At 46.1% G+C, this 72,089-nt stretch overlaps 1 protein-coding gene across 1 annotated transcript; it reads right to left on the bottom strand.

Annotated features, from left to right (window-relative positions):
- Positions 1–14,162: 14,162 nt before the first annotated feature.
- On the bottom strand, positions 14,163–61,066 carry LOC137522113 (V-set and immunoglobulin domain-containing protein 2-like). The gene is made up of 6 exons (XM_068242142.1): positions 61,058–61,066; positions 59,392–59,596; positions 49,610–49,762; positions 46,916–47,035; positions 20,169–20,316; positions 14,163–16,367 (listed from the first exon to the last, which is right to left on the bottom strand). The coding sequence occupies exons 1-6, from the start codon at positions 61,064–61,066 to the stop codon at positions 16,274–16,276; spliced, it is 729 nt and encodes a 242-aa protein (XP_068098243.1). The 3' UTR covers positions 14,163–16,273.
- Between the last annotated feature and the right edge of the window lie 11,023 nt (positions 61,067–72,089).

Genomic DNA, 72,089 nt, shown 5'->3' with positions numbered 1-72,089 from the left:
CCAATGTAACCACTTTCATGTAGTGGAATGCTGGGCATACACGGCCCAGATTCTTCTTATCAATCGAGCTGCTGATGGCTCGATTGATAATTTCCGACATGTCCGATCACCGCGTGGATCGATTCTCGGCTCGATCCCCGCGTGCGGACAATAGCGGTAATCGAGCGGAAGATAAGCAAGTGCCCCCGGGGACGAGCGGAAATCGATCCACACGCCCGCGCGGACGAGCAGGGATGCGCCGTTATCGGGCCGCTGCCTCGATACCGGCGCATTGTCGAGCCGCGTATGCCCGGCATTAGAGCTCCTCTGTTCATATTATGCAAAGTCTGTTGGCCCTCATACTACAAGAAGATGGAAAAATTGGTCAGGGATAGGTCAATCAAAATTATGTGTGTGTGTGCGCATTTGATAATTTTGAGTTACTGTTGCAGCTGGCATTTTTGGGGCTCGCGATTACTAAATACCATGCTAATATATGAACCAAAGGAAACCTGTGTCGCTTCCCTTCTTGGTGAGGGGAGACTGTTGTCTAATTACTTTTAGGGACACTTTGTCTTACTAACTGTTTATAGGAGGAAGCTTGGGCCCACATCCTGTATTACCACATGCCACTTTTTTCTTTCTTTTTTTTGAGGGGGGGGGGGGGCACAGGTTTTCTTGCCTGGAGTGACAAAAGGGCTAGAGGCACCCCTGCCCCTTCCCTAGGGGTAGGTGTAGTGACACTTCTCTCCTCTGCTAGCACCAGGAGCAGTAGTACTTCCACCATCCTAGGAGAGGAAGTGGTAGCACTTTAATTGGCTTCCTCCCACAGTTGGAAGAGTAAGGGCGGGTTTCCATTTGCAAAGTGATGCGAGTGTGGCTACGTGCCCGTATCACTTCCGCATCTCCGATGCAGAAGTGTATTGAGGAGGTGGGACAGGCTGCGGGCGGATGCGGGCGTGCGAAAATCTGCAGCATGCTGCAGATTATCGGGTCGCACCGCTCCGCACACCATGCACGCAGTGGAAACTGTTCCACTGGCGTGCATGTGTTTCAGCACACCTGCGGTGCGATGCGGCTATGTAGCCGCATCGCAACGCTCCTAGTGGAAATGAGCCCTAATACTTTCACTAACCTCCACTAATGATAGCAGCAGCATTTCCAGTGATCTCTTGGATTAGGAACATCCATTCCCATTGGAAGAGTTAGAGCTAGGAGCTTTTCTACTCATCTCCTCTAGAAATGGAAGCAGTAGCATCATTACTTAGCACTTTTAGGGAGGAGGGGCAGCTGAATTTCCAGTGAATGTTGTCTAAATTATGTTTTTTGTTGTTTTTTTTGTAGGTGAATTTATATTGACATCATGACTTGGCTCACCATTGCTGCTGCGAGCAGAACATTTCTCCAGCTTAGAGATGTCCTCCGGTCTGCCCCCTGTGGGAATGATTGCACCTGTGCGACCCAGGAAGATTATGTGTGTTTGCTCTTTTCTTTCCCTGTTTCTCTTCATGTGGTCAGGTTACTTTTGTCTTCATTTCTATTTCTGCTTAATGAAAGACTAGTTTAGAGAAGTCTTTTTTTCCATAAGTTGTGCTGCACCTCCCTTACATCCCGCTCGCTGGATCTCCTCTGATTTTGTGACTCTTTAATGTTTGCATGCTTCTACTGCAAGAAGTCAAGAGCTTCTAATTTTGTTTCACAGTCACATATTCTGCAATAAAGTCATCAGGACCAGCTCGAATGCATTTTTGAGAAGCTCTTTCAATGAAATAATTTATATTAAACTCATTGGTTATTATTCTGGACACAAAAATAATGTTCCTAAGTATATGAACCCTCCAAAGTCTTGAGACAGATGACAGTTCCAGTGCTCACCCAATCCCTTTGGATCGACTGAGGTTAATGTGGTACTATGCCAACAATCTGTGACTAAAGTGACACTATTACAAACAGAGAAGAATATGAAAGTAGTAACTTAAGTACAGTATGTAATTGCACTGAAGGTTCACCTTTCAAATTCAGGTCCTTAGAAGTCATAACATTTCATTTAAATAAAGCCTGGACTGAGACAAACATGAAGGTGTTACTTAACTACTGGTACCTTTTAAAAATGCTGCTTGCCTGGCTGTTGTGCAGATCCTTATCTCTGAAAGTGAAATTCCTTTCTCATTAAACTGCAACAGACATAGATTTGTACTGCACAAATATTTTTATATTAATGCAATTAAACATTAGCTGTTTTACCTGTTGTTTTGACAGGAAATTTGCATTTATTGGTAAACATAAAATTGGGACAAACTGACCAGAAATCCCAATTTTTCTGCATGAATAATTAGCAAACAGAGTAGGGGTACTTATTACTCTTTGCACAACTGGACTAACTAGTATGTCCTCTGAAACCTACCTGGCAGTTTCTCTTAGGAAGACTTTGAAATTACTGTGTTTTATAAATAAGCACATATAAACTACGCAGGTTTAAGTAGTGCCTTTAATCCTCACAACCACTAACTTGACATTTTAAAAAGAAAAGATGGAAGCCCCCAGGTTTCCCTTACTTCAGGGTTTCTGTAATGAACACAGCAATACTGAGTAAACGGATGGGAGTAAAAGTGTTTTTAGATCTGTCTTGAATTCCACTTTGGTGAACCGTGCTGAAAGAAACTTGGAAGTTGTCATTGCCATTTGTGATTTTAACTGTACAAGCCATGGAGCTGCCTTCCTCATTCTGGCTTGCACTGAGCTAACGCTGGATCATTAAGGCCTCTTTTCCATGAACAACTGAACTGCACCTATGTCGAGCAGTTCACCCTCCCGGCTGCAAGTGTGGTTTGGCTGCTATTACATGCAGCCAAATGGCAGTTGACGGTAATACTGTGTGTGTCATGTTTGACACACTGCATTAGTTGGTGGTGAAAACCTGTGTCCTGTTGAATTTAAGCATTGGAGCCACCGTTTTCAGATGCACGTACATGGGGGCCGCCTGTCCACATTGCTATTAAGCATCCGGCCGGGGATTGAAAAGAGGCCTGACTCAGGAGGCAGTGAAGATTGGTTGCAGAGGACAGCCCTGGAACTTAAATCTTGAAAAGAAAAAAAAACAATTAGCAATGGTTTGTTCCATATTTTTTCTTTTACAAGACAACCACACCAATTAACGCCTGCCATTGCCCAGCTCTAGGACGTGTTGCTGGATTGAAGACTTATTTTACAAGTATGATTACCTGCTTGGTCACAGAATGGTCATAATGATCTCATATTCACTATCTAACTAGCATCGATAGCAATGCAGCAACGATAGTTAATCTTTAGCAATGTTATGCTAGTCTAGGGGAGTTCCTTCTGGTGATCCACTGCTGTCACACTTGTTGCCCATGTGATGTGCCACCTGTGTCTGCTCCAGAACCAACACTGTTTATGATGTAAGGCATTCTGATAGCTTATGTTTAAAAGCAATCACAGATAGGCAGTTTGCATTGCACACATTTCAGGTAGGAATACCAATTTTCACCAAAATATAGTTTAAACAGTAATGTGGCTAAATGGTTTGCATTTGCAGAGCTAGTGCTGAATGCTTGATAGTCAAGTAAAAAAGGGGAGATGAGTTTTAAAAACATAGTATGTAAGTGACATGGAAGAAATAATTACTAATGCTTTCATGGTTGCAACAATTTGGGCATCCACCCTGCAAACCAGGAGGGGGACTTTTGGGGCCATAGTTTTTAAAGGATCTAGTTAGTCATGGTACAGTACCAAAATGAAAATGCACATGATGTAAAAAACAAAATATCAAACTATGATGAATAGATTGCTACTAGTGATGTGAACAAAAATAAGCATTGGCTATAGTCTAGGAAGGTCTAGAAATATAGGAACTCAAAGCCTATAGCTGCTGATTAATTGACTAGCTACAGACTTGCTGGTATAAAAATAGGGTTTGTGATCTTTTCATGTGAAAAATCTCTGTACAAACACAATACTTGTCTCTCTGCTGAGCAGCCTGTATTCAGGGATGCTCAAAAAACGTATTCGAATGAAATCCGAATACGTTTATTCAGATTTCATCCTGCTAATTAAATCACCTGTGAGGGTGGGCGAGGGGTTTAATCTTACCCATCAGATGTCTTCTGCAATCCGTCCGCTCAGCACCTCCCACGATGCGTTCCAAGCCGCAGTCACATGATTACAAACACTTCCTCCTTCCGGGTTGAAGGAGGAAGTGTTTGCAGTCACGCGACGCACTTGGAACGCATCGTGGGAGGCACCGTGAGATGGATCAAAGAAGACGTCTGATGGGTAAGATTAACCCCCCCCCCCCCCCCCCGCCGCACCTGTGCTTTAATTACCTGGATGAAATCTGAATAAAACCTATTCGGATTTCATCTGGTGATCATCACTGCCCTTACTTTTCTGTGAAGAGAGGAGAATGAGCAGAACCAACTTGCAGACATAGCCAATAGAAGTTGAGCCTGGTTTTACAGAATGTCCAATGGCCACAGACAGCCTATAGACATCAGGGAACACCAAAATGATCACAAAGGTTTTAGTGTACCTAGGTCAGTACATGTTCTTGTCATACAAAAATGACTAACCATGCACAGTAATTTAGTTTGGTTAAAAAAAGACATTCATCCATCATGTCCAGGTACTTTTCTCTCCTGCATCCTCACATATCCTAGTTGATCTAGGGGAAGGCAAAAAAACCCCCCAGTGAATTCCAACTTTATTGATTCAGGTGAAAGCCATACAGCCAGGCAGATGACATGTTTTGGACACACAGGTCCTAAGGAACATGTCAGCAGTGACATGGCTGTACAGATTTCAACTGAATCAGTAAAGTTGGAATTAATCGTTTTTCAGACATTATTCTGAACTTTCTCCCTCATCTCTGTTCTTGTGGGTCCAAGTCCCCTGGTTCCAGCACTGTCTGGATGACTAGGGTTGAGCGGATTTCACTTTGCTTACACAAAAAAACAAAAACAAAAAAACCTTACAAGGCTTGGCCCAGTTAAAAATTCCTTCCAGCCTCCAGGTGACAGTCAGATAAAATCCCAGAATCAACTCTGCGGCTTTGTTCACGTCTAAAATCACAATCGCTGAGGCCAGCGTTTTGCGATTTTGTGATTGATTTTCAACCCCCCCCACGTCTCAGCGCTCATCTGTGCTCTACGATTTTTCGGCAAGCGCTTTTCTAAGCGCTTTTGCAGAGCGATTCGTTTTTTCACTTCCTGACGCAAGTCAGGAAGTGAACTCTTTGACCCGGAAAAGAATAAATACAATGAATTTATTCTTAGAAGCGCGAACGCAATCACCACACAAAGCGATTTTGTGAGCGTTTTTCCTATATCTTCCGTTGTAGCAAAATCACCCTAAAAATGGTAGAGGCAGCGCTTTGCTGAGCGGAAAGCAGACAAAATGCGCTGATATGAACTATCCCATAAGGATTCATTGCACTAGCGATTTCAGGGCGTTTTTTAAAATCGCTTAAAAAAAATTACAAAATTGCAAAACGTCCTAGGTGTGAACAAAACCTGCTGGGAACTAACTAGTAATTATAGCCGCAGATGTCCTTCAAAATAAGGAAAGCAGCCACACCTGTTTAAAACATGGAGGTTGTTTCTTCTCCAGGTGTTTGCATTGGTTTCTTAAAGCGGAATATAACCCTGCATTTCAACTTTGCTCTAAAACATTATTTACAGCATATTATATGCAAAAAGCATTTTTTTTTTTACTAGACCAGCATTGGAAGGGTTAAACACAGAGGTTTTAAGTTCGTGCAGACGTTCAGATAGTTACATTCTATTTAGTTATATGTATATATTTAGAAATGTTACACACTCTTTGGCTGTCCTCCAACTGAGAGAGATGAGTCACAATAAACACTTAGATACATATTTGTAAACAAAAAGTATCTAACTCAACTTCGGATGCGTCTGCAGAAATCTCTAGGGACTTTAAAGCCCTGTGTAACCCTTCCAATGCTGGTCTAGTAAAAAAAAAATGCTGGTTGCATATAATATACTGTAAATAATGTTTTAGAGCAATGTTGAAATGCAGGGTTATATTCCGCTTTAAGGCACTTCAGTTTATTTCCACAGCCTATTAAACATACTCATCCCTGTTTCTAAGAGCGAGCAGGCCGGGTGACCGTCCGGGGTTCCGTGAGGAAGGGGACACTGTAAAAGAGGGGGAGCAGTGGCTGCACATGGGCCGCAGGAAGAGTGACCCAACTCCTCACTCTCTCTCTCTCCTTGGGTCCCCCTCCGTACTCCCCCCTCCATTGAAGGAGGGGGACCCGAGGAGAGGGAGGGAGGAGTCAGGTCCCTCTCCCCACAGCTATGTCCCATGTGCTGCCGCTTCTCCCCCCTCCTACTCTGTATTCCAACAGCCTGGGGGGGGGGGGGGGCACACCACCTATGGCTGGCTAACCTATACTAAAGGCACCTATGGCTGGCTAACCTATACTGGGGGCACCTATGGCTGGCTAACCTATACTGGGGGCACCTATGGCTGGCTAACCTGTACTGGGGGCACCTATGGCTGGCTAACCTGTACTGGGGGCACCTATGGCTGGCTAACCTATACTGGGGGCACCTATGGCTGGCTAGCCTATACTGGGGGCACCTATAGTTGGCTAACCTATACTGGGGGCATCTATGGCTGGCTAACCTATACTGGGGGCACCTATAGACATTTGTGCCTACATAGGGAAATCCTACCTCGACTAGTCAGTAAGGCCTAGTTCACATTATAAATCGCAAGCGATGAACGATTTGAGCGATTTTGAGGGGGAAAAAAAGCTTTTCTATTAGCTTTCTATTCTCTTTCAGACCAATTTTCGCTTAGAAAACCGCTTTTCTAAGCGCTTTTGTATAGCGTTTTTTTCACTTCCAACTCTTTGCCCCAGACATGAATAAATACAATGGGCTTGATTCACAAAAGCGTGCTAACTGTTAGCACGCCAGTGAAAAGCCCCTGAGGCGTGATAAATTCTGAGTGCCCATTCACCGCTATGCGACGTTTCACGCGCACCGGACCTAGCGTGCGCAAAGTTTTGCGCACGGGACTTTGCGCGCGATTTGATTTTAAAAGCGGTGCTAACCTACTTAGTGCACTGGTTATCACGCCCAAAAGTCTTTAGGCTTGCAGGAGCAGAAGGGGTGACGTGGGACATAGAAAAATTGCAGCTTTCCGGAGAAAGCTGTCGGTTTTTCTTAGCGGGACATTGATCAATGAATGGGATCTGTATTCCCATTCATTGATCTGAGGGGCAGCAAAAGGCAGCGGGAGCGCGCGCGCATGGCCCTGCAGCAGCTTTGCAGTCTATCTGGACGGATATATCCGTCCTGATAGACTGAAGTGGGTAAAGTTGCATGCACGCTGGAAATAATATCGTGTCATCGACCATCTCTACTCATAATAAGCTAATCAATATTTGTTTCTGACTTTGTACAGCGCGATGAAATATGTTGGCGCTTTATAAATCAATAGTAATACTAATCAGTGCCCTCCAGGTTACTCAACTCCCATCATGCTTTGCATTGTAACATCAACCCCAACACCACTGTAGTAACTTGAGCAGCCATTATTTACTGGTTTCAGAAGTCTGGAGGTTTACACAGGGCAACAGTTCAAACATTCCAGAGACCTTAAAGAAAGTTATTCCTAGATTTTTTTTTTTACCAAAACAGAACTTAAAGAGAACCCGAGGTGTGTTTAAAGAATGTTATCTGCATACAGAGGCTGGATCTGCCTCTACAGCCCAGCCTCTGTTGCTATCCCAAACCCCACTAAGGTCCCCCTGCACTCTGCAATCCCTCATAAATCACAGCCGTGCTGTGAGGCTGTGTTTACATCTGTAGTGTCAGTCTCAGCTGCTCCCCCGCCTTCTGCATAGCTCCAGTCCCTGCCCCCATCCCTTCCCTCCAATCAGCAGGGAGGGAAAGGATACAGGCGGGGACCGGAGTTCTGCAGGAGGCGGGGAGAGCAGCAGACTGACACTATAGAGATAAACACAGCCAGCTCTGACAAGCTGTTTGTCAGCAGCGTGGCTGTGATTTATGAAGGATTGCAGAGTGCAGGGGGACCTTAGGGGGGTTTGGGATAGCAACAGAGGCTGGGCTGTATAGGCAGATCCAGCCTCTGTATGCAGATAATATTCTTCAAACCCACCTCGGGTTCTCTTTAATTTAACAGATTTTTCCCCACTGGACATGAGCTTTAAATTTTACCACACTGCAGAAAACAAGAAACTGTCATTTCTGACCTAAACCCACCAAACAGGAGGAAGAGAAAAAAAGTTTTTTTATTTGATATTTTTCTGATACAAAATAAGTATTAAACATACTGAAAAAAATGCATTTACATTTTAAGATGAATATTCACTTTTTCTTTGCCCTCTAGTAAATCAGCACAAGCTGTTACACAAATATCGGCAAAAGATAACTGATTTGAATTACGCCTGCATTATGATTTTGCCATTACTAAAGATCACAGTTCCCACATGAGATTGCTGCAAAAACTTCTAATATATCTTGTTTATATTATGTTATTTCACTTCACCATTATCCTGTGTGTATTTATTAAAATATTTCTTAAATAAATTAACATAGTGCAACAGATCTGTATTGTTCATTATTGTATAGTGTGAAACACCATTAAAAAAAAAAGTTTCGGACAAAGTTGTCAGGGCTGTTTCAATTCACCATGGGACCCCGCAGCAAAAATTAACCTGGGGGCCCCCTTGAACCCACTCCGCCCTCAGGCCAGAAACCCACTAGGAGCGGTTTTCTGAGTGCTTTGCAATATGAAAACTCTTGGTAACGTAATGCTATGTGTGTGATCCCACTTGAGTGATGTGATTTTCTCGCAGAAACGAACGATCAGAGGGAAATGTTACGTACATATTTATATAAAATTTAAAAAAAAAACCACAAACATGCGGTTACAGTAGATACAAATATATGATAGTTAACTTGCAAACAAAGTTTATTTGAAATGTGTAATGTAACAATCTTTACAGGCCGGGCTACACAGGAAGTATGAAAGCTGGCCAAAATCCAACTCAGGCACATTGGCCCTTGTAACGATCGTGTTCGTCAGATTACTGTACACACTATAGTTTTGTACCAATTGTCGTTCAATATGATCCGTCCTGTTGGATTTTCTCATCATGCCGATATTGTATGTTTGACGTTGTACTTCATGATCGTTTGGTAAAGTTCTTTACCCGATTGTCAGCAGACCGATCGTTAAGCTGCTGTTTCAAACGACCATAGTCGCAAGTGTGTACGTACCATAACTTTAAGTGATTATTTTGCTTGTAAATGTGCTGAAAGGTTATTTTTTTATCAATTAGGTGATAAATAAGTCATTTATGAGAAGTTTTGTGAATAGAGCCCAATGGACTCTATTCACAATGGGCAGGTCGGTAAAATACCTAATTCGGTATTTTACACTTTCTTTCCAAATTCACAAAAGGTTTCCCGCATGAGTCTGAAGTTCGGTACATGCCTCAATTCACTAAGCCCTGCTTGGTGAGTGTCACTTACTAGCATGGAGCAAGTCAGTGGGAAGGCATGGAGCTGTGTGTGTGACTTGGAGGTTTTCTGTCCAATGAAGCCTGTCATCCCTTTAGGACCCATTCACTATTAAAAGCGCAAAACGCCGGCGTTTTGCAGGAGTAATTTTTAAAAATTAAAAGCGGCAAAACGCTCTAGTGTGAATGGGCCCTTAGATGTGCTGCAGCCACCATGGGGAGCTCTTCTGTATGCTAGAATACATATTTACACATCTAAAGGGATGCAAGAAAGCCCTCAGAATGGTCAGCTTCCTCTGCTTTGATACAGTGAAAGACCCACCCGATACTCCATCGCATCAAATCAGAGTGAGAAGCAGGCTGCCTGGCTCTCCCCAAAGGCTGTGAGCTGGAGAAAAATACCGAACTGTTTTGGCTAGTAAATTAAATGCGGAAATCTTTGTGAATTGACAATTCTTGACATTTCCTGAGGTAATTACCGCACAAGTCGGTAATTCACCTCACTAGTCAGGAACTCGTCGGTAATTCACCTCACTAGTCGGGAACTCTGATTTTCTCTGAGGAGATAGGTTTAGTGAGTTGTAATTTAGGAAGGTGATCGGTAAAATCAGCTGTTTTAGCATTACCGAATGCGATTGTGCCTATTGTTTGGCAAATCGCAAAGCAGCAGAGGGAAAAGTCACATCACAGGTAATGCCTGTAGTGTTATGCAGGCATACAGTACATAGAAAGTATGCTTCACATACCATATTTTACGGACTATTAGATGTGGGGGGAAAAAGTCTGATACTACGCTACAGATGTGGGGGGAAAAAATCCGAATACTACGCTACAGTCCATGCTAGTGATGCCTGCCTGGCTTATCCCTGCTAGCAATCTATAGATCCTTCACATCAATGATGCCCGTCCCTTGTCTTCGCTAGCAATCCATGCCATTTGTGTTCCTGATGCCCGCCCCTCGTCCGCGCTAAAAATCCATGTCCCGTCTGTGTTCCCGATGCCTGCTCTCGTCGGCACTGGAAAACAATGTCCCCATTCATGTTTCTGATGCCCATCCCTCATCTGCGCTGGAAATCCATGTTTCCAACTGTGTTCCTGTTGCCTGCCCCTCGTCCACGCTGGAAATCCATGTCCCTGTTTCTGATGCTTGTCCGCGCTGGAAATCTATGCCCCCTCCCTGCATGGCAACTGCAGTTAAAACCACAGCGCAAGCCATCACCTGTTCATCCCGGGCACTGCGTGTCCTCCACCCCGTGACTTCTTCCTGCTTGTATGGTCACTTGCTTCCTCTTACTGTGACGTCACAGTAAGAGGAAGCAAGCGACCATACAAGCAGGAAGAATTTATGCCCTGGATGAACAGGTGACGACTCACAATGCGGTTTTAACTGCAGTTGCTGCTCGTGGACGGGGGCATAGACCGCCAGCAGGGATGGAGAGGGGGGGGGCAGGAATCATTAGCATGAATGGGGCATAGATTGCTAGCATGGATGGGTGGGGGTGGGCATCATTAGCATGAATGGAGGAATTAGATTGCTAGCATGGATGGGGGCATCATTAGCTTTAAAGAGACTCTGAAGCGAGAATAAATCTCGCTTCAGAGCTCAAAGTTAGCAGGGGCACGTGTGCCCCTGCTAAACCGCCGCTATCGCGCCGCTAAACTGGGGTCCCTTCACCCCCAAACCCCTCTCAGTGAAGAAAGACTGAGAGGGGCGGGGGAGAGGCGGAGATACGCGCTGACAGACGCGCGTGGGGCAGGGCTGCGGCGGTTAGCCCTGCCCCAACCAGGAAGCGCTCCCCCACTGCACCGAGGGGATTTGGGGGATCAGGGACCCCCGTTAAGCCGCGGGATAGCGGCGGTTTAGCAGGGGCACACATGCCCCTGCTATTTATGAGGTTTGAAGCGAGATTTATTCTCGCTTCAGACTCTCTTTAAGGCTTTGTTCGCATCCATCGTTTTGCAATTTTGGGATGTAATTTTTTTCCCCCTCCCGGCGCCTACCTGCGCGCTATGATTTTTTGTCAAGCGCTTTTCAAAGCGGTTTTGCAGAATGATTCTATTTTTACACAAGTCAGGAAGTGAATTCTTTGATACAATGTATTTATTCTTAAAAGCGTAAACGCAATTGCCGCACAAAGTGATTTTGTGAGTGTTTTGCACTTTTCCTATACCTTCCATTGTAGCAAAAATGCCCTAAAAATGGTACATGCAGCGCTTTGCTGAGCAGAAAGCAGACAAAATGCACTGATAGAGCTATACCATAACTAGCGATTTTAGGGAGTTTTTTTAAAATCGCCGGCGCTAAAAAAGTGCAAAATGCCCTAGGTGTGAACGAGCCCTAATGGGGGCATAGTTTGAATGGATGGGAGGCAGACATCAGTAACATGAATGGGGACATAAATTACTAGCGTGGGGGGTGTGGGGATTAGGCAACATTAACATGAATGGGGGCATAGATTGCTAGCATGGAGGAGTGTATCATTAGCATGAATGGGGTATAGATTGCTACCAGCTTGCTAGCATGGAGGAGGTGGGCAGGCATCATTAGCATGGGGGAAAGGGTGAGACCCCATTCACACTTAAAAGTGCAAAATGCCGGCGATTACTGCTGGCGTTTTGCAGGAGTGATTTTTCCGCGATTTAACGCGGAAAAAAAATCACTGGACACTGCAGCGATTTTCCCGCAATCGCGTTTAGCGCTTCTATAGCACTGAATCGCAATCGCCGGGAAATCGCCTGAAAATGGTGCAGGCTACACGTTTGCGTTTGGCGATTTGCGTTAATCGCTGGCGATTAATGCAAATCATACAAGTAAGAATGGGCCCATAGGATATTATAGCACTAGCGAATTAAAAAGCCCTAGTGCTTGAGCGTTTTGCCGAAATCGCCGGCAAAACACTCTAGTGTGAATGGGCCCTAAGGTAAGATTTCAGTCATGGATGGGAGAGCATTTCATGTTTACATGTATGGTATTGTTTAGGGAGACACCACAAGATGCCCCTGCACTATGGACGCACCTGGTTTAGTATTTTTTCCCCCTGGTTTTTGTCCTCTAAAACCAGGTGCGTCTTATAGTCCGTAAAATATGGTAATCTGTTAATGTGTGTGTTATGTGGAAATGGACTGCATGCAACAGAAAAATTCTGCACAGCAGAGCATGTAATGTAATAATGTAATAGGAAATTCGCCTGCATTTTCGCCATGTGGTTTTCCATTTGAATTTGCGTACGTTTTCACGTAAATTTCAATAAAAAAGCACACAGGCATTGACATGGTTAAAATGCATATTTAGAAAAATATGCGAAACCACAAGCGTTTTCACGTTAACATAAGCATTGAAATTTGCATTAGCATGCAAATTCGTTTACGCTTTTTCCACAAAGAAATCACAATGCACTAGTGGAAACGTAGCCACATCCAATTTTGATTGGCCAATGATTGACCAATTTCATCTCTTCCATGCAGTATGAGGTTGTACAGATTTTGGAAACTAAACAGACTTGAACAGATTGTGTAGGCAAGCTTTCATACTGCATGTAGGTTGTAAAATTGGATGTGTGTTATTGCAGTCTGATGCATTTTAATCCTTGTACACAATGCCCCATTGCTGTCCCCTGGCAGTAATCTCTCGGATTACAATGAATAGCCAAAGCCATGTAAATGCCTCAGTAGCCTCCAGGCTGGCAACACATCTGTTGCTGTGGAGGGATAATGAAGCACATGCCGCTAAACATGCCATATTTGGATTTGAACACTTTAGACCACATGTGTCGAACTCCAGGCCTGGAGGGCCAGATCCATGTCAGTGTTTAGGATGGATTGAGAAAGAGAGGAATGTGTTCTACCTTATGGACCACACATTTCCTGATTCAGACCCATCAATTAATTTGAGCTGTGTCAAAAATGTGTGAGGACCTCGGCCCTCGTAGGACCGGTTTGACATACCTGCTTTAGACCAAGTGTCGGCATGCATCTTGTAGACCCACACCGACACAAGTAGAAACACGTCCTAAAGGCTCATACACACATCAGACTATAGTCTTTGGAAAATGAAAGATCACAGACCAATCTTACCCCCTTCCATGTAGTATGAGAGCCATACTCTACACAGTCTTTTCTATGGAGCTGAACTCCACATCAGAAAAAAATCTTTGCAAGATGCTGCACACACAGATGCTGTACAGACACAAAAGATCAGTATCTGCAAAAGATCTGTTCCTGCCAAAAATGCATTCCTGCAAATTGCAATGATAGTCTATGAGATCTGCAGATCATCATACATACATGATTTAACTGGCATTCATCTGCAGATCAAGCAATCATCCGCAGATCTGAAAATCCATCCTGGTGGATCTGATCTGCAGATGAATGTCAGTTAAATCATGTGTGTATGATGATCTGCAGATCTCATAGACTATCATTGTAATTTGCAGGAATGGATTTTTAGCAGGAACAGATCTTTTGCAGATACTGATCTTTTGTGTCTGTACAGCATCTGTGTGTGCAGCATCTTGCAAAGATTTTTTTTCTGATGTGGAGTTCAGCACCATAGAATAGACTGTGTAGAGTATGGCTCTCATACTACATGGAAGGGGGTAAGATTGGTCTGTGATCTTTCATTTTCTAAAGACTATAGTCTGATGTGTGTATGCACCTTAACACTTTGCTACTAGGAATAGTCAATGAGATGCAAATAATTTTGAGTTGTGCAGTGCTGGATTATGCAAATTTTGATTGCAGCGAAGTGCCTCTCAAACTCTCACAACTGCTCAATGTTGCCTGGTAACTGCTTGTTGCTGCCTGATATCTGCCTACTGCTGCCTGGTAACTGCTTGCTGAGCACCCAGTTCAACAGTCCGTGGAAAAGAGGCTTGAAAATGGAACAATTTAACACCACCAAGGTGAACTTCAATTGGGCCATTTTCAAGCTGCCTTTTGCACACAAAATTGGCATAACCCTTTAATTCTGAATTATCTGCATGTCATTGACCATTGCTGTGAGGCCTCTTTTCCACGAACTGTTAAGCTGTGTGCTCAGCAAGCAGTTACCAGCCAGCAGTGAGCAGTTACCAGTCAGCAGTGAGCAGTTGTGAGAGTTTGAGAGCAATTTCTCTGCCTATCAACAGTCGTGGAAAAGAGGCCTTAGTTACCCAGCTTCTTTTTCCTGTACTTGGAAGTAATCGTGCACTGCAGTGCATGCCGAGGTGCAAGTACATCTCTGTACTCACAACCATGAACTACATCTCTCGGCATGCATTGCAGCATAAGAGAGAGAAATTGCCGGGAAAATTAAAAAAATGCGTAATGTTGTGGTCTGCCCAAGTAGAAGATGGTGCATCCTGCACGGGCTGGCAACCAGAGAAAACGCGCCCTGTAGGCAAGTAGTGAGGCTCACCCCAACTCACGCCCTCACAATTGCACACTGTATTACAAACCTACCGTATACACTTGCATATAAGCCGACCCGCATATAAGCCGACCCCCAAACTTTTACCTTGAAAAACTGAAAAAAAATGATTGACTCTCATATAAGCCGGGGGTAGGAAATGCGACTGCTACTGGTGAGTTTCCCTTGTCAGTAAATGACAGAGGGATTACCAACTTGTGCCAGCCAGCTGCAGTGACTGCTGTGGTGAAGTTGTGCATGCAGATGAGAGGGCTGTGTGTCACTGTCCTACCCCCAAAGCAGAGTGGCATGTATGGCTGACTTGTAATGCTCTACTGATGTGCAGATAATAGCAAGTACTGAGTAAGGTGAGGCCTAGCCACGTTGCTCTCACCTGTTAACTGCTGCTGCCTGGGCCTCCTCCTAAATGTGGCTTTTCCCTTGGCATCTCTCTTCCTCCTCTGCCCATTCTCCTGGCTCTCTTATCTGCCACAGGACACTGTCGGCGATCGTGCTGCCAGTTGTTAAATGCTGCTGCCTGAGTCTTCCAATGTATTCCTATGTTGTATTCTCCTCTGCCCCCCTTGCGGTGTTGGTGCCCAGAACACAGGACACTGGCATCCCCCCGCGCCGCTCTCCCGAGCCTTCCCCTGTATTCTCCTCTGACCCCCTCCGCTCTCCCATGCTCTGTCACTCTGGCAGCTGCCTGGATGTTGGAGTTGTCGGTCCGGCAGGGTGGATGTGCGTGCAAGCGTGTCCCGAGCGGTGGAGGGGATGCATCTCCACAGCAACTAGGAGATCTGGGTCGTCGGGAGGAAGTGTAACGCTGACAGCCAATTACAGCGCGAAGAGGATGCCTAGCATCACGCAGTGTCCAGGCAGCTGACAGAGCAGGGGAGAGCAGTGCGAGGGGGTCAGAGGAGGAAACCACCATAGGAGAATACAGGGCAATGCCCGAGCAGCAGCATTTAATAGGTGAGAGAAAAGCGGCAAGGTCTCACTGCCGCTCCACTCCAGGGGGTTGCGGGGGTGCTCGGAAGGATGGCGGCCCACAGCTCGCTCATCTGCATGCACCTCTCAGTAGTTATGGCTCGCATACAAGCCGAGATCCCCACTTTTGGGCCACTTTTTTGGGATCAAAAATTCGGCTTGTATGCGAGTATATACGGTACTTATGGGGAGATTCGCTGTAAAACAAAAAAAAATGGATGGTGCTCAGTGCCCTTTAAAATTCTAAAACACCCTTTCCTGCTCCAGTGTCTGGGTCACTGCAAACTTAAATTATGGTGTTGCATTAATCCACTAGGCTAATGATATTGAAAATATAGTGAAATCTGCAAAATTAAAAACTTCAATGTTCCATATAATGATGGTTACACAACCCTGCTTTCACTTCTCGCATGAGAATCACGCAACTTAGATGACTGCCCCTGTTCTTCTGACATCATCGGAGATATTGCATCCTCCCTGCAGGAGAGAGGGGGAAAAAAATAAGTGTTAGTCTCTCTCTCTCTCTCTCTCTCTCTCTCTATATATATATATATATATATCATCACAGTATTGTTTTTCTCTGTCTATAAACTCACAGTATTGTATGCATATCTCTCTTCATGGTATTTAACCCCTTCATGCCACGTGTTAAAGGGTTCAAATGTGCACTTTAGCTGAATATTCAGACTTTTAACAGTTCATTATTTACATTGATGGTGCACAATAATGACTTTGATAAATGTTTTTCAGGAAGTGGTTAAATAAAATAAGGGTATAAGAGGCACCCTGGTGAAGTATAAAAGCATCTAAAAACAGTTTAAAACGAAAAATAACTTTGAGATAGCTTACCTCAATGACGAAAAAATCTTTGTAATAACAAAGGTTTTTATTAGCAGCGCAGGCAACGCGTTTCGTGGGTCAGAGCCCGCTTCCTCAGGCCAATAACAGTGCCAGACTAACTGCAAGATTCGGCAGAGAGGCTCCCTTTGCAGCAGGCTCTGAGGTGCCAAGCGTATTTTGGACTCCGTGCTGTGTATCACTCCTGTTGTTTATTGCCTAAGGAAGCTGGATTTTGCCCGTGAAACGCGTTGCAACTTGTCTTTGGAGTATATAAATAAATTATTTATTACTTGAATCGACAGTACCTGTGTGTGTTTTGGGTTGGCTGGTCCACCACCGCATCCCGAACGTTTTAAACGTTTTAGTGACTTTTATCCTACTGGCGCCTCTGTACAGCTCTACACATCAAGAATCCACCCTTGGTGGAAGGGTGGTACACCCTCTTTTTTTCCTCTATCCACAGAGAGCGACGTCTTAATCCTGAGTGGGGACAGGCTTGGTCTCCCCACCTGCCTTTTCAGTGGTTGCCTTGGAGGTAACCCTGGTTTGTAAGTACAATACTTACGTTTCATCATTATCATTCACACTCCTCCAATACAAGCTACACTATATTGGGCTCTCGGTTTTCTACCTTTTATATGAAGACAAAGATTGTTCACCATCATGGTTTAGGGGAAGGATACAGAAAGCTGCCTCAGAGATTTCAGCTGTCTGTTTCCACAGTTAGGAACATATTAAGGAAATGGAAGACCACAGGCTCAGTTCAAGTTAAGGCTTGAAGTGGCAAACCAAGAAAAGTCTCAGATAGACAGAACCGACGAATGGTGAGAACGGTCAGTCAACCCACAGACCAACACAGAGACCTACAACATCATCTTGCTGCAGATGGAGTCACTGTGCATCGTTCAACCATTTGGCACACTTTACACAAGGAGATGCTATATCAGAGGAAGCCTTTTCTCCACCTACAGCACAAACAGAGCCGCTTGAGGTATGCTAAAGCACATTTGGACAAGCCAGCTTCATTTTGGAATAAGGTGCTGTGGACTGCAGAAACTAAAATTTAGTTATTTGAGCATAACAAGCCCTGTTCTGCATGGAGGAAAAACACAGCATTCCAAGAAAAACACCTGCTACCTACAGTAAAATATGGTGGTGGACTGGTGGTTCCATCATGCTGTGGGGCTGTGTGGCCAGTGCAGGGACTGGGAATCTTGTCAAAGTTGAGGGACGCATGGATTCCACTCAGAATCAGCAGATTCTGGAGACCAATGTCCAGGAATCAGTGACAAAGCTGAAGCTGCGCCGGGGCTGGATCTTTCAACAAGACGACGACCCTAAACACTGCTCAAAATCCACTAAGGCATTCATGCAGAGGAACAAGTACAATGTTCTAGAATGGCTATCTCAGTCCCCAGACCTGAATATAATTGAAAATCTGTGGTGTGAGTTAAAGAGAGCTGTCTATGCTCGGAAGCCGTCAAACCTGAATGAACTAGAGATGTTTTGTAAAGAGGAATGGTCCAAAATACCTTCAACCAGAATCCAGACTCTCATTGGAACCTACAGGAAGCGTTTAGAGGCTGTAATTTCTGCAACAGGAGGATCTACTAAATATATTCATTTCATTAATTTTTTGTGGTGCCCAAATTTATGCACCAGCCTAATTTTGTTTAAACAATTATTGCACAATTTCTGTAAATCCAATAAACTTCCTTTCACTTCTCAAATATCACTGTGCGTGTCTCCTGTGTGATATATTTAACTGACATTTTTTATCGTAACCACCAACAATTTATACAGGAAGATCATGACGATTAACAACATTGCCCAAACGTTCGCATCCCACTGTAAGTATCAGCAGTGGATGGAGTGCCAACACAGCTGACCTGATTTTCTCTCCGCTAATGGCAGCATTGACTAGACTATGTCCCAGTTGACGGGATATCACCTTAGTACCAAAAACTATTTAAAGGGATATTGTAGGGGGGGGGGGGGGGTCGGGGTAAAATTAGTTGAAGTTACCCGGGGCTTCTAATGGTCCCCCGCAGACATCCTGTGCCCACGCAGCCACTCCCCAATGCTCCGGCCCTGCCTCCGGTTCACTTCTGAAATTTTAGACTTTAAAGTCTGAAAACCACTGCGCCTGCGTTGCGGTGTCCTCACTCCCGCTGATGTCACCAGGAGCATACTGGGCAGGCCCAGTATGGTCTGTGTCTGCACCGTGCGCTCCTGGTGACATCAGGGGAAACGAGGACACGGCAACGCAGGCGCAGCGGTTTTCAGACTTTAAAGTCTGAAATTCCAGAAGTGAACCGGAGGCGGGGCTGGAGCATCGGTGAGTGGCTGCGCAGGCACAGGACGTCTGCGGGGGACCATTAGAAGCCCCGGGTTAGTTCAACTCATTTTCCCCTGACCCCCCTACAGTATCCCTTTAAGTTAAACAGGGGCAAGGCAACTTATTTTAAGTACACTTTTACTTACTGAGGGTTGACAGTATTTTATTGATTAAGCTCTTTTGAGAAAAGTCATGAGAAAAGTTAATTCAATTGAATGAGGGCCCATGTCTCAAAGGTTCAGAGCTGTATTGGCAATGGCAGCACAAGGGGTAATCTATACAATTGTAAGCAGGTGTATTTAATATTCTGGTTGTTCAGAGGGTGTTCTGGAAATAATTTTGTGCTGACTAGAATTACAAAACGTGAGCACTATGAAATCATTACTGTCTTCTGAACCCCATATTGCTGCCAGACTGCTAACCAACCAACCCCGTCACTGCCACATAACGCCAGTCCTGCACTCCCTTCACTGGCTACCTATAGAATGGAGGGTCCTATTCAAGATCGGCCTACTGACATTTAAATCCCTGAATAATTTAGGCCCTGGATACATGAAAGATATGTTGCAGCTGCGTAGCAATCCCCGCATTCTCAGATCAACAGGTTCTAATAATCTAGTCATACCCAGAGTCCACTTGGAAACTTTTGGTCCCAGAGCCTTCTGTCATGCTGCCCCTACGTTTTGGAACTCCTTACCTCAACAGATCAGGACAGCTCTATCCCTGGACATGTTTAAATCCAGACTGAAAACCCACCTGTTTAGTTTGGCATTTGCAGAAATATAACTTTTGTTGTGTGAATACTTCATCCTACTAATTACTGAATCTGAGAGAGCCTAAGCGCTTTGAGTCCTATGGGAGAAAAGCGCTATATAAATGTTATTGTATTGTATTGTATTGTATATTGTGGATCACAACACTAAGGTACTAGATTACAGTTTTCTGCAACATGTGGGAGTCTGAAAGATGGAATCTGATTGGCTGGCTAGGACACTGTTTTTCTCTCATTTTTGTAGAATTAACATAGCCAAGAAATGTTTCCACAGTAATAAATAGAAGAACTAAGTGCCTGGATCAAGGATCTGGATCTCTCTGCCAACCTTATCTCATTGCCAGGATAGTCTGGTCTTGGAACATCTTTTTTCTTCTTTCTGTAGCACAGGAAGTAGAGGACAAGGGCTGTGATCAGCAATAGTGCCAGCAGAACTCCCACCACTGCGCCCGCTACGGCTCCGGCCTCTGCAATGCCTAGGAACACAGAGAAGCACATTAATCAGACATCCCAAACAGGAAAACTTTACCCTAGTTAAACATTAGCCACACGTGTATAAGTGTCATAGAAAGAGTTCCTATTTTAAAACGGACCTGATCTCAGAGCTTCCTCTCTGCTCTAAACGATTAGCAACAGCATAATAACCTTTAAATAAAAATGTTTCTTTGTTACAGCTTATACAAATCCTGCAAAAAATCTGCAGTGTGTCTACTTCCTCCTTTCATCTAAGCAGACATAAAGTTAACATCCTGTGTTTACAAATTAGCTGCTCTGCAAGGACTGCCAAAATTCCTGAGCTGACACAGCTGAGAGATCAAATTACACTTGTGATTAGTCACAGATTATGGGAAATTAGACAGGCTAAACTCTCTTAATACATAAAGGGCTTTATTCACAAACCCGTGCCAACTGTTAGCACGGGCGTGCTAAACAGTTAGCACGCGAAGTGCCGCTCGCAGACTTTTTGCGCACGCAAAGTGGTGCGATTGTGGACATTTTAGTGTGATAACGCAGACTTTTCCATGCAAAAGTCTGCGTTATCGCACGCAAATGTCCACAATCGCGGCACTTTGCGTGCGCAAAAGTCAGGCGAGCAGCACTTCACGTGCTAACTTTAGCACGCCCGTACTAACAGCACGGGTTTGTGAATCAAGCCCAAAGAGTCCATTTCTCTATGTTTTCTTTCTGTCCTATGCAAGAATTCAGGTGCACTTTAAATAAGACCAGATACAGAGCACTGAGTTTTAAACCTAGCTTAGGCCTCTTTTCCACAGACAGTTGATAGGCAGTGAAATGCCTCTCAAACTGTCATAACTGCTTGCTGCTGCCTGGTAACTGCTCACTGCTTCCTAGTAACTGCTTGCTGAGCACACAGTTCAACTGTCCATGGAAAAGAGCCCTAAAGACCAAGAGAGGTGCTATTTTGCACTGTTCATACGTGCAGAAAAAGAATACGAAAGATCACTACTACATACAAGACAAGTCACAAACACTGGTTCGCACGACAGCCGGGGGCCCCAGTCTCTCTCACTGGCTGGGGCCACCAAACCAGAGGGAAGTGCGGGTGGGCCCTAGACCTCTCACCCCCAGGGAATTCACCCCCACTGCCTCTGAACTGAATGCTAACTGCAAAACACACAATTTGCTAACTCCCAGCTAAAGCAAGGGCTGTATAAAAGCTAGTAAGAAAAAAAAATTGCGCCTCAAATACCATGAAATGACTTCCATGCATATAACATAAGAATAAATATAGGGAACACTAACCACAGTTCCAAAAATGTTGGAGTGCTGTGAAGAATGTAAATCAATGCAGAATGTGATGTTTTACAAATCATTAAATCCCTATATGCACAGTGTGATGCAAAAGTTTGGGCAACCTTGTTAATCATCATGATTTTCCTGTATAAATTGTTGGTTGTTATGATAAAAAATGTCAGCTAAATATTTCATATAGGAGACACACACAGTGATATTTGAGAAGTGAAATGAAGTTTATTGGATTTACAGAAATTGTGCAATAACTGTTTAAACAAAATTAGGCTGGTGCATAAATTTGGGCACCACAAAAAATAAATGAAATCAATACATTTAGTAGATCCTCCTTTTGCAGAAATTACAGCCTCTAAACGCTTCCTGTAGGTCATTTTATTGATTCCAAAACCTTTGGAACTCAAATTGGCTTAGTATGCTCAATGACCCCTGACCTCCATGCACAGGTGAATAGAGATGGCCCGAACGGTTCGCTGGCAAACGGGAACCGGCGAACTTCCGGGGGTTCGCGATCGCGGAGAACCGCAAACTTTTCCGGAAGTTCGATTCGCCCCCAACCTTGACCCTCTACATGACAGTCAGCAGGCACATTGTAGCCAATCAGGCTACACTCCCTCCTGGAGCCCCATCCCCTTATAGAAGGCAGGCAGCGTCAGGCATTGGACTCACTCGTGTGCCTGCTGTAATTAGAGAAGGGAGAGTTGCTGCTGCTGCTGCAGAGAGAGCTATAGGGAAAGCTTAGTTAGGCTCTTGTTGGCTTGTTAGCTTGCTCCTTGCTGATTCTTATTGCTAAAAAAGCACCCCTCAACAGCTCTTTTGAGAGCTAATCTTGTTCTTGTGATCTATTTTTTGTGTGTGTGTCCCACAGACACTTGTGTTGTATAGACAGCCTTGGTAATTCCTACTGTGCCACTGCCAGGCCCAGCACATTCAGTGACTACCTGTGTGTGTGACAGGCAGCTGTACTTTGTAATCCCAATCACTGCACCTGTTCACTGTTTAGTGCACCTACCTACCTACACCTATGTGAGCGCATGCATTCTTAATACCACCAGTCATTGCACCTGTTCACGGTACCTGTGTGTGTGTGTGACAGGCAGCTGCACATTTGTAATCTCAATCACTGCACCTGTTCACTGTTCAGTGCACCTACCTACCTATACCTACATGAGCGCAGGCATTGTTAATACCACCAGTCATTGCACCTGTTCATGGTACCTGTGGGTACCTGTGTGTGTGTGTGTGTGTGTGTGTGTGTGTGTGTGTGTGACAGGCAGCTGCACATTTGTAATACCAATCACTGCACCTGTTCACTGTTCAGTGCACCTACCTACCTATACCTACGTGAGCACACGCATTGTTAATGCCACCAGTCATTGCACCTGTTCACGGTACCTATGTGTGACAGGCAGCTGCACATTTGTAATATTAATCACTGCACCTGTTCACTGTTCAGTGCACCTACCTACCTATACCTATGTGAGCGCACGCATTGTTAATACCACCAGTCATTGCACCTGTTCACGGTACCTGTGTTTGTGTGTGTGTGTGTGTGTGTGTGTGTGTGTGTGTGTGTGTGTGTGTGTGTGTGTGTGTGTGTGAGAGAGACAGGCAGCTGCACATCTGTAATCCCAATCACTCCACCTGTTCATTGTTTAGTGCACCTACATACCTATACCTACGTGAGCGCACGTAGGTCTGTTCGAGGTCGTGCTGACGTGATTTTGTGCGGCCCTGGCCCAAAGTACAGTGCTCAAAAGAAGGCACGTGCCATCAACTCCCAAGATTGTCAGGACATGGTTGACTATTTAACACAGAACACCTCATCTTCCGCAGCCACCAGCGCTACTACAAGTACCACATCCACTACATTTTACACTTTGCAGGAGTTATTTGGTGGGGAAATCACTGATTCAAGCCATTATTGTTACAACAAGATGAAGGCGCTAAGCAAGTTACACCACCTCATATGTCTGAGTTAGGGGACACTATGGATGTAACGTGTGAGGAGGAGGATGATGAAGTACCTGCTGTTGATGCAGTTTGGGAGGTGTTTGAGACTAGGGATGATCGGAACAGGCAATTTCCGATATCATGGAAATTCCGGATTCCGCGGTAACAAAATTACGTAACCGTAACATTCGGCGGATCCCTGCAGTATTCTGCGGAATTCCGCAATTCCGGCGAAACCATTTCCACAATGTTAAAGGGAACATAATGGATGTTTCCTTTTAAACAAATACCAATTCCCCTGGCAGTCCTGCTGATATCTTTGGCTTTAGTGGTGGCTGAATCACAATCCTGATTACAATTTATTTTTTGGAGCAGCAGGAGTTGTCGTAGGCCATGGGACCTAGAGGTGGTTCCAAGGCAGTCATTACAATTTTTGTTTGGAGCAGCAGGAGTTGTCGTAGGCCATGGGACCTAGAGGTGGTTCCATGGCAGTCATTACAGCAAAATTTTAATTTAGGCTGTCCAATCTTCATCGTGAATCAGTGAGAGGGGCCTTGTAATCATCACTGATCCATGACTCATTCTTATTTTTATGAATGTCATTCTCATTTTTATGAATGTTAATATGTCCACATTGTCTGTGGACAAACGGGTCCGTTGGTCGGTGACCACCCCACCTGCAGCACTAAATACTCCCTCAGAAAGAACACTGGCGGCAGGGCATGCAAGAACCTCCAGTGCATACTGAGCGAGTTCAGGCCAGGTATCCAGTTGTTTTGTCCAATACTCCATGGGGTCATCATTATTCTCCATATTGTCTGGAGCACTGGCCGACCCCAAGTAATCAGTCACCATACGGGCCTGCCGATGTTGGACCCTACTTTGCCCACTGGTGGTGCATCTGGCATTGGCTGATAAAATTTCTTCAACATACTCAGCAGGTTCACAGATTGGCTATTGGTGCTGCTGCTGGGAGTGGGGGCACCAGACCTTTGCTGAGTATGATGAGGCTTGGTAGCTTGGGCCTGGGATACAGGTTCAGGAAACACATCTTCTACCCAACAAAGAAGGGCATCCTGGCGTTTGCTTGGGAGGGGGGTATGAACTGCCGCATTTTCCCCTTGCACCAGGGATCTAAGATGGTGGCCACCCACATGTCGAGCCTTGATTCTAAAGTTTTAATCTGGGGGTCCTTACGGAGGCACTGGATCATATGCGCAGCCATAGGGAAGAGATGTCTGCCATTAATTACCTCTTCCTGGCTGTCAGAACTGTCATCATGCTCCAGCTCCACATCATCAGCATCTTCTTCCCACCACCGGGCTCTTCCGCTTCCACAAGCTCTGCCTTCTCATCCAGGACTTGAGCATGCTCACTCACTCCCCCACTTGACTGGCCACTGTTCAGTAGGGCTTCCTCCCCCTGTCCGAGCACTTTGTCAAGAGCCTTGTTCAGCATGAAGATAATAGGGAGCACTTCTGATATGCTGCAGTGCTCCTCACTGACCAATTTTGTTGCCTGCTCAAATGGTTCCAACACTTTACAGACCTGTCCAATCAGCTGCCACTGGTCCCCAGTAATGTAGTCCAGTGGCCCTGTTCTGGAGCAAGATGTCTGAGACAGGTATAGCCTGACCGCCATTCGCTACTCCCACAACCTCTCCAGCATCTGGAGGGTGGAGTTCCACCGCATCGGACAATCAGAAATAAACCTGTGCTGCGGCAGGCTATGGCGGCACTGCAGCAGTTTCAAGGCCGCGGTTGCGGAGTGACAGATGTGGGCTGACACTTTTCGTGCTGAGGCCACAGCATCCTTCAACCCATCAAAAGTTCGTAGAAATTTCTGGACTACAAGATTGAAGACGTGGGCAAAGCAAGGTAAGTGAGTGTAGCCACCTTCCGAAATGGCGGCCAGCATGTTGGTACCATTGTCAGACACCACTACACCTGTGTCCAGTTTTCAGGGGAAAAGCCACTGCCGAATCTGATCCTGTAAGGCTGCAAGGATTACAGATCCGGTTTGCCTGTTCTCGTCCATGGATTTGAGTTTCAGCATTGCTTGGCATTAAAGGAATACTGTAGGGGGTCGGGGGAAAATGAGTTGAACTTACCCGGGGCTTCTAACGGTCCCCCGCAGACATCCTGTGTTGGCGCAGCCACTCACCGATGCTTCGGCTCCGCCTCCGGTTCACTTCTAGAATTTCAGACTTTAAAGTCTGAAAACCACTGCGCCGGCGTTGCCGTGTCCTCGATCCCGCTGATGTCATCAAGAGCGCACAGCGCAGGCCCAGTATGGTCTGTGTCTGCGCAGTACACTCCTGGTGACATCAGCGGGAGCGAGGACACGGGCGTGCAGGCGCAGTGGTTTTCTGACTTTAAAGTCAGAAATTCCAGAAGTGAACCGGAGGCGGGGTCGGAGCATCGGTGAGTGGCTGCGCCAACACAGGATGTCTGCGGGGGACCATTAGAAGCCCTGGGTAAGTTCAGCTCATTTTCCCCCGACCCCCTACAATATCCCTTTAATGGTGCGTCATACCAGTGTAGGAGCGGGACCACTTGCTGGGAGGCTCAGCAACGGCGGACTGGCCTTGGACAGAGCAGGTAGCAGAGGGAAGTAGAACAGGCCTCCCCTTCAACCCACGTGGCGGCACCACCAGCTGAGATGCCCCAGATCTTGCACCCTCCTCAGCAGCACCATGGAGGGTGACCCAATGGGCGGTTAGATACTTTTTCTGCCCATGCCTGCTGCTCCATCCATCCATAGTGACGTGCACCTTGCCACCGACAGCATGATCCATAGACCGGCCTAAACACGCTCCACAATGTGCTGGTGAAGGGCAAGGATAGCATTCCTGGCAAAATAATGGTGGCTGGGAATCCACCATTGTGGAGAAACACTGTTCATCAGTCTGCGGAAGGGGGCACAGTCCACAAACTGGTAGGGCAGCAGCTGTTGGCTCAACATCCTTGCCAGGAGCGCATTATTTTTCACAACAAACAGATCAGTTGCAGGGAGCATCCGCTTCCTCTGCAACATTTCTGGCACAGAGGCCTGATGCTGGAACACTGGTGATTATGAGGAAACCAACAAGGGTGATGATGAGGTGCTTGCCGAGGTCTGGAGTCCTCTTCCAGACTGGCATGCAGAGGGATTTGAACTAGAATGGGACTGAGCAGGTTAGATAGGGGACAGGACGAGTAGAAAAAGAAGAGGAGGGGCCTGTTGCTGCTGCTTTTCCTCCACCCATCTTATTGTAATTCTTTACATATTCAAACTCCCGTCTGTGGTGGTTGCGCAGATGGCTTATCAGCCCTGAAGTGCTGAGCCCGGTGCCCGATTTGCCTCTGCTCACCGATTTATGGCACACAGAACAAACTGCCCTGGATTCATCCTCTTCCAGAAAAGTAAAATAATGCCATGCAGGGGATGTGCATGCACGTGGAGCAGTGGTGTGACCTGTTCCAGCACGTTGTTGCTCAGCATTGGACTGGTAGGTACTGACAGACGGTAAAGCACTTGCAGGCTGCTGGCCAACCATCTGCTCTTTTTATCCATGCTGCTCATGCCTGCTAGTGCCTAACCCACCAGATGGCAACGGTGGATCAGCCGCCTCATCATCCAAAACATCATCCAGTTCAACCAAATCACTGGAACCCATAAGAGACTCTTCTGGAAACTCCACCTGGCCACGAAACACCTCTGTAGTTGACTGGTGGTGATGTAGATTGGTGGTGACACAAGCTCTCAGTTGTGATGGATTACTACTGGATGAAGAAAACACAGGGGCCATTTCTGTCACCACAGAACCCACCACTTCTTGGGACCTTGGTCCCATGGTCTCCTCCAATGTCTCCTCTTAACTCTTCTCCACATCTCCCTCATCGACGTAGGTGTGCTTTACTTCTGGAGGAGAGTACTGGGAGGAAGCAACCTCGTCAAGAGAAGCAGCTGCAGTCGGGTTCTGGCCAAGAGGAACCTGGCCACTACTGGTGCTGCTGCAACTAGCTTCAAGTTCCTCAGACTGGGTAGAGGGTTCCTGAACTAAATAATCAACAACTCTGTTCGCCTGCTGCTCTGTCAAAATTTTCCTGCGTCCGAACAGAGGGAAGACATCTCTGACCGGGGGGGAACGCTTCCTGCTGCTGCTTCTGCCACCCTCAACCTGATCGCGTACTTGACGTGATCCACCAACAACACCATCACTCCATTTTCTTTTAGGAGTGGCAGGAAATTGCTGCTGTTCTCGCTCCATTGCTTTGGGGCCAAAAACTTTATTGGGGAAGGGGTAGGAGTGACAGAACCAAAGTGAATGGAGCTGCTGACTTTGAGAAAAGTCGCCCTGTGTAATACAATGCAGCTATGGAAAGATGGATATCATTTTAAAGCTATCTTTCTCCTCTTTCTGACGACACATAAACTGCGGCCCTACGACTTTTAGTTTTCTCTATTTTCGCGATCGAAATCCCGGCCGCGGCAATTTCGATCGCGCAAATAGCAAAAACTAAAAGGCGTAGGGTGGCGGTTTATATATCATTGGAAAGAGGAGAAAGAGAGCTTTAAAATGATATGCATCTTTCTATAGTTTCTGCACTGCTCGGAGTCCCTTTAAAGACTGTGAGAGAGAATTACATTGAGTGTGAGCTATATTAGTAGTAGCTAGCTAGGTGTATTTGTGAGAGAGTGACCGTAGATTGTTAGTTTGAGTGATAGATTGTAGTGTAGTGTACTAGTAGTTGCTGTGTGGAGAGGGTGAGACGGAGCCAGCCAGGCCGCAGGCTTAGCGTTTGACAGAGTGAGAGAGGTGATTGATTAGCTGAGTGTAGTGCAAGTTTTTTTTTGTTTTGTTTTCTAAGTTCATTTTTTTTCTTTATTTTTTGATTTATTTTCTTTATTTTACTTCTGCATCATGCTGTGTACATTTACCAGCTTGCCATCAAATTGTACATTTATTTCCCTCAACCAGCCTAGTGCTTCACATTGCCTTATATATTGTACCAGCAACCTGGGAGAAAATCTCCCTCCTTCCTCCTGGCTAGTCCATTCTGGAATGCACACAGACACCATCCTACTCTCTTCTTTTCAAGTCATAAGGAGGGGCGGGCAGGACAGGAGTCACACAGACACACTCTAGATCTCGAGATAACACCAACATTAGGGAATGCCATACAAAGTGTTGTAGACAAAAGGTTTGTAGATTCCTTATTTGAGCCTGAACAGCAAAGGCTTTCATTAGAACTTTTTATCTCCGTTCCCTAAGTTTTCAGTCTCTAAGGACAGGAAAAATAAACTTTTTTTCCCCTCAAAGCGCCTGCCATAAATCTGGCGCTCTAGGCAATTAGCTGTTCAGCTGGCCTCTAAAAGCGCCTCTGATTGGGACACCACAGTGGAGGACAGCAGGCAGCAATTATTTCTCAAAAAAGACGATACCCAAACTGTATCGGGAAGTAGAAAGGCATGTGGTGTGATCTCTGGCACACAGCGTTGGGTCAAGGGTCCATCTGATCACGGATGCCTGGTCTGCCAAGCACGGTCAGGGCAGGTATATTACTTACACAGCCCATTGGGTCAACCTCGTGACCGATGGCAAGCAGGGAGTACGTGGCTGTGCAGCGGACCAACTTGTGACACCTCCACGGCTTGCAGGCAGGCCTGCTGCCACCTCCTCTCCTTCTCCTACTCCTCCTGCTACATCATCTTCGCTGTCGTCATCCTCCTCCTTGGCTGAGTGGCAGCGCGACTCTACTGGTGCTGCGATCTCCTCTCCAGCTATACAGCCCCAGCTCCCCAGGGCCTATGCTGCATGCCAGGTACGACGGTGTAACGCCATCTTAGACATGTCTTGCCTCAAAGAGAGTAACACTGGAGCAGCTCTCCTGGCTGCTCTTAACAAACAGGTGGATCAGTGGCTGACCCCGCACCAACTGGAAATCGGCAACGTGGTGTGTGACAACAACAGCAATCTCATTTCGGCTTTGAATTTGGGAAAGTTGACACATGTACCCTGCATGGCACATGTGTGCAATCACGTAATCCAGAGATTTGTGTCTAAGTACCCAGGCTTACAGGATGTCCTAAAGCAGGCCAGGAAGTTGTGTGGGCATTTCAGTCAGTCTTACATGGCCATGGCACGCTTGGCCGATTTTCAGTGGAGAAACTACTTGCCGGTGAGGCGCTTGACTTGCGATAGCCCGACTCGCTGGAATTCGACCCTCCTGATGTTCTCTCGCCTGCTACAACAGGAGAAAGGCGTTAAACAGTATCTCTACAACTACAGTCAAAGGACACAGTCTGGGGAGATGGGGATGTTCTTGATGAAGTACTGGACACTCATGCGAAATGCCTGCAGGCTCATGCGGCCGTTTGAGGACAAACATGGTGAGTCTCAGTGAAGGTGCCATCAGTGACTTGATCCCGCATGCCTTCTTCCTGGAGCGTGCCGTGCGTAGAGTGTTGTGGATGAGCGTGGACAGGAACAGTTCCAGGAGGAAGTATTGTAGGATTAATTCTCATCAGAACAAGATGTTTCCTCAACACCTGAGGCAGCACAGAGGGGGGATGAGGAAGAGTCTTGCAGGGAAGAGGAGTCAGATGATGAGGAAGGTGTTTTTTTTTGAGGAGGAGAAGGAGGCAGCAGAAGAACAACCTCAGCAGGCATTGCAGGGGGCTTGTGCTGCTCAACGCTCCCGTGGTATTGTTCGTGGCTGGTGGGAGGAGAACTTACCTGACATCACTGAGGTAGAGCAAGAGGAGTTGGATAGTGTGTCTGGATCCAACCTTGTGCAGATGCCGTCTTTCATGCTGTCCAGCCTGTTGAGGGACCCATCTATAAAAAAAAACTCAAGGGGAATGAGCTGTACTGGGTGGTCACGCTACTAGACCCTCGGTATAGGCACAAAGTGGCGGACATGTTACCAACTCACATGAAGGCAGAAAGGATGCTGCACATGCAGAACAAGCTGGCAACTATGCTTTATAGTGCGTTTAAGGGTGATGTCACAGCACAACAGAATAAAGATGCCACTGCCAGTAATCTTCCTCCTCCTCCCATGTCCACGCAGGCAAGGGCAGGATGCTCCAGCGATCTCATGGTGATGTTGGGCATGCGGACATTCTTTAGTCCAACACCTCGCCTTAGCCCTTTCCGATCCTGCCGGTCGATCCACCCTACCAACGTCTCGACCGGCAGGTAACCGACTACCTGGCCTTAGGTGTGGATGGAGACACTCTGAGCAGCGGTGAACCCCTGGACTACTGGGTGCGCAGGCTTGACCTGTGGCCAGAGCTGTCACAATATGCCATCCAACTTCTGGCTTGCCCTGCCTCAAGCTTCCTGTCAGAAAGGACCTTCAGCACAGCTGGAGGCATTGTCAGTGAGAACAGAAGTCGCCTAGGTCAAAAAAGTGTTCAGTACCTCATCTTTATCAAAATTAATGAGGCATGGATACCGGAGGGCTACTGCCTACCCGAAGACTATGTCAGTCCCCACACAACCTCTCTGCCTGCCGGCCGCTGCTGCCTGCCCCAAGACTAAGTCAGTCCCCCCACACAGTATCTCTGCCTGCTGGCCGCTTGACTGCCTTCTCCGCCACCACCAACAGGGTCCAGGACTTCAGGTGGCCGCTATAATCATTTTTCTGGTTCGTGATCGTTACCTTGCCGCGGTGAAGGGGCTTGCGTATCAGAATGAAGCAATGACCGACGGCTATATGAGTGTGTTGGGTTTGGGGGGCACACCTGACCCAAGAAAATAGATAATAAGGTTGTTGCTTCATTGTGGACAGACCAAATTAGATCAGCTGGACACTCAGTTACCTCAGCCCGACCATATGAGCTTGAAAACCACCATGGCCTGCACTCTGGCTATGGTGCGCACCAGTCCAGCACGGGCGTCACTACAAAAACAACTGTTTGTGGTACGTTACACAGTGAGTTTGGTCTGTCAGTGTGAAGCAGTACACTAATTACACACCCTGATTGATGTATACACATGCAAGATGTTTTAAAAGCACTTTAGGCCTCCAATTTAGCATGCAATGGGATTTCTGCCCTTAAAACGCTGCTGTGCTTCAAATCGTGATTTTTCCCGAGAACTTTTGGAGTGTTTCCCACTCCGCCATGCCCCCCACCAGGTGTTAGACCCCTTGAAACATCTTTTCCATCACTTTTGTGACCCTCATAAATGTTTCTAGTTTTCAAAGTACGTGAAGTTCGTGAACGCAGTTCGCACACCGAAAATCGGAGGTTCGGGCCATCTCTACAGGTGGATCCAATTATGAGAGTCAATTGTATGTTTCCCTCCTCTTTTAATTTTCTCTGAAGAGTAGCAACATGGGGTCTCAATACAACTCTTAAATGACCTGAACACAAAGATTGTTCGCCATCATGGTTTAGGAGAAGGATACAGAAAGCTGTCTCAGTGATTTCAGCTGTCTGTTTCCACAGTTAGGAACATAATGAGTAAATGGAAGACCACAGGCTCAGTTCAAGTTAAGGCTCAAAGTGGCAGACAAAAAAAATCTCGCATAGACAGGAGCGACAAATGGTGAGAACAGTCAGAGTCAACCCACAGACCAGCACCAAAGACCTCCAAATCATCTTGCTTCAGATGGAGTCACTGTGCATTGTTCAACCATTCGGCGCACTTTACACAAAGAGATGCTGTATGCGAGAGTGATGCAGAGGAAGACTTTTCTCCTCCCACAGCACAAACCGAGCCACTTTAGGTATGCTAAAGCACATGTGGACAAGCCAACTTCATTTTGGAATAAGGTGCTGTGGACTGATGAAAACTAGAATTTAGTTATTTGGGCATAACAAGAGGGGCGTTAAGCATGGAGGAAAAACAACACAGCATTCCAAGAAAAACTAACAGGCAAACGGTCTAGCGCTTAACAAAATACCAAAATAGTCTCTCATTGAACAGTTCAATATTAAAGTGTTGCAGTCTTCATAGCATAACAGTCTTTAAATATGCTCACCAGATCAATATGCCAATCAATGGGCATGGGCACTGTGTTGGGAAAATAGTGTGACATACTACACCATCTGTACTTGTTTTTTCCCTTTATGAACATCTGAGGGTCTGACTGCTGGGAAGGTGAGAAGAGGCACCGGGACTACATACTGGCTGGGCCAAAAATTAGATTGCCGGTCTGTTACGATTGGCCATAAGATCTGGTGAGCAGATTGTGTGTGGGGGAATTTGGAGCGGCCCTAGTACAGACTACTACACCATATGTGTTTTGTCTTGTTTTTTTACGAGTGATCCAGGATACAAGCATGAAGAAAGGCATCGTAACTGGCTTGGCCAAAAACGCATAAGCTGATCTTTCATTGATTGGCATATTGATCTGGTGAGCGTATTTAAAGACTGTTATGCTATGAAGACTGCAACACTTTAATATTGAACTGTTCAATGAGAGACTATTTTGGTATTTTGTTGACCGCTAGACCGTTTGCCTGTTAGAATTTACAATTGAGGGGTGACACCTAAACCTCTGGTTATAGAGATCCAAATATATGGTATTCTGGTAAACTGCTGCTATATAGGTTCAAGGAGCGCACCATCTAGCTATAAATATATTCCAAGAAAAATACCTACAGTAAATATGGTGCTGGTTCCATCATGCTGTGGGGCTGTGTGGCCAGTGCAGGTACTAGGAATCTTGTCAAAGTTGAGGGATGCATGGATTCCACTCAGTATCAGAAGATTCTGGAGACAAATGTATAGGAATCAGTGACAAAGCTGAAGCTACGCTGGGGATGGATCTTTCAACAAGACAACGACCCTAAACAATGCTCAAAATCCACTAAGGCATTCATGCAAAGGAACAAGTACAACGTTCTGGAATGGCCATCTCAGTCACCAGACCTGAATATAATTGAAAATCTGTGGTGTGAGTTAAAGAGAGCTGTCCATGCTCGGAAGCCATCAAACCTGAATGAACAAGAGATGTTTTGTAAAGAGGAATGGTCCAAAATACCTTCAACCAGAATCCAGACTCTCATTGGAACCTACAGAAAGTGTTTAGAGGCTGTAATTTCTGAAATAGGAGGATCTACTAAATATTGATTTCATTTCTTTTTTGTGGTGCCCAAATTTTTGCACCTGCCTCATTTTGTTTAAACGATTATTGCACAATTTCTGTAAATCCAATAAACTTCATTTCACTTCTCAAATATTAGTGTGTGTCTCCTAGTCACGGAAGAGCAGTGAGGAAAGAGAACGCAATCGCAATCGGTTTGCTGCACCGATTGCCGTTGACATGCCAGATCCGAATCTTATGTTTGTGGATACCAGGCAGTCAAGCATGGGGGTCTCTGCTGTCTTCGTAGGTGTTAGCAGAGTTATTTTCATGAGAGCCAAGTATGCTCTCTGATAAGGCCTGTGTGGTTAATTAACTGGATCAAAAGAGTCCTTTTCCTTGCCAGTGACACAGAGGTGTGAAAGCCCTCCAGCAGTAAGCAAATGGCAAGTGTTACTGCCTTTTGAAGAGACAGGATAAACTCAGCATGAGACCAGACTGCCTGACTCCGTCAGAAGCAGAGAGTAAATAAATGCTGTATATGATTTTTTGCCTATTTACTGAATATAGTATCTAGGATAGTTATGAGAGTTGTATCATTGGGTTTGTAGTGTCTTGCTGAATCTTTTGATACCAGTCTTGAGGGGAAAGGGGTATGCTACAACCAAGTTATTAAACTTCTCAGGAACTGGACCCTCTACCCTAATTAAGTCTGATGTCATAGGAATTGTCATAATCTGAGGAATATTAATCTGTTATCAGCGCAAATGTGGCATTTATCAGTTTTGAATTACAGCGTTTTATAAGTTTCAACCTAAATCTCTCTCTGAGGGAATGGACTGTGATTGGTTTGTGAACCGGAGGGGGCTGGCTTTGTTCCACCCCCAAAACTAGCTTCCATAAAACCAGGGTGCATACAGGGGGTGGCTGTCCTCCAAATCCCATCTTCACAAGAGCATGCTGCTGCTAGCCAGAGGACCATGTGGTTAGCGGCCATCTTGTCTGTATTTTGCTCCTGAACTGAAACAAAGGAACTTTACGAGTTTTCCCAGAAAGGACATATTTCCACAAACTTAAGTATTTTCTCCCTTTTCATGTTTTTACTGCGCTACTAATGTTTCTATAATTGTTGATTTTAATGATTTTCTGTATATATTAATTATTTATGTTGCATTTTTAATAAACGACGCTAACGTCATTTATTTGTTCGGCTACACCTATTATTAAGCAACACAAAACTGAACCCTGGCTTCTGAAGAGTCGCTACTATTGTTGATAGCTAGATAAAATAGTGTGTTTAACCATTTTCTATTTGCAGGTCTAGAGTCAGCCAGTCAGTGGGTTCCTCTGTCCTATGGTAACAGAGGTGGTGGCAATTATACCCTGAAATAGTGTATAATTTGTATTACCGTAACTCACAGGCTCCCTTCTGTTCGGTCTGCTGCCAAAATCCCAGGGGTTTCTGTGCACCGATTGCGACCACAGATTGCATGGTCTGTGTGCTGAAACCGATTGGAAGGCATTGTGCGGTCCGGCCACTAGGGGGCTTGTGACAGTGTTTGGCAGTGTTTGGGATCTTTGTGTTGTGCTGAAAATATCTCAGATAGCGCTATCAAATCAGCCCTGTCGGGAAACAAACTAATTCGTTGGTTGAAGCTGAATGCAATATATTTTTTATATATACAGAGAGACTGTGTAGGCAGTACCCCTCCCCAAAAGTTTTATTTTATTTGGTGTGAAAATGTCCGGGGACTACAAGACCATGTGCCAAGCAGATCTGGCAAATCTTTGTCAAACGTGGGGCATTGACACCTTCCGCAAGAACAAACAGGACATGATAACAGACTTGTATCAATGGGATGCCCAGCAACTGCGGGAGCGGGATGTGTCCGCTGAGGTGGACACCAGCCCATCTGACTCAAGTCGAGGGGAACCACAGACTGAAGATCCTATGCGTACAGAGGTTGAGCATCCTACGGGCCCTGCTGCAACAGTTACGCAGGAGACTGTCAGTATGGACCCCAGTCTCAGAGCTCCTCCGAGTACTCGCCTGGAACCGACCAGCAGCAGCCTGTTAGAGTGAACGACAAGATTGTCACCGGAGCAGACATCACGTTCGTTCACTCACACCTTGTGCCAAAGGAGAGCATCAGCTCCAACCGATCCCTTTCCCTTACTGGAGTGAAGGGTACCCTTTCACACATAGCCCAAGTGAGAGTGAAGCTCGACTGGGGGATGGGGGTTCAAGAAAGAGTTGTTGGGGTTGTGGATGATCTCCCAGTCCCTGTGTTATTGGGTACTGATTTGGGCAAGCTTGTGTCCTATTACGAACCTGCCACAACCGCCTCGACGCCCACCACCAGGTACTTTACACACTGGGGGGAGCACCAGTGGAAGGTGGGTTGAATGTGCCCAGTTCAAGGGTACCGGGTTCAATAGTACCTGAGTCAAAGGTACCTGTGTTTAATGTACAAACTGTCTGTAATGAAAATGTTCCTGTACCTGTCACTGTCATTAATGCATGTGTCAATGATGTGAAGAATGTCAATTATTGTAATGCTATTACTGTGCCTGTACTAGCAGTCACCCAGAGTGCTGCAAGGATTGTGGGCCCAGTGCTGACCTCCTCGTTCAGTACTGACCCCAGCGATGAGAACTTTCAGCCGCTGGCCTCATGGGACATGAGCCAGGTGGCTGAAACAGCGAGTGCTGCAAGGGTTGTAGGCTCAGTGCCGGACTCTTCGTTCAGTGCTGACCCCAGAAGGGAGAACTTTCAACCGCTGACTTCATGTGACATGAGCCAGCTGGCTGAAACTGACAGTGCTGCATTCACAGCAGCACTACAAAGTGACCCAAGCCTTGAGGCGCTAAGGCAGCAAGCCTCTGAGCCCCTCGCAGACGGGGCCGCTTTCAAGGTATATTGGAAAGGTGGAAGACTGTACAGCGAGGCTGTGCATCCCACTACAGGTAACCCTCATGCGAATACCAAGTGGCTTGTGGTACCGAGTGCATTCAGGGGGCATGTGCTGCACTCCGCACATGATGGCCCTCTGGCCAGGCACTTGGGGGTCCGCAAGACACTTGCCTGTATTCAAAAACATTTTTATTGGCCCAGGATGAACATGGATGTAGCAAAATACTGCAAGGCATGTGCCTTCTGTCAAGAGCTGGGAAGATCCAGGGATTCCCGCGGGGTTCCCTTAGGTCCACAGCTACTTAGCAAGGACCCCTTGCGTGGGCTGGCTGATGGCCTACCTGACCCCCTGCCCTTGTAAGCAGTCCTGGCAGACGCCACATCCGAACGCGGTGTCGCAAACACCCTATTCTTTACCTGAGCCGGAAGCTCCTGCCCCGAGAGGTAGCCTACTCCACTACTAAAAATGAGCGCCTAGCAATCGTGTGGGCTCTACAGAAGCTGCAGTCATATCTGTACGGCCACTCCTTCACGATCATTACCGATTATAATCCCCTGAGTTGGCTGAACCGCACTGCTGGGACCAATGGCAAGCTCTTACGATGGAGCCTGTCATTGCAGCAGTACGACTTTACGAATCAACACAAGGCAGGCAGCCGCCACCAGAACGCCGACGGGCTATCCCGTTGCAATGGGGAACTAGACCAGATATCGCAGGTTAACGGCGACGCCACACATCTTGTGGATGCCTGGCTGAAGCCTCTATCCTTGGGGAGAGGTGTCACGGAAGAGCCGTGAGGAAAGAGAACGTAATCACAATCGGTTTGCTGCACCGATTGCCGTTGAAGTGCCAGATCCGAATCTTATGTTTGTGGATACCAGGCAGTCAAGCATGGGGGTCTCTGTTGTCTTCATAGGTGTTAGCAGTGTTCTTTTCATGAGAGCCAAGTATGCTCTCTGATAAGGCCTGTGTGGTTAATTAACTGGATCAAAAGAGTCCCTTTCCTTGCCAGTGACACCGAGGTGTGAAAGCCCTCCAGCAGTAAGCAAATGGCAAGTGTTACTGCCTTTTGAAGAGACAGGATAAACTCAGCATGAGACCAGGCTGCCTGACTCTGTCAGCAGCAGAGAGTAAATGAATGCTGTATATGATTTTTTTGCCTATCTATGGAATATATTATCTAAGATAGTTATGAGAGTTGTATCATTGGGTTTGTAGTGTCTTACTGAATCTTTTGATACCAGTCTTGAGGGGCAAGGGGTATGCTACAACCAAGTTATTAAACTTCTCAGGAACTGGACCCTCTACCCTAATCAAGTCTGCTGTCATAGGAATTGTCATAATCTGAGGAATATTAATCTGTTATCAGCGCAAATGTGGCATTTATCGGTTTTGAATTACAGTGTTTTATAAGTTTACACTTAAATATCTCTCCGAGGGAATGGACTGTGATTGGTTTGTGAATCGGAGGGGGCTGGCTTTATTCCATCCCCAAAATTAGCCTCCATAAAACCAGGGTGCATACAGGGAGGGGCAGTCCTCCAAATCCCATCTTCACGAGAGCATGCTGCTGCTAGCCAGAGGACCATGTGGTTAGCGGCCATCTTGTCTGAACTTTGCTCCTGAACTGAAACAAAGGAACTTTACGAGTTTTCCCAGAAAGGACATATTTCAACAAACTTAAGTATTTTCTCCCTTTTCATGTTTTTACTGCGCTACTAATGTTTCTATAATTGTTGATTTTAATTATTTTCTGTATATATTAATTATTTATGTTGCATTTTTAATAAACGACGCTAACGTCATTTATTTGTTCGGCTACACCTATTATTCAGCAACACAAAACTGAATCCTGGCTTCTGAAGAGTCGCTACTGTTGTTGATAGCTAGATAAAATAGAGTGTTTAACCGTTTTCTATTTGCAGGTCTAGAGTCAACCAGTCAGTGGGTTCCTCTGTCCCATGGTAACAGAGGTGGTGGCAGTTATACCCTGAAATAGTGTGTAATTTGTATTACCGTAACTCACAGGCTCCCTTCTGTTCTGTCTGCTGCCAAAATCCCAGCGGTTTATGCGCACCGATTGCAACCACAGATTGCATGGTCTGTGTGCTGAAACCGATTGGAAGGCATTGTGCGGTCCGGGCAATAGGGGGCTTGTGACACTCCTATATGATATATTTGACTTTTTTTTATCGTAACAACCAACGATTTATACAGGAAAATCATGACGAATAACAAGGTTTCCCAAACTTTCGCATCCCACTGTAATTGGCTTTTGGGATTGGGTGTATTAAAGGCAGAGAAGGGTTGCAACTAATGAGTCATTTGCAATGTAAAGTGAGGCAGCCAGCAGCAGACCAATGCGTACTCTGTCTGCAGCACCAAACACCTGACTACATCGGAGGGAGAAAGGAGCAGAGCAGCACTTGGTGATATCTGTGGGGCCAGCTCCTCCCACATATGGCGTCTGTAGGCACGTGCCTACAGTGCCTTATGGGGAAACCGGCCCTGAAGGAGATGCTGCTTTTTTGCCAGTTAGAAACACCTGTTATTTCCCACAATGCAACAGGGCTCCCACAGTGTGATTTCGGTACCTAGGTGCTGTCATCACACTGTAGGAGGGGTTTCACCACAATATCAGCCACCTTATTCCAAAATGAAACTGGCTTGTCCAAATGTGCTTTAGCATACCTCAAGCGGCTTTGTTTGTGCTGTGGGTGGAGAAAAGGCTTCCTCTGCATCACTCTCGCATACAGCATCTCCTTGTGTAAAGTGCGCCGAATGGTTGAACGATGCACAGTGACTCCATCTGCAGAAAAATGATGTTGTAGGTCTTTGGTGCTAGTCTGGCATTTGACTGACTGTTCTCACCATTCGTCGGTTCTGTCTATCCAAGACTTTTCTTGGTCTGCCACTTCAAGCCTTAACTTGAACTGAGCCTGTGGTCTTCCATTTCCTCAATATGTTCCTAACTGTGGAAACAGACAGCTGAAATCTCTGAGACAGCTTTCTGTATCCTTCCCCTAAACCATGATGTTGAAAATTTTTTGTCTTCAGGTCATTTGAGAGTTGTTTTGAGACCCCCATGTTGCTACTCTTGAGAGAAAATTAAAAGAGGAGGGGAACTTACAATTGATCCTTTCTCATAATTGGATTCACCTGTGAATGTAGGTCAGGTGTCACTGAGCTTACCAAGCCAATTTGAGTTCCAATAATTAGTTCTAAAGGTTTTGGAATCACTAAAATGCCCAAATTTATGCACCTGCCTAATTTTATTTCAACTATTATTGCACACTTTCTGTAAATCCAATAAACTTCATTACACTTCTCAAATATCACTGTGTGTGTGTCTGCTATATGATATTTTTAACTGACATTTTTTATCAAAACACCAACGATTTATACAGGAAAAAATCATGACGATTAACAAAGGTTGCCCAAACTTTTGCATCCCACTGTGAATCTGCTGCTGGGGCTCTACCAACCTCTAGCTTCTCTCCGCCACATGTGCAGTTTGCAGGCACGGTGGCCAAGCACCTTATAAGCTTGGGGAGAGCAAGGGCCAAGCGCAAAGAAGACAGAGCAACAGTCAGAAGGAGAGAAGCAGAGACAGACATACCGTGTAAGGTCCCTTTGAGGCCCATGTTACCAGCTATAGTCCCAGGCAAAGCCCCGCCTCCCAAATGTAAGAAGAGCACACTGCATGTAAGCCCCGCCTCCCGTCCAAAGTAAGCCCTGCCTATGTGCCATAGGTATGGAGTGAAGAACAGCCTTAATTAACTCGATGGACGTATGTCTTTTTTCAACCAAAATAACTATGTAACCTACGATAATCCTAGAGATGTGCAAGTAGGGCCTGTCAACAAAAGGACCTGGCAATGCATCTGCATGGGAGCAGGTAAGATGGGATCTCCTCACCCGCAGCAGTATCCAGTGACCTCTCCCTATCCCAAGCAGCACCCAGTCACCTCTCCACAGCACATAGTGACCTCTCCCTACCCAAAGCAGCACCCAGTGATCTCTACGTACCACCAGCAGAACCCATTGAACTCTCCCTACCCCAAGCAGCACCCAGTCACCTCTCCACACCACCAGCAGCACCCAGTGACCTCTCCCTACCCCAAGTAACACCCAGTCTTCTCTCTGTACCACAAGCAGCACCCAGTGACCTCTCCCTACTCCTAGTAGCACTCAGTGACCCTTCACTACCCAAGCAGCACCCAGTCACCTCTCCGCTCCACCACCAGCACCCAGTGACCTCTCCCTACCCCAAGCAGCACTCAGTGACCTCTCCGCAGCACTAGCACTGAGTGACCTCTCCCTACCCTAAGCAGCACCCAGTCACCTCTCCGCACCACCAGCAGCACCCAGTGACCTCTCTTTGCCCCAAGTAGCACCCAGTGACATCTCTGCACCACCAGCAGCACCCAATGACATCTCTGCTCCACCAGCAGCACCCAGTAACACCTCCACACCCCCAGCATCACCCAGTGACTTCTCCCAACCCCATGCAGGACCCAGTGACCTCTCCGCATTGCCAGCAGCACCCAGTAACTTCTTTGCACCCCCAGAAACCTAGTCTTCTATCCATACCACCAAGCAGCACCCAGTGACCTCTCCCTACTCCTAGTAGCACTCAGTGACCTCTCCGTTCCACCAGCAGCACCCAGTGACCTCTCCCTACTCCTAGTAGCACTCAGTGACCCTTCCCTACCCCAAAGCAGCACCCAGTCACCTCTCCGCACCACCAGCAGCACCCAGTGACCTCTCCGCACCACTAGCCCCGAGTGACCTCTCCCTACCCTAACGCAGGACCCAATGACCTCTCCGCATTGCCAGCCGCACCCAGTTACTTCTTTGCACCCCCAGACATCTAGTCTCCTCTCCGTACCACCACCAGCACCCAGTGAGATCTTTGTACTCCCAGTAGCACTCAGTGACCTCTCCGTACCACCAGCAGCACCCAGTGACCTCTCCCTACCCCAAGCAGCACTCAGTGACCTCTCCACACTACTAGCCCCAAGTGACCTCTCCCTACCCTAAGCAGCACCCAGTGACCTCTCCTTGCCCCAAGTAGCACCCAGTGACATCTCTGCACCGCAAGCAGCACCCAATGACATCTCTGCACCACCAGCAGCACCCAGTGACACCTCCACACCCCTAGCATCACCCAGTGACTTCTCCCGACCCCACGCAGGACCCAGTGACCTCTCCGCATTGCCAGCAGCACCCAGTAACTTCTTTGCACCCCCAGAAACATCCATTAAGCTCTCCATACCCCAAGCAGCACCCAAAGACTTCTCTCTACCCCAAGCAGCACCCAGTGTCTTCTCTGCACCCCAGGCAACACCCAGTGACCTCTCCCTACCCCCAGCAGCCCCCAGTGACCTCTGGGTGATCTGTGGGCAACGTTATCTGCTTTTAATCTGTAGGACATGTTATCTGCATTTGATCTGTGAGTGACATGTTATCTGCATTTGATCTGTGGGGGCATGTTGTTGTCTGCATTTAATCTGTGGGCAACAGGTTATCTGCATTTAATCTGCGGGACGTTATCTGCATTTCATCTGTGGGTGACATGTTACATAGTTATTTTGGTTGAAAAAAAGACATACGTCCATAGAGTTCAACCAGAAAATAGAGTTGCAGCCAGCCTGCTCCCTCACATGTCTCTGTTGATCCAGAGGAAGGCAAACAAACCCTTACAAGGCATGGTACAATTAGCCCCAAAAGGGAAAAACTCCAGATGGCAATCAGATAAAATCTCTGGATCAACACCACTGGGCATTACCTAGTAATTATAGCCATGGATGCAGGGGCGTACCTAGAAATCCCCGGGCCCCCCTGCAAAAAAAATAATCCCCCCCCCCCAGAGCCCGCTCAGGGACTTTTGGGGGGCAGAATGGGTCGCAGCATAAGAGGAGAGTGTGGCAGATCGGTGGGGAGGGGGGAAATTCCCCCCCCCTCCCTCACCTCGGGCTCTCCTCTCAGCGCTCCCCCTCCTGCAATCATTGGGGGTGTTCGTGGCAGCAGCGGCGGTGGCGGCAGGATAACTCATTACCTCCTTCTCACCGGAGCTCTTCCGTTCTCTAAGTGCAACTTCCTATTTACACAGGAAGTTGAATGAAGCACTTAGAGAAGGAAGAGCTCCAGCGAGAAGGAGGTAATGAGTCATCCTGCCGCCACCTCCGCTGCTGCCACGAACACCCCCAATGATTGCAGGAGGGGGAGCGCTGAGAGGAGAGCCCGAGGTGAGGGGGGGGGGGGGGAATTTCCCCCCTCCTCACCGATCTGCTACACTCTCCTCTTATGTTGCAACCCCTCCTGCCCCCCAAAAGTCCCTGAGCAGGCCCTAGGGGGGCCCGGGGTCCCCCCGCGACGGCAGGGGTCGCATCCCCTATTGTTACGCCAGTGCATGGATGTCTTTCAACGCAAGGAAAGCATCTAAGCCCCTTTTAAATGCAGATGTAGAATTTGCCATAACTACTTCCTTAGGCAATGCATTTCACATCTTAATTACTCCCACTGTAATGAACCCTTTACTAAATAAATGTCTAAAATGTTTTTCCTCCATGTTATCTGTGGGTGACGTGTTATCTGCATTTTATCTGTGGGCAACATGCAGGGGCGCCTCTAGGCATAGGCAGTACAGGCCATTGCCTGGAGTGCCATTGGTCCTGGGGGCGCCATGTTGCTGGATTAAGCCACGCCCACTGTATGAAGCCAGGCCCCTTGACTAAGCCCCACCTCCACGGGTGTTCTATTACTTGTTTCTGCTGCATCTGCTTAGCGTAAGTTGCTGGCAGCTGCCACTGTGTCCCTCTGTGCCTTGTACATCCTTTTTTCCCCCCTTTGTGCCTCCTTCTGTCCCTTTTGTGCCTCCTTCTGTCTCCTTGTGTCTCCTTCAGTCCCTTGTGGCATGTTTGACCCCCTGTTTGTCCTTCTGTCTCTTTTTATGCCTCCTGTCTCCCTTTTTGCCTCCACGTGCCTTTTTCAGTCCCCCTGTGCCACCTGTGCCTCCTTCTGTCCACCTGTGCCTCCTTCTGTCCACCTGTGCCTCCTTCTGTCCACCTGTGCCTCCTTCTGTCCCCTTGTGCCTTTCTTAGTTACCTTGTGCTATCTCTGCCCCCCTGTTCCTCCTTCAGTCCCACTCTGCCTCCTTCTGTGCTCATGTGCCTCCTTCTGTCACCATGTGCCTCTTCAGTCCCCATGTGCCACCTCTGTACCCTGTGTCTTCCTCTGTCCCCTGTCTCCTGTGCCCCTTTGTGTCTTCTGTCTCCCTTTGGCTCTGTCTGTCCCCCTGTGCCTCCTGTCTCCCTGTGCCTCCTTACATCCCCCTCTGCCTTATTCTGTCACCCTTTTGTAGCTCCTTTGTGCATCCTTCTGTTCCCCTTTGTGCATGCTTCTGTTTCCCTTTGCGCCTCCTACTGTTTCCCTGTGCCTCCTTCTGCCCCTTGTGCTTTTTTCTGTCTCCCATCGTGCCTCCTCCTTTCCCCTGTGTGCCTCCTTTAGTCCCCCTGTGTCTCCTTCTTTCCTTCTGTGCCTCAATCTGTCCACCTTTGTGCCTCAATCTGTCCCCCATTGTGCCTCCTTCTGTCCCCGTGTGCCTCCTTCAGTCCCCCTGTGCCTCCTTCTGGCCCTCATGTCATTTGTTGTGCCTCCTTCTGGCCCTCATGCCTTCTTCTGTCCCCTTTTACCGCCCACTGCCCCTTTGTGTACCTCCTTTCGCCCTCCTGTGCCTCCTTCTGTCCTCCTTTGTGTCTCATTCTGTCCCCCATTGTGCATCCTTTTGTTGCCCATTGTGCCTTCTTTTGTCCCTTGTGCCTCCTTCTGTACTCCTTTGTGACTTCTTCTGACCCTTCTTATGTCGCTCTGTGCGCCTTATTAAATCCCCCTGTGCCTCCTTCTGTCCCCCTTTTTGCCTCATGAAAGTGGAGCCCTGCCTATGTGTATTTTCTGTTGAAACGCTGCTGCAATAAGTGTCATTTCTGATGAAACTCTGCCGCATTACGATTATTTTCTGGTGAAACACCTCCGCAGTACGTGTATTTGCTGGTGAAACACTGCCGCATTACGATTTTCATGGGGGAGGGGGGGGTTGGGGGAGGCGCCATAGGTTTTCTCGCCTGGAGTGACAAAATGGCTAAAGGCGCCCCTGGCAACATGTTATCTGCATTTGATCTGTGGGTGACGTGTTATCTGCATTTGATCTGTGGGTGAAATGTTTTCTGCAAGATTCTAAGGACAGGTAGTCAAATGAGGCAGAGATAAGAGTTTAAATATTTTTTACTTGGGGGTGTGGCCTGCATTAAGGGGCAGAGTTTAGGGTGTCAGAACGCCTGTGCCTAAAGGATCCTGAGTTGTAAATCCAGCCCTGATCTCCTTCCATAGAGATCACCTGCCAGCAGTAAAAATGTCACCATGTGATACATTTCAGAATGTAAATCAGGGAGAGGAAATATTTTACAATAGGCAAACACTGACTAAATCAGGTATAAATAATTATTGTAAAAATAAGCTCTTTTTTTCATTATATTATTTTTCGTTCAGCACGAAACTTTGCGCGCAACCTTTTGAATACATTTTAGTGCGTGCAAAGTCACTTTGCGCATGCTAAGGGGCTTTTCGCTGGCGTGCTAACACTTAGCACGCTTTAGTGAATCAAGCCCTATGAGTTATAAATTATCACAGAGAAGGGGAAGGTAGTAACTTCACATCTCTCCCTCTAGAACCTGCAACCTTGTAAACAGTTTTACAATATTTTAAAATACGAGTGTACTTATGCACCTGCATGGAGGGTTACATTTCTGATATTACACAAGGTAATTATGCCAAATCTTAGAAAACAAAAACTTGTTTAAAAAGAAAACGCCAACCAAAATGGTTTGGATTAGAACTTGTGTATTCTAGGGAAGTGGTTTTATTTTTGCCTATGTCCCTAGTCGTGAGATTTCTGTAATGTGAATGATGACAGGAATTTTGTTAAAATCTTTCCAATGCTCATGAGAACAGCAATAAAAACATCCAATTTGTTCCCCTTTTTATCCAAAACAAAAATACATTTTATTGACCTCTGAAAAATAAATATCTCCATCATGCTAACAGATGTGCAAATACGTGTTTACTGAATGAGTCAATGCATTCAAACTAGGGACACCATGGAGAATGGATGGATGTGTGAAGTTTTACTTCCTGCTTTGTGCACAGTGCACACTTCAGTATAAGCAGTGAAACAGTGCCAATCAGATAGATAAGAATTCAGGGAAGTTCTTTTTATCAAACCACACACTGGGGTTTATTCAATAAACAACATTAAAACATTTGTGAGTGCAATTTGTGAAGGTTGCATTGTAAACACATGTGCATTGCTTGTGTAGTGCGTGTTACGCAAATATGTGCTATCTGGGCATGTACATTTTATAGCATGCTGCAAAGTTAATTAAAATATATTTAAAAACATTCAGTTACTGGCAAAGATGTGTAAGGCACCCCTCTGTTGTAACTGGATGATGTGCCTTGGCAAGGCCCGGCAGCACTCCTGGCCAACTCAATACTTGGAAGAAAGATGCCGGCACCATCAAAAATCTTCTTATGCTCTTTTATTGATCCAAGAACAACGCAGCCATCATAGCAACGTTTCAGAGAACACTTCTCCTTTGTCAAGCTAAGCCGCGTTGTAATACCATTATTACCAGTATTACAACGCGGCTTAGCTTGACAAAGGAGAAGTGTTCTCTGAAACGTTGCCATGATGGCTGCGTTGTTCTTGGATCAATAAAAGAGCATAAGAAGATTTTTGATGGTGCCGGCATCTTTCTTCCAAAACATTCAGTTACAAAATAGTTTGTGTACACCACACACACACAGCACACATACACACGCACATACACATATATTTATATACACACACATCTTTGTATTAAAGTGGAACTACCATTATGTCAGCACAAAGAGCACTAAAGACATTAAAAGTATCAGACTTGAGACAATCAGATTTCAAACACCATCTACAGTGGCGTAGCTAAGGAGCTCTGGGCCCCAGTGCAAGTTTTACATTGGTCCCCCCAAGAATTCTATGCATAACAATTCATATGCCACAACAAAACCTGCAAAGGACATCCACAGTATGAGAGGTGTAAGCAGAGGAGGGGAACAGTTTGTTAAGGATTAGCACTATTCAAAGCATACTGTATATAGAAGTGATCTTTGCCAGAATAGCACGTATTGAAGAGCTAATATTGTGGCTGAGAAAAAAGGCCCCTAAATGGTCCCTGTGGTCCAAGGGCCCCAGTATAGTCGCAACCTCTGCATCCCCTGCGGCTATACCACTGACCATCCATTCACAAATCACAGCCAGGAATAATACATTCTCACTGGTTATTATGGACTGTAGATTGATTTGGAATCCTTACTTGACACTGTTACGCCCACCGTGCAGGTAGACTGACCCTGCTCATTGGACGCCGTGCATCGATAAGTGCCAGACATAGCCTGTGACACATTTGTCAGAAGGAGAGATCCTGTTATCTGGTCTGGAATAGAAAACAGACAAAGCAAATAATTTTAACAGAAATTATAAAGTATACAACTGGTACTTAGCAGGACAGTAATCATCATTAGTACTAAGAGCAGCCACTAGTTTCTCCATAAGCATCTAGGATTTTAAAACTTTGTAGCAAAGTCAACTGATGTTATGAGGCACAATGTACCCAATATGAGGAACCAAGAAAATTGATCAATTTACATGACCTCCTCTCTTTTAAAAATTATTACCCGTATTTTTCGCCGTATAAGACGCTCCGGCATATAAGACGCACCCAGATTTAGAAGGCAAAAATCAGGAAAAGAAGAAAAAACTAAACCTTGGTGCGTCTATGATGCAGGGGCGTCTTATGGACTTTTTACCCCCCAGTTACTCTACATACTATCACACTGACCACATAAGGGGACAGTGTAATGATTGCCTATTCCCATGTTGCCTGCCTGTGTTCCCCTATGTGGTCAGTGTAGGGATTGGCTGTTCCTGTGTCCCCCTGTGCCTGCTGTTTCTTCCTGTGCCTGTCATGTTCTCCTGTGCCAACCATGCCCTTCTGTGCCAACCATGTCCCCCTGTGGCAGCCATGTCCCCCTGTCAGTCTCCCCCTGTGCAAGCCATGTCCCCGTCAGTGTCCCTGTGCCAGGCATGTCCCCCTGTCAGTGTCCCCCTGTGCCAGCCATGTCCCCCTGTCAGTGTCCCTGTGCCAGCCATGTCCCCCTGTCAGTGTCCCTGTGGCAGCCATGCCCCCCTGTCTGTGTCCCTGTGGCAGCCATGTCCCCCTGTCTGTGTCCCTGTGGCAGCCATGTCCCCCTATCTGTGTCCCTGTGGCAGCCATGTCCCCCTGTCTGTGTCCCTGTGGCAGCCATGTCCCCCTGTCTGTGTCCCTGTGCCAGCCATGCCCCCCTGTCTGTGTCCCTGTGCCAGCCATGTCCCCCACTTAGTGTCCTCCTGCCAGCCATTTCCCCGTCAGTGTCCCCCTGTGCCGTCCGTGTCCCGCTGTGCCGGCCATGTCCCCCTGTCCATATCCCCCTGTGCCAGCAGCGTAATTACAGTATATACGTTACCTGCTCCTGCCGCCGCGCTCCTGGCTCCAGTCCTGCTTCGGGATCCTCTTCTGCCATCCACCGATGCCTGCTGCTACAGCTGCCGCGCTCCTGGCTCCAGTCCTGCTTCGGGATCCTCTTCTCCCATCTACCGCTGTTGCAGCCGCAGAACATCGCTGGCTGGTGAGTCCTAATTAGCCGCGCAGGGATTACGCAATCAGCACACGTGCGCCGCGTAATCACCGCGCGGCTAATTAGGACTCACTGGCCAGCGATGTTCGGCGGCTGCAACAGCGGTAGATGGGAGAAGAGGATCCCGAAGCAGGACTGGAGCCAGGAGCGCGGCGGCAGGAGCAGGTAACGTATATACCGCTTCCCTGCGCACCTCTGCATTCCAAAATCTGTACCTTCGCCGCATAAGACGCACCCACTTTTCCCCAACAATTTTGGGGAAGAAAAAGTGCGTCTTATACGGCGAAAAATACGGTACTCTGCCGCAACGACACACAAACAATTTGCAATGGGATAGAGACTTTGGGTGTAATTTCTTGGAAAAGTGGTGAGAACCCATTTCCAATGCAAATCATAATTGAGTTTAGAAACGCGCTGTTATGACTTGCAGTGTGTTCCAGAATTATCTGTATCCCGTGGCATGATTTTTCATCTGATCGTCCTTATGTATGGTGCAATTGTGATTTTTGGTAGCTGAGGGGGCAGGGCTTTATGCTGCAGAGGTGAATTGCACAAAAATGGCATAGTACCAAGCTTGCTATTTGATTTTTGTACGCTCCTATAGACTACAACCTAAACACAGCAAACAGTGTGATTGCATGTAGGTAAAATTGCATCAATCCTGATCAGAGCAGTACCAAGGTCCTTCAGTACCCAAGGCTGAGGCACCAAAGTGCACCCCTCCATCCCTCCCACCCCAGCCGTCACACACTGATTGCTATTAGACTAAGAGGGCCACAGGGCCCACAACCTCCCCAACACCTTAATATCTAGTTATCTGGCTTGCAGTCACTGCTATGTATCCCCTTTTCTTATTTCTTTCTGCTTCATACACAATTAGGAATGACAGCTGAATGAATTGTGCGCCCCCCCTCCTACACTGCGCCCTGAGGCTTGAGCCTCTCCAGCCTATGCCTCGGCCCGGCCCTGATCCTGATTGCTGAAGTGGAAAAAGGGCAACGCAATGCCACTGCAATTTTCCTATTAGAATGTGCCCAGTGGAAAAGGTCTCTAAGGGCTGGTTCAGAGGTGCAACCACAAAATGCAATTAAAATCCGCTTGTGATTTTACTATGCAATCTTTGGACGATTGTACAGTACTTTGCGATTTCTTTCAGGGAACGAGAATGGCATCAAGACTGGTCCCAGTCACTTTGCAATATTATACAAAAACAAATCAAGCAAATTCACCAAAGGACATGGAAGAAGACACTGGTGAAGCTATCGAAGATACACCACGAGCGATTAGCACGCCAATGGTAAGTGACTTATGCCAAAATAAGTCACTTTACTTACTTTCCATCATTCCAGGAAGTAATGGGATCTTTGAATTCTCAAGGGCCCAGGAATAAATGGCCTTTGGGTTGGCCACAGCAGAGCATGTCAGTGTGGCATCTTGTCCTACAACTGCAGTTCCAGTAATCTGGCAAGTTGGTGATGATGGAGGAACTGAAAAGAAAAAGAAAAGGGTGAGGTAATGGTAGAGGAATGAGAACTTTTTACGAGGCAAGGAATGCTAGAATTTTTGAGTTAAGATGTATTACTTAAAGAAAAGAAGACTTGCTTCATTGCCAGCAACATGAGACTCTGAAAGCTACTGTGTACAAAAATGGTACAAAGACAGCAGATAAAAGGTTCTGTCAGTCACTCCTGCCTCATGATACTGTGATATCTTTCCTTTTCTATTGCCAGGGTCACTGGCTGCTTCCCACAGTTATTCTAACTTAAATGTAATGCCAAATAGTATTGTTAGAGGCATTTACTTTACACGGTTACACACTGGGTCTATTACATACTCTCACAATTTAGTATACCTCATCTCATTCTGTGCCCCCTACATCATTATATTGTATCCCCTTCTGTGCCTCACACTTCCTTATACCTCCTACCATTTTATACCTTATCCTCACTCCTCATTCCCCTCTATATCTCAGCCTCACACTTCGTTATTCTTCATTATACCACTTCTTCCTTGGTGCCTCACAACGTATACTTCACATTTCATTGTACATACCTCAACTTCTAGACACTAGATTCTAGTGCCTGGATAGATTACTGGTTAAGGACACCGCAGTTGACATGGGGGACCAGGGTTCAAATCCTAGCTAGGGTCAGTGCCTATTCAGTAAGGAGTTCAAGGGAAGACACTGCATGGTGGCCTCTTGAGCACATCTCAATGGCTGCAGCTCTTGAGTGCTTTGAGTCAGACAGGAGAAAAGCGCTATACAAATATTCAGATTATTATTATTAACTTAACATCTCATTACAACTCATTCTCATCTATTTCTCATACCTCAGTTATATCATATATCATTTTCTGACTACTCTACCACAATACTTTGTGACGTAACTGCTAACTGACTGTCACTGCTCCGATCCATCAGCTCAAGGATCAGATAATGTATAATTGCTTCTGCTGTGCTGCCTGCATTGCATAAGGAACAGGATGGGTCCCCTATGCGCAGTAATAAAAGAGTGCACGCGGCAAGTGGACTATTTGGGCGCTGCCATAGGTGCAAATGTTCAATATAAGGATTTGGGCGCAGGAGTGGAAATTTGGGTTCCCAAATGTTGATATCTTATGCACTATAGTGGTGCCTGAGAATTAGTGTTTTTTTTTCCGCTGCAGTGCGATGCCGCAATTGGAATAGGGGCCTTAGAAAGGTAGTGCGGGAAGGGGGTGGGTTAGGTTTAAGGATGAGGCAAGTAGTGCCTGTCGGAGGAAGGTGTTTAGGTTTTACGGATTAGGCATGTAGTGTGGTAGTGTGGGTGGGTGGGGAGATTAGGTTTAGGCATCACGGTGGAGGGTCCTGTGTGAGAGTAGGGTTAGGCAGTTGGCTGATGGTGTAATGGTTAAGGGCTCTGCCTCTGACACAGGAGACCAGGGTTCAAATCTCGGCTCTGCCTGTTCAGTAAGCCAGCACTAATTCAGTAGGAGACCTTTGGCAAGTCTCCCTTACACTGCTACTGCCAATAGAGCGCGCCCTAGTGGCTGCTGCTCTGCTCTGGCGCTTTGAGTCCGCAAGGAGAAAAGCGCAATATAAATGTTATTTGTCTTGTCTTGTCTTGTCTAGGTTTGGCTGTAGTAAAATATCTGTATTTATTACTGATATTTTACACTTTTATAGTAAAATTACCGTATTTAATACCAATATTTTACAATTGGCCTTACTGGGCACCAACATTTCCAGGTGCCTTTATTTAACGTACGTGGGCCCCCTAGCTCCTGGCCCACCCCTACAGGGTGGGGGCTGGGCCACGGTCCAGGATAGTTACGTCCCTTTTCCCTGGTGTGTTTTAATACTTGTTGTGGTCATGTGGGCACTGCCGAAGCTGCAACACTACCTGCACACAATTCACTCAGCTGGTTTAACCATGTTTCTGTGGCTATTGTGTTGGAGATTGATTTTCTAGTAATAAAACATCTTCATCCAAAACAAACATAGAAGTAACAATAGCAACATGGATTGACTGTCCAATCAAGTACAGCCAGAGGTCAGTCACATTAGAAACAATCATGAGTTCCCTTCCACCTCATCTTGTAAAAGAGAAGGTGTGATTATAGCTTTTTTAGCCTGATGAAAGAGAGTTGAGCTTTCAGAAACCAGTTGCTGTTCATAAGTTCACCCCCTTCCTCTCTCTACAGAACAGCATAATTTGATTTGCCTCACATCTCATTATACTTTAGTTCTCTCTGTCCCTGCTCATTATACCTTATCCTACAATGATTTTCTCAAAGTATACCTCAGTCCTACTTGCGCCTCACACCTCATTATACTTAATTTTTCTCTTTGCTGCGCACGTCATTATATGTCAGTCCCCTGTGTCTCACACCTCATGATACTTCATCCCTCTGTTTACCTCTCACCTCATTATATTTGTTTTCTTTTTGCCTTAAAGAGGAACTCCAGTGAAAATAATGTAATAAAAAAGTGCTTCATTTTTACAATAATTATGTATAAATGATTTAGTCCGTGTTTGCCCATTGTAAAATCTTTTAAATCCCTGATTTACATTCTGACATTTATTACATGGTGACATTTTTACTGTTGGCAGGTGATGTAGCTGCTGCATGGTTTTTTTGGCAGTTGGAAACAGCTGTAAACAGCTATTTCCCACAATGCAGCAAGGTTCACAGACAGGAAACTGCCAGGAGTACGTACTCAGAGTTTTATTGTGGGAGGGGTTTCACCACAATATCAGTCATACAGCACCCCCTGATGGTCTGTTTGTAAAAAGGAATAGATTTCTCATGTAAAAGGGGGTATCAGCTACTGGTTGGGATAAAGTTCAATTCTTGGTCGGAGTTTCTCTTTAAGCTAGGTACACATACTTGGTTGGGGGCGTGGCTCACCAGGGGTCTAATTGACTCCAATGCCGAGTATCAGTAATCAGGTGCCCAGATGGTGAGTAGGGTGCCCGATACGGGAGTAATAACTGATCGGCTACATAAGTAGCTGATCAAATAGTATATAAAGTAGGTTTGTAGAAGGCAAGGGGGAGGTTAGGATTAGGGATAAGGAGAGGGGACTAGTTTTAGGCATGAGGTATGGAGCTCATTTTAGGCTCTAGGAGGGGGATTAGTTTTAAGCATTAGGTAGAAAGGTTCAATTAAAGTGAGCCTTCAGACTAAAATTCTACTCAGCAGCACTGAAAAGGCTTGGTGTTTCTTTAACAGGTTCACAGCATCAGAACTTTGTTTATCTTACCAAAGCCTAATTTTTAGCTGCTTAGAAGCTAAGCTCCGTCCCATCAAAGAAAACTGCCCGAGCATAGCTGCCTTCCAAGCAGTTGTCCTGGGTTCGATTCCTGGCCAATGTATGTGAGCTTGCTTTTGACATCCTACAAATCCCTAAGCAAGCTCATTTTTCTCTTGGGTATATCACAATGGTACATGCTAGGCTGGCTTCAGGATGTAGTGTTGGTGGTATAGTGGTGAGCATAGCTGCCTTCCAAGCAGTTGACCCGGGTTCGATTCCTGGCCAATGTATGTGAGCTTGCTTTTGACATCCTACAAATCCCTAAGCAAGCTCATTTTTCTCTTGGGTATATCACAATGGTACATGCTAGGCTGGCTTCAGGATGTAGTGTTGGTGGTATAGTGGTGAGCATAGCTGCCTTCCAAGCAGTTGACCCGGGTTCGATTCTTGGCCAATGTATGTGAGCTTGCTTTTGACATCCTACAAATCCCTAAGCAAGTTCATTTTTCTCTTGGGTATATCACAATGGTACATGCTAGGCTGGCTTCAGCACGTAGTGTTGGTGGTATAGTGGTGAGCATAGCTGCCTTCCAAGCAGTTGACCTGGGTTTGATTCCTGGCTAATGTATGTGAGCTGGCTTTTGACATCCTACAAATCCCTGGAAGACAAGACGAGGGTGGAGGAGGGTGGAGGAGGCCACCATTAGGTCCTATGGCTTAAGTGACACCTCCTGCTGGAAAAAAAAAAATGACCGGGGGAACAGCCAGCAGGTTCCATGGGCTACCATTTAGCATAAACAAGGTTTTGTTTGCATTACTTTAATTTTTCCGCCGGAATGCGGAATTCCAAGGAAATGTCATAGCGATGGAATTTAGCGCTGGCGGAATCTGTAAATTCCAGCGGAACGGAATTAGCTCTCTTCGATCATCCCTAGGCTGCAGTAATTAGAGAAGGGAGAGAACCTGCTGACATAGGGAAAGCTTAGTTAGGCTCTTGTGTTAGGCTTGTTAGCTTGCTCCTTGCTGATACCTATTGCTAAAAAGCACTCCTCAACAGCTCTTTTGAGAGCTAATGTTGTTCTTGTGATCTATTTTTGTGTGTGTGTGTGTGTGTGTGTGTGTGTGTGTGTGTGTGTGTGTGTGTGTGTGTGTGTGTCCCACAGACACTTGTGTTGCATATACAGCCCTGTCAGTCAGTCGCAGCTGCTGGACCTTGGCCCCTTAGTAATTCCTACTGTGCCACTGCCTGGCCCAGCACATTCAGTGACTACCTGTGTGTGTGACAGCTGCACATTTGTAATACCAATCCCTGCATACCTATTCAGTAGTGCACCTACCTACGTGACCGCAAGCAGTGTTATATTATATACCAGTCAGCCGATGTACCTGTGCACGGTACCTGTGTGTGTGGCAGCTGCACATTTGTAATACCAATCACTGCATATCTACCTGTTCAGTGCACCTACCTACGTGAGCGCACGCAGTGTTATATTATATACCAGTCACTGCACCTGTTCACATACTACCAAGAGTAATAGTCAATTATGTTTATTAGGGACTTATCCCAGCAACCAATAAAAACATGTAAAACCATGCAGAGCACAGATCAACCAGCGTAAACCACATAAATAATATATAATGTCACAGTACATATAGTTGTCTGGAGTACTGGCAAAATAATATGGGCTATCAGAAATATTTAAGCGCACCCTCCGAGGTACCAAGCGCATCTATAGTAAAGCCGCTAAATGTAAGATTCTTACCCAGTCCTTCAAACTCTGTGGACCCGCTGCCTCTCTGTGCCCCCTCACGCGTTCCGTGACCCTGTCACTTCTCCAGAAGGTGAGGTTGTAAGGATATCTACCCCTCTTAAACCCATTCCGCCCTCCACTTCCTGTCATCTGACTTCCCCTATCTTGCGTCTCAACTTCTGCATGGTTGCGGTTCACATGTGCGCGGCCGTGCACAGTGACGTCACCACGTTCCCCGTCATGCAGATGGGATTCCGTGGCTGCGTCTTCCTATCTTCTGTCTATCAGCAAGGAGAGGATTCAGCTGCTCTTAATTGTGTGTCCACTGCCTGCAGACATGCCAGGAGAAGTGAGAGAGGTGACCCGCTAATGTAGCAGCGTGCACGGAGGGCTGTGAGCACTGCAATGGGAATATTCAGCGGCTTTTAATTGTCATTCACTGCCTAATCTAAAGCTTACATGTCGGGTGAATGGACAGTGGTAGCTGTGCGGTTAATTTAGCAGCATGTGTGCATAGCACTGCACTGCCTACAAGTTGCTACATTCGCTGCAACAGCTCCCTCTGTCCATTCACCCGACATGTAAGCTTTAAATTAGGCAGTGGATGACAATTAAAAGCAGCTGAATCTTCCCATTGCAGTGCTCACAGCCCTCCGTGCACACTGCTACATTAGCAGGTCACCTCTCTCCCTTCACCCGGCATGTCTGCAGGCAGCAGGCACACAATTAAAAGCCGCTGAATCATCTCCTTGCAGCGCTCACAGCCCTCCGTGCACGCTGATCTCCTCTGCCTCAATCTTCGTTTCTGCAGCATCTTTTAAAAATCATTCCAGCGCGGATGTTTCTCCCTCTAGTGTCTGACGCTACTTCCTGTTTATACAGGAAGTCGCATAAAAAGCTAGAGAGAGGAACATCCGTGGAACGCAACGAAGGTATGTATCTGCCGCTGCCCCGTCGCCTGCATACCCACTATTCAATGCTGGAGGGGAGCGCAGAGGGTAGAGCCCGAGGTGAGGGAGGGGGGGGACCATCTCCTCTCCCCACCAACGTGCTACCAAGCTCTCCCCTCATGCTGCGACCCCTCCAGCCCCCAAAAACGGCCCTGAGCGGGCCCGGGGGGCCGCTCAGAATTCCTGCAGGGGGGGGGGGGCAGCGATTCCTAGTTATGCCCCTGGCCGGGACTCACGCTCGCTGTCAAGGTAAGGGGGGAGCCTGTCACTAACTAACTGGGTGTCCCTGTCACTACCTAACCTGGGTGTCCCTGTCACTACCTAAACTGGGGGGGCTCCTGTCTCTACCTAAACTGGGGGCTCCTGTCACTACATACGCTGGGGGGTCCCTGTCACTACCTGAACTAGGGGGCACCTGTCACTGCATACACTGGGGGCTCCTGTCCCTAAATGAGCTGGGGGGCTCCTGTCACTGCCTGAACTGGGGTGCTCCTGTACCTACCTAAACTGGGGGACTCCTGGCGCTACCTTAACTAGGGGGCACCTGTCACTACCTAAACTATCCAGGCCAGCCAGCCCAGAATCACTGTCAAAAAGGCCACAGCACCACCAGCCAAGCACAGCCCAGCATTACCGCTAGCCAGGTCACAGCATCACATCCAGCCAACCCAGCCACAGCATCGGCCACAGCATCACCGCCAGTCAAACCGGGCACAGCATCACCGCCAGCCAGGCCACAGCATCACTGCCAGGCCTTTCAGCCCACACATCATCCCCAATCCAGCCAAAAACAGTATTGCCAGGCACAGCAGCCAGTAAAGGAGAATTCAGAAGGCAGGTGAGAGGTGTCTACCATATTGAGGGGGCAATCTGCCTATTTATGTGAAATGCTGTCTATTTATGTGCCTCATGACTGCTGAATTTGTCTTGTTGGGGGCCTCATGATTTGTTGGGGGCCTCATGTTTGCTGAATTTGTCTTGTTGGGGGCCTCACGATTGCTGAATTTGTAATGTTGGGGGCCTCATGATTGCTGAATTTGTCTTGTTGGGGGTCACATGATTGCTAACTGCGAGACTATGGGAAAAGCTGAATCATCATCATATGAGACAATAGCATTAACCTCCCTGGCGTTCAATTTCCCCAGGATTTCTGTGCAAAAAGTGATAAAAATGTAAACCTACTTTTTTAGCTTTTTAAAACAGAAAATAAAACTGGGAGGTTCTAAAAAAAATGAATACATTTTTTCAGAAGTAGGATGGATTGATGTGCGATCGTCAACAAGTCGACAGAATTTGCCACTGGTGCAAGGGAAACAGGATGGTCCTCAACACAGCCAAAAACGTTGAGATGGTTGTTGACTTCAGGAAGCAGGCCCCCACCCCACCCCCAATCTTCATTGAAGGCATGGAGGCTCTTCTTCCTTCGCCAGCTGAGGAAGTTTGGGATGGCACAGGAGCTTATGTCTAACTTCTACTCTGCCACCATAGAATCTGTCATCTGCACCTCCATCCTGGTGTGGTATGCTGGATCCTCAAACAGGGACAAATACAAGCTCCAAAGGGTCATCAGGTCGGCGGAGAGAATCATTGGGAAACCACTCCCTTCGCTTGACCTCTTCTACAACTCCAGACTGCGTTCCAAAGCACAAAGGATCGCAAATGACCGCTCACACTCAGGCCACCGTTACTTTAATGTGCTCCCATCTGGCAGAAGGCTACAGACCATTCCCACCAAGACAGCTAGGCACAGGAACTCCTTCTTCCCTGCTGCTGTTAAACTCATGAATTCCATTCACTGGCTCCCTCCGTCAGGCCAGTAGTCAGATCATACAGTGTTTGCTGTTTTACCCTGCCACCCGTGTCCCTATTAGTGCCCTACTCCGCTAAGCTACACCTATCTCAGGGTACATTTTACGTGCACTATTGTGTTTTTACTGTAATGCGTCATCCATCTACTGTTGTTTTTTTTTTTTTTTTTTTTTTTTTTTTTTTTTACTTGGGTGCTAGATGTCATGGTTGCTATCAATGTCTCTGTTGTTGCCTTTTGTGTTGCCTTTTATTTTGTATTTTTATTTTGTTGTGTCGCTGAGTTCTCTGTTGTGCCAAACCCAATTCTGGGCATGACCCAGTCATGCTTGGCGAAATAAACTGATTCTGATTCTGATAAACCGGATAAAATTATTTATCTTCACAGTTTATTTTCAACTTGGATTTTCCATAATGTTCATGTATGAGTTAAAACGTTTGTACAGTATTTAGTTTAAATTGCTGCTGCCACTTTGTGATAGATAAGTGACTTTTGGGTTGCAGTTTGGGCACTCGGCCTCCAAAAGGTTCACCACCACTGTCCTAATCTAATGTCCCACCATTGCTAGGTTCATGTAAATTTTTCTCCACCCGTGACAACACACACATTCTGGTCCATGGCCACATCCATTTTTCGTCGGGCGCGTGTAGCGCACCGCACAACGTAACCCTCATATTTTTGGGTGTGCTAGCTGTAGTGTGCTGATCTCTGCTGCCTACAGTATGTACAGTATAAGCTGTTCTCTAGTGCCTGCACTGTGTGCTGATCTACCTCCAGTGTGTACAGTATAAGATGTTACTCTGTGCCTTTACTGATTTTAAACCAGCTGTATGTACAGTATTAGCTGTAAAGCCTGGTACACACATACAATTTCGATTAGCCAATTTTAGCTCTGTTCATCAAATGCATTGTCTGTTGGCCCACTTACTGCATGGGGGTGGTAAAATTGGTCAGTGATTGACCAATCAAAATTGTATGTGTGTATACATCTTTGATCTATGCCTATACTGATTGTAAATGATCTAAATAAAGGACAGGGGACTCCATCCAATATTTTGATGGGCAGGCCCGTTATCTGTAGCTTACATCGCTGCTAAGTTCATGTATATTTGGCCCCAACCATGGCCACGCCCACTCACTGTATGACCACGCCCATTTTTTGTGTCACGGTTTCGCCATGGCACTAACGATTTTGCAGCCTCTATCACAGGATCATAGGGTAGCTTTTTAAGCCATTTTCCGGTTACTTTCGGTTTTCTATCCGAATCCGGACAGATTTTGGGTTCGGATATTCGAGTTTACTCGGATACCAAAAAGTTCGGTTTCGGATATCCGATTCGGATCCGGATATCTGGGTATCTGGATCCGAATCAATTCGAATTTTAAAAAGGGGTATCCGAGCACCCCTAGGTGTCTGCACTCGACACCTAAAAGCATAGGAAGTACTATGCAAATATACACACAGCAATGTTATTACCCTAGATGGCATCCACACGGCACAAGATGGTGTTATCCTGGCTCTGCCTTTAGCATCACACTCTATAACCGATATCTCATCATTTCCTATTCATACACTGTACCATACCATAACTCAACTTTCTCTGCATCTCATATCTCATTGCTTTTCATCCATATCCATGCCTATCATCTCATACTTCAGTGCTCTCTATGCCTCTTACTTAATTATACTTCATACACCTCTGTGCCTAAGACCTACATCAGACCTACATCATCCCTTTCTGTACCCATATCTCTCAGTGTTTTAGTGAGCTGAACTATGCCCTAAAGGGTGCGAATTAGCTTGTATAACTATACACATGACTTTTATTTTTTTCTTGTTACTGTACTTCATGGTTTTTCCCCATCTTACCCAGAACCATTAGCTGCACCACACCAGAGCCAGTGCCAGAGAAATCCGGGGGATTATTGACCTCGCAGACATAGGAGCCATTATCAGACCAGGCGATATTACTTAGTTGAATAGATGCTATTCCAGAGGTTGGAGGACTTTGGACAACGTTCAGTCTATCCGCCTGTGATCCTGGTTTATAAGACGAACCTGAGTAGTAATAAATCTGCAGAATGTGAAAAACAAATAAGTAAAAATGGCAGGAAGACAGAAGCATTTTCAGGATGCGCTATGTAACATTATAAGAAAAGGACACTGTCCCGAGTACTAAGGGCTCATTCACACTGAGCCTTCAATTCATCAAAGACTGTATGATAATAAGAAAAAAACGTGTCGGGAAAATACCTGTCCAGTAACAGCAGAAGAGTGTGTATTTGTCTCTGTTCTCCGTGCAGAGACAGCATTACAATAGTAAGAGGCATCCCAACATCCCTTTAGATGTACATGTTTGTTGTACTGCCTTTGCTTGCTCTGAATCTGACCATTAGTCTTTATTAACATTTGATTTAACTGCTACAGCTTAGAAGAACTTCCAGGAGACATTACACATGCCATTCTTAGGTGATTTCCCCACTAGCTCCTCTGCATCTTCAAACAGGAACCTAAGGGCTTAAACGGCCAAAGGGTCGCAGGGGAAGCCTGTTTTGTTCTTTTCTCTATGCTTGCTGCCTGGGGGGTAGAAAGCTGGACCCGCCGGAGAAGGCTTTCGATCATAGGGACTTGCAGGAGACAGAGGCTGTTCCTATTGGCTCTCTGCTCCTGTCACATGGAAGGCATTCGAAGCTGGTTTTCAACGGAGGAGACCTTGATTAATTGACATTTACTGATATGTGTTGAGGCATTTAGCGTACAAGTCGATAATTTACCTCACTGCTCAGTAATTTCAGCTTGCCATATGGTAACAGCCTTGATGAATTGATATTTTACTAAATGCTCTATAAACTCAGCTGTTTTCAGCATTACCGAATGCGGTAATGCTTAATGAATCGAGGCCTCAGTGAGTTGCAGTGAGTTTTGATTCACTGCACATAGAGTGCATTTTTCATGGGAATATAAAAATCCATAGACTTTCATTTTATCATTCACACTACAACAGGGAGTTTCTGTGCAGTGCATTTCAACTGGTCGGGAGATAAAACTCATGGAAATGCATGGAAATCCACAGCAACTCACAAACCCATTCACAACCATTCATGAGTTTTTATTCATGCATTTTCATGCATTTCAACTCACTGACTAGTGTGAATGAGCCCTAATTGCTATGCTAAACACTCTGTAGAGCAAGTTATTCTTCTTCTTTTTTTTTTAATACAACCCCATATGTTACTAGGCTTTGAAGCATTTGCCTGATGCTTTCTGTCTACCATTTTTTCCGCCGTATAAGACGCACTTTTTCTCCCCCAAAAATGGGGAGAAAAAGTCCCTGCATCTTATACGGCAAAGGCAGGGAATACCTGACTTACGGACGCCTGCCGATACGAACCACTGACCTGCCATCATCTGGGATTCCCTGCCTTGCCTGTGTTCCTCTGTGGCTGAGTCCCCCCCCCCCTCTCGCTTGTCTCTACCCCCTCCTTGTGTCCCCTGGTCCCCCCCCATGTGAGAAGCGGCAGCGCCAGAAGCTTACCTCCTCCATCTAGACATCTGGCTTCCCTGTGTGGCTTCCTCTAGTGCCTGGCAACACAAGGAGGGGTAGCGACAAGCTAGGTGGACTCAGCCACAGCAGAAAACATAGAGTGGAGGAGGCACTTGGGGGATAGAGGAGGACACTTGGAGTGATAGGAGGACACTTGGGGTGACAGGAGGACACTTGGGGTGACAGGAGGACACTTGGGGTGACAGGAGGACACTTGGGGTGACAGGAGGACACATGGACGAGACAGAAGGACACATGGGTGTGACAAAAGGACACATAGAGGAGAAAGCAGGACACCTGTGGGTGACAGGAATGGCACATGGGGTGACAGGAATGACACTTGGGGTGACAGGAGGACACTTGGGGGTGACAGGAGGACACCTGGGGGTCACAGGAGGACACCTGGGGTGACGGGGACACTTGGGGGTGACAGGACGGCACTTGGGGGTGATAGGAGGACACATGGGGAGACAGGAATGATACATAGGGGTGAAAGGAGGACATTTGGGGGGGACAGCAGGAAACCTGAAGGTGACAGCAGGACACCAAGGACACCTGGGGGTGACAGGACGACACTTGCGGGTGACAGGAGGATACATGTGGAGACATGGGGACACAGGAGGGCACCATTTGAGGGAGGTCCTGTACAAAATACTCCTGAAATATGGACGCACCAGGTTTAGTTTATATTATTTTTTCCCCTGGTTTTTGCCCTCTAAACCTATGTGTGTTTTATATTCCGGAGCATCTTATACGGTGAAAAATACGGTATTTCAGTTCTCTTTTATCAAACATTTTGACAAAGTCATTATCAACAAATTACATTCATAATCCAAGCCTTTTACTAAGTCTAAAGATGTATCTGAATGAAATGTTGCACTCTTAACTACTCCACTACTCTTAACTGATAAGAAGCCCCTTTCTGTTCTTTACACAGCAAGAGAGGCACATGCCTGCATCTCTGACGCATACATTTGAAAAAGATGCGAGCTAATTTAGGCTCGACTTTAAATAACAATTACGGCAAATAACAATTTATGTGCAAGGTTAAATAACAATAACCATAACAAAAATGGTAAGTAACAATTTCAAAGCGGTATTACATTATCGGTAAATTTACTTACGGTCTACAACTGGCCCAGCTGTCACTTCTTCCTTACTTCTCTTACCTATCTTAGGTAGCTACAGGTGCCCTTTTGTATTAGGTAAAACCCCCATTATGCAGTTAACCAGAATGCTCAAGCAACCAGAAAAAAAAATCTTGGCCTTCCAGGATGCATAAATCTCCTTTTTACAATTCTTTATACAGTAATAAACCTCTGTTAAATTAAGTTTAGTCTGTCCTTTTTCTTAATTTGTTTTTAATTACTTGTATTTCAACATCAATACAAAGTTTATGGTAAGTACAGTGGTTTGCAAAAGTATTCGGCCCCCTTAAAGTTTTCCACATTTTGTCATATTACTGCCACAAACGTGAATCAATTTTATTGGAATTCCATGTGAAAGACCAATACAAAGTGGTGTACACGTGAGAAGTGGAACGAAAATCATACAAAAATAACTGCAAAGTGGGGTGTGCGTAATTATTCAGCCCCCTGAGTCAATACTTTGTAGAACCACCTTTTGCTGCAATTACAGCTGCCAGTCTTTTAGAGTATGTCTCTACCAGCTTTGCACATCTAGAGACTGAAATCCTTGCTCATTGTAATTTACAAAACAGCTCCAGCTCAGTCAGATTAGATGGACAGCGTTTGTGAACAGCAGTTTTCAGATCTTGCCACAGATTCTCGATTGGATTTAGATCTGGACTTTGACTGGGCTATTCTAACACATGGCTATGTTTTGTTTTAAACTATTCCATTGTTGCCCTGGCTTTATCTTTAGGGTCGTTGTCCTGCTGGAAGGTGAACCTCCGCCCCAGTCTCAAGTCTTTTGCAGACTCCAAGAGGTTTTCTTCCAAGATTGCCCTGTATTTGGCTCCATCCATCTTCCCATAAACTCTGTCCAGCTTCCCTGTCCCTGCTGAAGAGAAGCACCCCCAGAGCATGATGCTGCCACCACCATATTTGACAGTGGGGATCAGGGATGCTCATCCGGATTCCGTATATCCGGGTAATCCGGATATCCAAACTTTTTTATGCTATTCGATTCGGATTCCAGATTTTTTTTTTATCTGGATATTTCGACGCATAACACGGATATCCGCGGATATTGCAGATATCCAGATCCGATTAAAAAATTCTCTCTCTCTCCTTCTCCTCCTCCCTTGTTTTGTCTTGTTTTCCAGGGATTTGTAGGATGTCAAAAGCAAGCTCACATACATTGGCCAGGAATCAAACCCAGGTCGACTGCTTGGAAGGCAGCTATGCTCACCACTATACCACCAACACTACATGCTGAATTTGAAGTCTGGAAGATTCCAGGGCAAGGGTGGGAAGGATGAAAAGCTAGGTGGCCATGCAACCATTCCTGCTAACCTAAAGCTTACTTGTGTCTTACAACACATTGGCTTAAGACTGGCTTAAGACTGTCTTTAACCTCCTGGGCGATAAGCTGAGCTCGGGGTATGTCGCGCAGGAGGAGTTCTCAGGCCCTGCTGGGCCGATTTGCATAATTTTTTTGTTACACGCAGCTAGCACTTTGCTAGCTGCGTGTAACTTCCGATCGCCGCCGCTCGTCGCCGATCCGCCGTGCCGCGCAGCCCCTCTCTCCCCGACCCCTTGCGCAGCCTGGCCAATCAGTGCCAGGCAGTGCTGAGGGGTGGATCGGGACTCCCTCTGACGTCACGACGTCCATGACGTCGGTGACGTCATCCCGCCCTGTCGCCATGGCGACCGGGGAAGCCCAGTAGGAAATCCCGTTCTGAACGGGATTTCCTGCTTACTCTGATCGCCGAAGGCGATCGGAGTGGGTGGGGGGATGTCGGTGCGCAGCGGCTATCATGTAGCGAGCCCAGGGCTCGCTACAGGATTTAAAAAATTAAAAATTAAAAAAAAAGTGCTGCGCCCCCTCTTGGGCGATGTAATTATATCGCCCAGAGGGTTAACAAATCATCTGCTGTATGGCAACAAAGTGGTGCAGCGGAAGCGGGCTGAGCCCATAACCCAGAGGTTGAAGGATCGAAACCATCCTCTGCTAGATGTACTTTGTTTCTTACTAACTAATGTATCCTTCTGGTGCATGTGGTGCAGTGGAAGTGTGCTGGGCCCATAACCCAGAGGTTGATGGATTGAAACCATCCTCTGCTAGGCATGATTTCATTTTTGCACCTCGCTTTTTCGCATGGGCAAAACGGCTTCCATAGTCCTGTAAGAGAAAGTGTAACATGCCGTAACATAGATATTACGGTAGCTAAGACTACTCCTGGGCAGGGCCGGCCTTAGGCTTCACAGCGCCCTGAGCTAATCCAGATTTTGGTGCCCCCATTCATCTTTTTCGTGCGCGCGCACGCAAACACACACACACACACACACAGGTCCATATGCAATTCACCTTTTCTCCTGAGATATCTCCTAGGAGATAATTGTCATCTTCGCTTTAAAATACGGTAAGTTTTCAGCATTTTACAATTGAAAAATTACCTAAAAGTTGGTGAAAAAGTGCTAACAAAATTATTGTTTTTACTTGCTTGTTGGCGGTTTAAAATGCATTTTATGACAAGTTGTGAAAGTATCACCTAGCAGAAAACTCAGGAGAAAAAGTGAATTGCACATGGGCCACTCACTTTTGTTTTAGCAAAAATAAAGACTAACAGCAAAAAAACAAACAATCTTACATGTTTATGGAAACATGCTCTAAAGTCATTGTAACAGTTAACAAAACTCTGAATTGGAATTTGAATACAAATGATAGAGTTTCAAAATGAAATGGTACGTGAACCCTAGAATCCATTTATGCTTCATATTGCAGCTAGGCTCAGGAATCAAGTAGCTAAGCACAGGAGGATCATCATTAAAGGGAACCTAAACCGAAAAGGATATGGATTTTTCCTTGTAACATAGTACTAGTTGCCTGACTCTCCTGCTGATCTTGTGTCTCTAATACTTTCAGCCATAGCCCCTCAACAAGCATGCAGATCAGGTGCTCTGACTGAAGTCAGACTGGATTAGCTGCATGCTTGTTTCAGGTGTGTGACTCAGCTACTACTGCCAAAGAGATCAGCAGGACTGCCCCGCAACTGGTATTGTTTAAAAGGAAACATCCATATCCCTCTCAGTTTAGGTTCCCTTTAATCCCCCCTTCACTGCATATACAGGTAGTCCCCGACTTACGAACGTCCCGCCGATACGAAAAGCATGGATTCTGTGTTTCCATGGGAACAAGTCAAAAACATTTTTTTTTTCAAATTGGACTTGTAGTTTTTGAAAAAAATCGATTTTTAAAAATTTATTAAAAAATTGGCTTTTAAACTTGTATAAGCAGGTACAGAGGGCAGAGGTGACACAGAGGGGGACACTGGAGGTCTTTTGTGACTCTCTTGCAACTGGCAGAGTCCCAGTGGATTGGCGTACAGCCCACGTTTTCCCATTATTTAAGAAGGGAAAAAAATCAGATCCAGGAAATTATAGACCTGTAAGCATAACATCAGTTGTATGCAAACTATTTGAGGGGTTACTAAGAGATACTATACATGACTTCATAGTAGAAAATAATCTTATTTCTCAGCATCAACATGTGTTTACTAAAGACAGGTCCTGTTTGACTTACATGCTCAGCTTTTATGAGGTAGTGAATGCTAATATGGATATTGGGAATGCTGTAGATGTGATATACTTGGACTTTGCAAAGGCCTTCGACACTGTTCCCCACAAAAGTCTAGTGCAAAAGTTGAGGATGCAAGGACTGGGGAAGAGTCTGTGTTCATGGATAGGGAACTGGCTAATGGACAGAAAACAAAGAGTTGTGGTCAATGGATCGTACTCAAAATGGGAGACTGTTAGCAGTGGGGTCCCACAGGGGTCTGTTCTGGGTCCAGTGCTCTTCAATTTATTTATTAATGACCTAGTAGATGCAGTAGTGAGCAATGTTGCTATTTTTGCAGATGATACAAAATTGTGCAGAATCATCAACTCTCAGGAAGATAGTGTCATATTGCAACAGGATCTGGATAGGATGGCTATATGGGCACATACATGGCAGATGAAATTCAATGTTGACAAATGTAAAGTCATGCATTTTGGACGTACTAATGGTCTAGCACCATACAAAATAAATGGGATACAGTTGGGGACATCAAACTTGGAGAAGGACTTAGGAGTACTCATTGACAACAAGTTAAATAATCATACTCAATGCCAAGCAGCTGCAGCTAAAGCTAACAAAATTTTGGGATGCATTAAAAGGGAAATAAAAACTCGAGATGTTAGCATAATATTGCCCCTGTTTAAGTCTCTAGTAAGGCCACATCTGGAATGTGGAATTCAGTTCTGGGCACCATATTACAAAAAAAGATATTGCAGTTTTAGAGCAGGTGCAGAGACGAGCAACAAATGTGATACGTGGGATGGAAGGTCTCACTTATCAAGGAAGGTTAGATAAACTGGGTTTATTTAGTCTAGAGAAAAGACGCCTTAGAGGGGATCTAATTAACATGTAAAAATACATCAGAGGGCAATATAATAGCTTGGCGGATGAGCTTTTTGTCCCTAGGCCTTCTCAAAGGACTAGAGGACATGATCTGCGCATGGAGGAAAAACGTTTTAGCCATTTATTTAGGAAAGGGTTCTTTACAGTAAGAGTGATAAAGATGTGGAATGCATTGCCACAGGAAGTCGTTATGGCAAACTCTATACCTGCATTTAAAGGGGGCTTAGATGCTTTCCTTGCGTTGAAAGACATCCATGGCTACAATTACTAGGTAATGCCTAATGATGTTGATCCAGGGATTTTATCTGATTGCCATCTGGAGTCGGGAAGGAATTTTTCCCTTTAGGGGCTAATTAGACCATGCCTTGTAAGGGTTTTTTCGCCTTCCTCTGGATCAACATGGATATGTGAGGGAGCAGGCTGGTGTTGTACTTTATACTGGTTGAACTCGATGGACGTATGTCTTTTTTCAACCAAAATAACTATGTAACTATGTAAGGGGACAGAGATGGTACAATGTTCCGACTTAAGAACAGATTCAGGTTAAGAACGAACCTACAGTCCCTATCCTGTTCGTTAACCGGGGACTACCTGTAGTCAGATTCCCCCCACCACCACCACCTTTAGTGTATATAGGTAGACCCCCCCTTTAGAGTATATAGGCAGATCCCCCTTTAGTGCATATAGTCAGATGCCCCTTTAGTGTAAATAGGCAGATCCCCACCCCCTTTTTAGTGTACATAGGCTGATCCCCCCTTTAGTATGTATAGGTAGATTCCCCCTTTAGTGCATATAGTCAGATCCCCCTTTAGTGTATATAGGCAGTTCCTCCCCTTTAGTGTATATAGTCAGATCCCCCCCTTTTAGTGTATATAGGCAGACCTCCCCCTTTAGTATACACAGACAGATCCCCTTGTATGTATAGGCAGATCCCCCTTTAGTATGTATAGGCAGGTCCCCCTTTAGTGTAAACAGGCAGATCCCCCTAGCCAGTCCAGACAAGGTATATGAATGCACGTGCGCCCCCCTGGAAGCCGGCGCCCTGAGCGACCGCTCCAGTCGCTCAGGTCAAAGGCCGTCCATGCTCCTGGGCCTTTCTTGTAGTTGAAGAGATGAGTGAACTGTGACACCACACTGCCTTCCAAGCAGTTGACCTGGGTTCAATTCCTGGCCAATGTATGCGAGCTTGCTTTTGACATCCTACAAATCCCTGGAAAACAAGACAGAAGGAGGAGGAGGAGGAGGGAGAGAGAGATTGATTGATTTTGTAGCTTCCAAAATGGTTTGGAAGCATTTTAAGGCCACTTCCGATTTTCAATCCGGATATCCGAATCCGACCGGATATTGGGTTCGGATATCCGATTCCACTTGGATACCCAAAAGTTCGGATTCGGATATCCGGGTATCCGGTTCCGAATCTATTCAGATTTTAAAAATTGGTATCCGAGCACCCCTGGTGGGGATGGTGTGTTTTGCATTTTGGCCAAAAAGTTCAATCTTGGTCTCATCTGACCAGAGCACCTTCTTCCACATGTTTGCTGTGTCCCCCACATGGCTTGTGGCAAACTGCAAATGGGACTTCTTATGCTTTTCTGTTAACAATGGCTTTCTTCTTGCCATTCTTCCATAAAGGCCAACTTTGTGCAGTGCATGACTTATAGTTGCCCTATAAACAGATTCCCCCACCTGAGCTGTAGATCTTTGCAGCGGGTCCAGAGTCACCATGGGCCTCTTGACTGCATTTCTGATCAGCGCTCTCCTTGTTCGGCCTGTGAGTTTAGGTGGTTGGCCTTATCTTGGTAGGTTTACAGTTGTGCCATACTCCTTCCATTTCTGAATGATTGCTTGAACAGTGCTCCGTGGGATGTTCAAGGCTTTGGAAATCTTTTTGTAGCCTAAGCCTGCTTTAAATTTCTCTATAACTTTATCCCTGACCTGCCTGGTGTGTTCTTTGGACTTCATGGTGTTGTTACTCCCAATATTCTCTTAGACAACCTCTGAGGCCGTCACAGAGCAGCTGTATTTATACTGACATTAGTTCAAATGTAAAATCACTGCTGCGCTCCTCAAATCTGTGCCTCCAACATAAGAATATAGTGACTTTGTTTCTTTGACCTGCAATGAAAGCTTCACATAGGGTGATACCGTTCTGTAACACTAAACAAATCTCTTCAATTTGCATGCAAGCTCCACCAGGTGACAAATCACATCCGTGTTCAGTGCTCTCAATCAGTGCTCAATCCGTGACAATCCCCACCTGATGTATGCCAGAACGCTCACCAGATGTAGCCCACCTCAGGTTGCAGGTGGAGAATTCACTTTTGGCCCACTGCCAGTCAACTACCACAACTTCAGATCGTCACAAATCTTCATTTATTCCAGTAAAAACAGCTCCATAAAAAACATAAAAAGTAACATAGCGTAATCCTATCATACACAAGCTCCGGGCGCATCTACAATTGCACTTACGCGTCCCGGTGTTTAAGATTGCATGTAACAGCATCCTCTGCCAGTGCCCATTCGCCCTTAATCTGGGAAGGATATCCGCGTGAAAACCGCTCCTGATCCTCCCTCTCGCCGCAGGGTATATGCCGCTGAACGTACTGCTCACTCCCGACCGGCCGGTCAGCTCACTTCCGCGTGTACGTCTCGACGTTCTTGCTCTGCTCCGCCCTACGCATGTTTCGTCCTCGCATCCGGACTCATCAGGGGCTCCGCCTCCCGACTGCCAACGTCGCTTTTCATACTCCCTGCTCGCTGGTGATTGGTGAATCACTCGTTTTTTGGCGAATGGGCATTGTTTACATATCAAATGTGTTAGTTCTAAATCATTATCCCAATAGATGCCACAAACTGAGTGCTAATTTCTAAAATTAGACATACAACCTTATTTAGATGTTATGAATTGCACCATCTAGTGAATTATTTGTACACTTCACCTTACCTACCCATATAGAGGACTTTTGTGTGATACTGTGCTATGCCCCTGCCATCTAGTGGTCATTTTGTAAGTAACAAATTATTGCTAAAATTCATGCCTAGCAAACCCCCTACTGTGACAGTATACTCAAGAACTTTTTGTGCTTTCCCACTGCGTCAAAATTACAGACCCTTTTCCCGGTTCTCTATACTCACTTGGGGCTATATTAATATACTGTGGATTCAATCATTGGAAATATGACAATTTAAATCAAACTCTATGTTGAGCCCTCCTGGACTGAGAGTGTTCAAATTATAGATCCATTTCCCTTCGGCTTTGGAGATCTCTTTCGTGAGGTTTGAACCTCTCCACTTCTTTATGTATTTTTCTACCCCCATGAATTTCAAACCTGCTGGGTCTTGGTTATGGTGTGTCTTAAAGTGCTTTGAAACACTATGGGTTTCCAAGCCCTTCTTTATATTGTTCACGTGTTCTCTGATCCGCTTATATAGTTCCCTCGTCGTTCGCCCATTATGGTGCCCATGTGGATTAGAATACGTCGGGCGAACGACGAGGGAACTATATAAGCGGATCAGAGAACACGTGAACAATATAAAGAAGGGCTTGGAAACCCATAGTGTTTCAAAGCACTTTAAGACACACCATAACCAAGACCCAGCAGGTTTGAAATTCATGGGGGTAGAAAAATACATAAAGAAGTGGAGAGGTTCAAACCTCACGAAAGAGATCTCCAAAGCCGAAGGGAAATGGATCTATAATTTGAACACTCTCAGTCCAGGAGGGCTCAACATAGAGTTTGATTTAAATTGTCATATTTCCAATGATTGAATCCACAGTATATTAATATAGCCCCAAGTGAGTATAGAGAACCGGGAAAAGGGTCTGTAATTTTGACGCAGTGGGAAAGCACAAAAAGTTCTTGAGTATACTGTCACAGTAGGGGGTTTGCTAGGCATGAATTTTAGCAATAATTTGTTACTTACAAAATGACCACTAGATGGCAGGGGCATAGCACAGTATCACACAAAAGTCCTCTATATGGGTAGGTAAGGTGAAGTGTACAAATAATTCACTAGATGGTGCAATTCATAACATCTAAATAAGGTTGTATATCTAATTTTAGAAATTAGCACTCAGTTTGTGGCATCTATTGGGATAATGATTTAGAACTAACACATTTGATATGTAAACAATGCCCATTCGCCAAAAAACGATTGATTCACCAATCACCAGCGAGCAGGGAGTATGAAAAGCGACGTTGGCAGTCGGGAGGCGGAGCCCCTGATGAGTCCGGATGCGAGGACGAAACGTGCGTAGGGCGGAGCAGAGCAAGAACGTCGAGACGTACACGCGGAAGTGAGCTGACCGGCCGGTCGGGAGTGAGCAGTACGTTCAGCGGCATATACCCTGCGGCGAGAGGGAGGATCAGGAGCGGTTTTCACGCGGATATCCTTCCCAGACTAAGGGCGAATGGGCACTGGCAGAGGATGCTGTTACATGCAATCTTAAACACCGGGACGCGTAAGTGCAATTGTAGATGCGCCCGGAGCTTGTGTATGATAGGATTACGCTATGTTACTTTTTATGTTTTTTATGGAGCTGTTTTTACTGGAATAAATGAAGATTTGTGACTTCTGAAGTTGTGGTAGTTGACTGGCAGTGGGCCTAAAGTGAATTCTCCACCTGCAACCTGAGGTGGGCTACATCTGGTGAGCGTTCTGGCATACATCAGGTGGGGATTGTCACGGATTGAGCACTGATTGAGAGCACTGAACACTGATGTGATTTGTCACCTGGTGGAGCTTGCATGCAAATTGAAGAGATTTGTTTAGTGTTAGGGCCCGTTCAGACTACAAAGTGCGGACCGCAACGCATGCGGACCGCAACGCGTACGAACGCACGCCATCCGCGTTCGTATGCGTTGCGTGGCTGATCCCATCACTGAAAAGTGAATGGGACAGCCGCGCGTTTTTGTAAAATCTGCGTGCAGCATGCGTTCCCGGACCGCACAGGTCCGGAACGCATGCTGTGTGAACATCAGACATTGCACTCTATGCAATGTCTGATGTCCTGCGTGTCGGCCCCCCCGCACGCGTTTCCAAAACGCATATGGAAACGCGTGCAGTGTGAACGGGCCCTTACAGAACGGTATCACCCTATGTGAAGCTTTCATTGCAGGTCAAAGAAACAAAGTCACTATATTCTTATGTTGGAGGCACAGATTTGAGGAGCGCAGCAGTGATTTTACATTTGACATTTTCCTGAACTGGACTTTCTGTAGTGATCTCATATACTGGTGCAATTAGGTTAAGTTTTTTCATTTGAACTGTGGCGCAGTGTTTATTGATTAATATACTGACATTAGATTATGCACAGGTGCACTCTATTTAGTCTTTAGCACTCATCAGGCAATGTCTATGGGCAACTGACTGCACTCAGACCAAAGGGGGCTGAATAATTACGTACACCCCACTTGCAGTTATTGATTTGTAAAAA

This window comes from Hyperolius riggenbachi, chromosome 6, assembly GCF_040937935.1.
Source record: "Hyperolius riggenbachi isolate aHypRig1 chromosome 6, aHypRig1.pri, whole genome shotgun sequence".
In the NCBI taxonomy this organism is placed as follows: Eukaryota; Metazoa; Chordata; class Amphibia; order Anura; family Hyperoliidae; genus Hyperolius; species Hyperolius riggenbachi.
Note: the sequence above shows the minus strand (reverse complement) of the source record. Positions and strands in the feature narration are given on the sequence as shown.

Excerpts from the sequence above, each read along its gene's own strand:
- LOC137522113 (XM_068242142.1), bottom strand. Across the intron at positions 49,763-59,391 it reads GGTGCAGCTAATGGTTCTGG|TTCCTCCATCATCACCAACT; the intron begins GTAAGATGGGGA and ends TTTTCTTTTCAG. Across the intron at positions 47,036-49,609 it reads ACTTCCTGGAATGATGGAAA|ACCAGATAACAGGATCTCTC; the intron begins GTAAGTAAAGTG and ends TTTCTATTCCAG.